Source organism: Apteryx rowi, unplaced genomic scaffold (assembly GCF_003343035.1).
Source record: "Apteryx rowi isolate R43461 unplaced genomic scaffold, aptRow1 scaffold_818, whole genome shotgun sequence".
Classification (NCBI taxonomy): domain Eukaryota; kingdom Metazoa; phylum Chordata; class Aves; order Apterygiformes; family Apterygidae; genus Apteryx; species Apteryx rowi.
This window is the reverse complement of record NW_020451114.1, coordinates 138,529-210,617: the sequence shown is the minus strand read 5'-3', so window position 1 is coordinate 210,617 and position 72,089 is coordinate 138,529. Positions and strand designations below refer to the sequence as shown.

Genomic DNA, 72,089 nt, shown 5'->3' with positions numbered 1-72,089 from the left:
AGCGCACAGTTACTGGCTGGTATGCTCATATCTTTGATTTACTTTCCTGGTATTAATATGAGACCACACATGGTCTCTTCTCAGAAAATATGTAAGATAGAGAGTAAGGCAAAACCAGAGGTGATATTATTGGTTGCTGTACTAGTCATCTGGCCATCCAGTTTAAAACATTGTGAGATTTTTAGATGTGGTAACTCAAATTCCAATGAAATAGTCAAGCGGGAGTGTAATCGTTTGGTATGTGAGAAGATTTTGCTATGTCTGTCTAATGTTGGGTGAGGACACAGAGCAGATTTTTTTCAAAGGTGGATTTTTTGAAGAAATACAAAAAATCAGGCACTCAACTGCTATACACTATAGAAAGACAACAGGCACTTTTTTGGATGAAATAGGACTCAAAATCTTACATAGGGAATCTCACAGCATAATATCCGCTATAAGGCACTGGATATGTACAACCATGAATGCCTGATTCTTTCAGTTTAACATGGAGAAGACAGATTTGCCTCCTTATCTATTTTGAATATGTTGGCTTCGAAGGCTACAGTGTGTAATTCACCACTGCTGATCTAATAAGTTTTTAAAATTTAACTTCTGTTATCTTAAGTTATCATTTCTTTTTGGAATTAATAACACTGGTGGAGAATAAGACAACTTTAAACAGAATCTATCTTTCTATTGGATCTTGAAAGCATTATTTTACATTTTTGTATGAAAGAGTTGGCACTGAGGTATGACATGCCTATATTGGCTACTGGTTGTATAAGTAGGAGTACAGGAAAAGACTAAAGATGTGTGCTTTATCACTGTTCTCTTCTTCAAACAGAAATGATAGATCATCTGCTGAAATCACTTTCAACGTCTGTGGGATAGTTTTCCTTCACATGACTCATTGATAGGTCTATTTATATTTATTTTATATTTTTATATATATATATATTTATAATAATCTATTTTTTTTATTAAACAGATTATTAAATATACCTCAATCACCCCCTCTGCACAGGGGTTTTCTTTCTACTGGCTCAGTTCTTGATCTTTGCTGTCATCTCTTCAGTACTCAGGCCATCTTCAAAAGGTTCAGTATTTGCTAAAATTCCACTGGAATTTCAGATTTTACTGGCTGAAAGTTTCCAACATAATTCATAAAATGATATTATAGCTTGAAGGGTTCCTGGCAGATTTCTGCATGTGGAAGGAAGTCCTTGAAATGTTTTGAATCATTTCTTTATGCCCAAATACTTATGTCACTGAGCAGTAGAAGCTGACCTGACTGTTGTTAAATTTCTGTGCTTAGTCCTACAGGATCTTCCTTTGTGACAGCCAAGATATTTCAAATGGTCATAAATAAATTCCCTTCTCCCTACCACAAACCAGCACAAGCTTTCCAAACTGATTTTCATGCAGCATCTACACAAGAATACACTAGAGCATCCTTTGGCTACATCAGCAAAAGGAACCATTCACTGAGAATGAGGCTAAGTGTTAATGTCCTACTAAGTGATTATTGTAGCCAAAAATCAAGTTTTGCTAGTACGTGTAAACTGGCTGGCACAGGTAGGGTCAAAACATCAACAAATTTACTTGCAGTAAATTGTACTGTACTGTATGTACTTTATGTACTGTCGTTTATGTACTTTACTGTAAATTGACCGTACTTTAGTTTTGAAGGATTTGATATTAGCTGTTTTAAGATCACTCACCCACTTAAGACAACGGTCTTAAGGTCCTCTAAGATCTCATAATCTTTGCATTTTAACTTTTCCAGTGTGTAAGGTAAAAGAACAAACAGACAACTGGAAGGGTTTCTCCCCCGGACAGCATAAAATATGTGTACTGCTGGGATGACTCCCCTCTCTTTATTCTTTATATTTTTCTCCCTGGGGACAGGACCTCTTGTAATGCAATCCTATAAGCACTGAATGACTGTTTATTCTGACGTCTTTGCTTTTAAAAAATAAGTTTATGTTTGTCTTACCTCTGGATACCTAATTCATGCAAGGTGAAAACAAGTATTACTGCAAGAATACAGCAAGAAGATTCGCCCGTTCAATGAGCTTGCAGCTGCCTTGGCAAATTTAGCCCTCCAGGTAACATACCCTACTGTCTCAGTTGGCCTTTCCACATGTTTGCCTACAAATGGGATGCAGGACAGCAGCATGGGTAGGCAATGCTGCATGAGCTGCAATCTAGCTACAGTTAAACATAGCTTTGGTACAGTTACACGGACAGTAGCAGGAGCTATACAATGAATACTGAATACATACTTTCAGTACTGGTCCACACTGYGTTACCATGCCTTTACTGCTAATGTTATCTCTGTTTGCTAAACTACAGCTAACTTGCGCGTGTCCATTCATGCTGCTCACACGCCCGTTGAAAGTAATGTGGACAAAACTTTCTCATCTCTTTTTATCAGTATCATGTGTTTAGACATTTCCTGATTGTTAATTTCAGCTATCATACCTTTCATTAAATCACTCTTGGTGGTTAGTTCCTTCATGCCATTGATCTATGGGTTATTTTTTGAGTAACCTCCTTCCTTGAGAAACCTTGGGAGGAGGTGTTGTTTCAGTGAGTTAACACAAGTGCATTTTGCTGCCCAAGCAACAGTTCCTTTCCTAACTTTCTGCTGCTTTCATACCCTATCAGTTAGAGAAATGCACAGCTTTGCATGCAAGATCTGATTCCTGAGCAAGTAACCTGATTTTCCAATATCAACCTTCCTGCAAACCTGTCAGGACAGAATAGAGAAACTGGCTCTATACAAAATCAGGATCATATCTTAAATTACTTCCAGATTCTTGTGAGGCAGCAATACTTTCTATCAGATAGTCTGCTTGTTCTGTACAGTGCAATATATTGTAGGTATTCCATAAAAAAATGCTATTTGGGTACCAAAAATAACAGCGACAGAATGGAGAGCTATACAGGATAGTGCACTGCTTCTCAGCTTGACAGTTCTCAGCAGAGTATGTGAGTCCGCGCTGCTCGCAGTTGCTGCCTCTAGACTGCTTTCAATGACCAAGTTRGCTCATTTAAGGTGAGCTAAAATTAACAGCTCTAGCAAAGATGTTCTGAGGTGGATCTTTTGGCTCCCATGCTGCTCTTTACAGCTACGATAAAAATCAGTCACATATTTATTACTAGTAATAAGATCTTAAAATACACCTCAGTTTTGGCAGGCTTAGATCAATTTTTCCTTCTAAATATCTCCTGAGGCCCAACTCAGGGCAATCTGCCTGGTAAAAGCTTTTACTATCTTTGTTTCACTACGTCATTTTGAATCTCACTTTCAGCTGGAGAAGTCAGTTCTTTCTGCAGGAAGATATTGTCACTACCATTATTTTAGCTCTTTTTAATACCTTGTTATTGGGGACCAGACTTTTTACGTGAGCTTCAATTTCCATTTTGTTTATGCTCTACAAAAAAACAGCTTTTGAGCAGTTTTGTGTCTATTCTAAAATTTCAGTTTGCTTCTCTTCTGCTGAAGTACAAAAGTCAACTCAAGATAACTACTGAGTATTTGAGGAAAATAAATTGAGAAAAATAATTGTACAACAGAGAAGATGAAAGAAAAAAGTTTCTACATTCTGTGCATGTTGTGGAGGAAGGAATGTTGATGGGATTATTTGTCTGTATTAGTAAATCAAAAAACAGTCTTCATAACTTCAGTTCAAGCAGTATCCACACGCCAGTATTTTTCTGAGACAGCAAGAAGTTTGTATCTTAGGTCCTCTCCTCTCTGCCATGGGCTGATTAATCCCTACTCCCCATATGATTAGAAATTACAGGGTCCATTTTCTGCACAATACCAGTGCATCTCCAAAGAGTGCACAAGACATTAACATCAGGATGATGCAAAACAAACCTGACATATCTGTATGGTCCTAGAATCTGTTGTTTCTGCATGCAATTTTAATAATCACTATATCTGAATATTATAATTCAATACAATCTGTTATTTCTTGTTCATTTTCACAAATGAAATTGAATTTTGTCCCCATGCCATTTTTTTCAAACCGCCTGAATTTTGTCATGTTTCTCTGAACTTTTCCAACTCATCAGTAACTTTGTGATAAAGTGGTACTCAGGAGCAGCAACCCTTTTGATGTAGTCTATCCAGGACTGTTTAGAAAAAAAAAGACAGGAAAGTTGAAATCTGATCTCTCCACTAATTCTGGAAGAAAAGGAATTTGAATTCATGTATCATCCTGGCTGACTACTCAAATGACAGGTTTCTTAGATAGTAGATCATTAATTTGTTGTATAGGTATGGTTTGTGTATGCTGCCAGTTCATCTACCAGATCAAAATCTCCCATTGAATTAAGCACGCTTAGTGAATGCTTAGTTGGGGACTTCCACTCATACAAAGTGTGAGATGAGTGCCAGCTGCTGCATGTTGTTAACATTTGAATTGTTTTCACATGATTAAGGGCAGAAACAGAGAACTTTCAAGGCAAAAATTAAGTTATCCATTTCCAGCCAGAGACAATTTTAAGAGTTTAATAACTGGCCTTAATGTTTTGATCATATTACTGAGAAAAGAACTGAAAGTTTGAGAGATTCACTTCATCCCACTGCCAGAGGCTAATTTGCCTTTCGCAGGGTCTGTAAAAAAAAAAAAAAAAAAAAAAAAGTGCATTTGAGCTGCTCCATTTCAATCAATCATCTTAGCACACATCCACTTTTACTGGGATTTAAGAGGTATGCTCCATTCTTCATGAGTCACGAGAGTAGTGACCTCCAACAAAAGACAGAGAAGACAGATAAGGGCTGAAAAGTAAGATCTGTGAGAGCTCATCTATCAGAGTCCTTAATTGTTTAAAATGGCATTTGCTTTTGGGTAGCAGTTATGGCATACTTATGTCCTTGTGTAATATCATGTCTACTGTTCTTGCAGTAATACTGATTACACACTTATCCTTCTTTTTGAATGTTTATGTTTTAGAGTTATTGCATAGAATATCATTTTGTTTTCTGTTCTGGTTCTCCTAAGGTTGTTATATATTACTTACTTCTATTCCAAGTCCTCCCATTCACTTATCAGTTTCACTAATATTTTATTTACTTCCTTCTTAAGGTCATTAATACAGACTGGTCAAAAGTGCAATCTCTGTGGCATAACAATACATTGTTTGGATGTATTGATAATTCAGAGGGTGGAGTATTAATGATTGGCTACTTAAGTAAATTATGAATCCTGTTTCTTCTATTCATGAGCTGGTATTTCATTCCAGTACGAATATATTATTATTTATGCAATAATAACAGTAGCTTTCACATGAGGAACTGCAAAGATTACAAATCCATTACTATTATCAACATGCTTCATAGACAAGGAAAGCAAAGCTCTGAGAATGAGCTAAATGTCAGTAAGATGGTGGAAGACTCATAAAGAAAACACAGGTCTTCTGCTTGTCAGCTTTTTGTTAACTTGGATTTTATTAAATGATTGAAGAGGTATGCTGGGGAAAAAGAAGCTGGCAGGTCAGAGTAGGCCTAGATATGGGGCCTACTTATTCCTGCCTCCTGAGGGGTACAGAAGTGTTCTGATCTGTTGGATTTATGGTGTCTGAAGACCTGACCCTATTTGACTGTTGACTGTGCCTTCTTGGCCACTGCTTAAAGAGTCTTGCTATGCAGTCATCCTCAAAGACCCTCTAACTTTCCAGTTCTACTCTTTTTCCTAGTAGATGATTGATTTTGGTCTTTTCTGGAAAATCAGCTCATCTATTATTTTTCTGGTGCTAGATATCATGCTTTTTATGGGCATAAGAGAAGCTGCATATGAAACCAGTGCAGTAAGAATTGACTTCTTTGCTAAAAATTTGAAAGTCACTTCATGTCTTCTGGTTATGAGTATCATTTAGATTATCCAAATCTAGACTTTCCTGTTGCTTTTACAGGGCAGAAGTCAGAATTATACATGATATCTTTTTTTGCTCTCATTGGTAGTGATAAAGGAGTCATCAAGAGAGTCTTGCAATGGTCTCAACACTTACAGAATCTGTAGACCAGCACATTTCAACAGAAGCATCATGAGAAACTGAATATTTCAGTGATAACAATTAATCTCAATATTTTATAGATCTCCCAGACTTCTAAATACACCATACAGGAATCTATCCACTGCTCCATGTGATTGAGACAATGAGGAAAAGAGGCTTAGCTCACATTATTTATAGAGGTGCCTCTTCATAGGATGTGGGAAAGCTCAAGAGAGCAGTTCAACCACTTACTTTTTAGAATTGTGAGCTGAAGATAATAGGAGTCACCTGGATTGGTGAAACAGTAGAAACAAGCCTGTATCTTATTTTCTGTGCAAGGTTCTACAATCTGACAATGAGGGAACAAACACAAGTTGTACTGTATTTCTCTTCTATTTTAAACATAGAAACAAGAAGTGTCTGATACCATAGCCATATGTCATATTACAGCTATAATGGTGATTGCTGTTTAGATGTCTGTTACACCTCTTTTGAAAGGTATGTGTTAAAAGAACTGATGAACATTATTGCGTTATGGCCACCTACTCTTTGAGATATTCTTAATAACAGTGAACAATGGTAACATGTTGTAATAACTTTAGGCCTCGATCCGGCATCATGAAGTGCATCTTTCACTCATGTACATTCTTAAATTTACTACTATTAGCTGCCCAATTAAAATCAGTTATATTTGATTATATTTTTCTAAAATATTTTCCCCCAAACCTAACAATAGCAAAGTCTCAAGTCAGTCAGTTCTGAAGAAAGAAGTGAAGAATAGATATTCAACAAACCAAAGTCTCATGGACTAAATTCCTAAACTCAAAGGCATTCACAGATGATGTTCCTTTCCCCCTTGCCCCTTATTTTCATAAAAGAGTGAATTACAGTCTCTTGGGAATGTCTAAGGGAGAGGTATAAGTATATCTGAGTTTCTCTAGCTGAGTTTAAGCTAGTCACATAGAAACCAAATGCAGTCCAATGGCTGTACAGAGTTATGGTAGGCACAACACATATGTGGTGCGTCTCAGGCAGGTTTCAGAAGACAATTCTATTACAATTATATTATTTCTCACCTGGATCTGGTCCGTGTCCAATTGGATGAGAATATGGGCAGAAAAGAATGAGCTGGCTTATAGCTATCTGATTAAACATGCCCTTAACTGACCACTACTGCCAAGGCTTTAATCACAGACAGAAGTAGTGACTAAGTAGTCAGTATTATATAGAGTTTTATAGGTCAAAACTTGCATTTCAAATTCACTAGGAAAACAGTGAAAAATCAGGAAAATGATTAGCAGCCAGTGTAACAAATCTGATATACTTTAGCTAATATATACTCTATTAGCTGAAATTTTCTAAGATTTCCAAGAATGGATTTATATAAAATGTACTGCAGTAAACAGGGCAACTGTACAGATAGCTGCTAAAGATGAGCATTTAAAAGGGAAAGATGCATGTTTCTCAACAGATATATATATATATATAACGTTCTCCTCTGTTCTTGTTACATGAACATCCAACAAAACCTAGGGATCCAGCATGGCCCACAGTTGCGAACCTGCACAACAGACTGTTCACATGATTTCTCAACTCTGTTCTTTTCTAGTTATTTCCAGCCCACAAGCATCTGTAACTCAGTTTGGCCATATATGAAGTAAGCTGCTGAACAGCACCAGCTGGATCTGATGAAATAGGTATGTGCAGCTGGACATTATCCTCCTACTGAAGGTACCACAACTCACATCTCATCTCTCATTTCCTGTGTGGCCTCATATGAACATTGTATTGGACAGAGAACAGAACAAAACACAGGAGAACTCCACTTGAAAAGTCATCCACAGCAGATTAGTAATTATCCAGTATGTAGATGAGCAATCACCTAATATTTGTTGTACTCAATGCCAACCTGTAGAGGCTGACATCATAATAGATCTACTGTTATCAGTGTTTGAAGTGAGTATATATAATAATATACTTTTCCTCAAAGACTGCTGCAACTAGTGAGTTCCAAAGAAATGCTCAAATGAGAAAGTCCTAAAAGCACTTAATTGTTATCAGGATCTCTGGGGTTGATTCCTAGATCTGTTACAGGTATCCTGTACAACTTAAGGTATGTCACTCACTGCCCCATGCCTTAATTTTCCAATATAAAATGTGCATAATACTTCTTAATCTTACATAGGTGTTGAAAGCAAAATTCTCAGATTTTTTCAAGGTGTTCTGATGAAATGGAAATGCACAGAAAAGCATCCAAAAAAAGAGAAGGCACTGACAGGATGAAATTTGGTGTTTGGCCTGTGTAGCAATTCATCATGGAGATATACAGGCAGCTTTCTTTCCTAGGGGACTGAGTTAAAATCTAGAAAGTGAGCAGAGAGCTGAATTAAAGCCATTCAACTTTTAACTTAAAAACAAAATACAGATGATTCAAGAAGAAAGCACATTCATGAAGGCAGAAGGCCAGTAACAAATTACGTTTGGCGATACTGCAGAGGATAGGATAATGAGAAATTGCATTGCTTGTGGAAGCAGACAGCTGATGAAGAATTTACCTTACCTGATTTTAGCTGACTGCGAGTTAGGTATATAGACTACGATAGCTGCTGACATTCTCTCAACAGTCAACGGGGAGGAAGAAAGATACCTCCAGAGGGTCATTTACCTCATCTGCAGATGGGAGGGATGTAGAATAAGATATTCCTCTGTGCTGGCCGCAAAGGGAACTTGGATAACTAGCTTAGACTGGATATCTACCTTTTAGATAGCTCAGATTAGGTGAAATTAACCCTACCCTTCTGGTTTTGATCTGATTTTTTAATAGTAGCTAGAAGTTTAATGCTGGCAACTATTTCCAATATTAAAAGAAACTTGCTTAACTGTAATAATGAACAATCAGACATTGCATCACCACATGAGTAAAGCTGTGTCCCAAATTTTTTTATTATAGCAAAATAATTAACCCAGTCTTCCACATAGCTCTCTCTGGTGCAACTGTCAGTTATTTTTTGGCAAACAGCAGAGTTTTATATGCAGATTAAGCAACTCTTGTTCAATAGATTTTGAATATTTTTTGAGATCAGTTTAGTTATCAAAGGAGAAAGAGAAGAAGAAAGAAAGGAAAAAGGCGAAGTGGGAGAACAAGAAATGTATAGATTTACATAAGGGGTAAGAAGATTTATCAGAAATGATTCCTCCAGTTCCCTAAGAAGCAGGTGTTGTGACAGGAGCAAACAAATCTGAAAGAAACAAACTTTGTAAGATAAGACTATCAAATGCCAAGAGATAGAGAATGTTGATCATTTCTTGAACACCAAGGATGTCTCTCCAGAGACTTGTGGCTTCAGAGTTCAAGGTGGAAAGGACCATTAGATTATCTAGCCTGATCTCTTCTTAACACAGCTTAGAAAATTTCATGTAGTAGCTCCACTACTGATGAGCTGTGTACTGTAAGATGTGCTTAAATAGAGTATATTTTACTATAAATCTTCATTTGAAGATGTCAAAAGCTGGAATATATATGCACTTCTTTCCTAGTTGGCTTCAGTGGTTAACCACCTTGATTTAACCACCTCATTTGACTTTGGCTTGAACTCTCTCTGCTGTTCACTCTTGTTGCTTCACCATCTAGATTAAAAAGACTGTTAACCCTTGGTATTTGCTCCCTATGAAAATACTTAAACTTTTAAGTCATGATATCCCTTAATGTTCATTTTGATAAAATTCACTAGTTTTTTATTTACGAATAAGGCATTTTTTCTACTACTTACATAACTATTGTGACTTCTCCAGATACTGCTTTCTTCAATCCCCTTTTTAAACTGTGGTGATCAAAATTTGATACACGTTCCAGAATCAACTCACTAAGGATATGAACAGATAGGAAATCACTTTTCTACTCCTATTGGTACTCCTATTTTCTACTCCACGCTAATGCACTAAACAATCATTCTAAGCATTGCACTGGAACAACATGGAGAGTTATTCACCCACCGTGCTACTTATGTATTCTTTCCAAGTCAGTACTTTTGCCCAAACAGTAGGTACAGTCTATCTCCATTTTGTCTGGTTGTATGATTTTGTATTTGGTTGCATTAAAACCCAGTGCATCCAATTTGTCAATAGACTCAGATCACAATGCTTGTTGGTCCTATGCTCAGGATCTATCAATAGATCAATCTGTCATGAAGTGGTGTTTAGCTGCTGATGCCGCCAGGCCCGGAACAGACACTGATATAGTGATACCAGAAGTCTTGATCCATCTGTCCAGGTGCTCCCTTGCTGGTCCCTGCCCCACCACCACGCCAGGCCTTCCTGATGGCAGGAGCAGGCCGAGGCTTGGGGTACAGTCAGAGCCACCAGTCTGGTTTATTTTTCTGCTCCAGCTGCGAAGATGAATGTAGGGCTGCCTGACATGAACTTCCAGACAGCACTGGTGACATTATTTGCACATCTTATCATCCCTTTTCACATCTTTGCTCTTTTTCACACCCTTGTGCCTCCCTTTCTCCATCCCAGTCTCCTCCCTAATAAACAACCTGCCCATAACTCTTTTTTTCCCCACTGGTCCCAGTTTTGCTAAATCTGTTCTCAAATGGTGGTATTTCTAGTACCACTACCTTTATTTGTGAGGAAACTTAGATGTAGATAAATAAGTGACAGGATTTAGTGCAGGATTCTGTTAAAACTTTTAAGAGAGGTACAAAACCCTGTAGTACAAGCATTCAAGCAAGAAACTGAAGATTATTTTCTAACACCAGTCACAAGGCATGCATTAGATCTGTGAATGAACAAATGCCATGGGACAACATGCACTGATATAAATAACTATTATTCTCTTTTCCTCTTCTAACGAATTACACAAAGCTCAAAGCAGTCAATAAAGACAAACAAGTAATATGTCATGCAAACATAACAACTAGGAGCAGCAGAAATATTAGACATCTGGTCATTATTCCTGCTGCTGAAAATCATAGTGTAACATTTGCTGCTTACTCTTCTCAGAACAACTTCTCAGTTGCTGAGGTGACTCTACCATCTAGAATATTTGTTTGCCTCTCTCATGGACATCTGTATGTTGTAGCAGTGCACCAGCAGTCAGGAACAGTCCAGACACTTTCAATAGATGGAGTTCATAAAATACTCTTCAGAGCTTTCTCCAAACACACTTTTAACCAAATTGGCTGCACTGAACGTCTGTCATTGGTTGTAGTCAGTAAGCCACCATCTCTGTTCTTTTAGATCAGTGCTTTGTATCAGAGGCATCAGACCTTGAATACCAACTCAAGAGACTAGGTTGGCTGCTGTCAAATTTCCAAGTAGAAGAAGAAAAACTTTCTCTTACGTCCATTTCAGAACACATGCTAGTGTGGTATAAAGATTTTATCAACATTTGAAAAATCCTTCATGACCCACTTGTGCCTGGGCCACACTTGGATTTGCAGTATCATTGTCCAAAAATATGCAAAATCTTACCATACAATTAGGGATTGAAACTAATGAAACAAGATTTCCTTGATGGCAACTCATCGCAGAGGACTGAATTTTCTTTCCCTTTGTTTGTCATCCATCTCTTTCCTCGTGTCCTCCTTGTTTGTGTGATTCATACATCACTTTTCTCATTCAAATTGGAATCACCTTTAGGTGGAAATTTCAATTGGTATATGTCTTAAATTCCCTAGACGTCTACGACATAACATGCATATATGTTTATAAGTAAGTAAAAGATGGTTCTAGCAGCAATTCAAACACCATACACAATTTATATTGCAACGAGGAATAGTAAATGGAAGCTCCTTTGTTTTTGCTACAGGCATTACAGTCTTTCTTTCTCTAACCTTTTTCTCTCTTTGCTGTTTTTTTCCCCCCCAGACTTCTACCCCATTTTCTTTCTGCTTTTTTATTTTTCTAGGATTTTACCTGGTACCCTTATTTCTTGTCACAGCTACAGAAACTAAATAACTGCCCCTACAGCATTGCTCACAAGAATAATCCAGCACTCTTCACCTCCTTTGACCTAATCAAAACTCCTACTAATCGAATAATCTATGACTACGCACTTACGAAAAGACAGATGCAGACTGGATGCATGTGACTTGTGCTGCATCTTTAAATTATCACTAGATTCAGATTCTGGTGGAACATGAGACCTCTAACACAACAACAAAACCATCAAAATAAACAAAAACATGTAGATGCAAGGAGGAGTAAGGCAACGTAGAAAAGACATCAACTTACTTAATCTTAGCTTGCTAAAAGTTAGAATTAATTCCTTTATACTCAGCGGAGAAAGAGAAGCACCTCCATGGAATGATACACATTCTAAAATGGGTCTTTGGACTGAATTTCCCTCTTGAGGTGCCTATCACCTTCCCTTGACTGTACAGTGAGCTTAGATGAGATACTTAAGTTTTAGATTAATAAAGAATGGTAAGATAAACTTAAGTAAATATTAATATATCATGTCTCATGTCTATGGAAAACTAATGGTAAGCAGTAAGTTATTAAATTAATAAAGCATATACAGAGAATAGGTCTCACAAAATTTGGTTTAGAAAGTGTGTCAACAATCTTGAAAATATTATAAACATCAGAAGAACCATACCAGCTAGAAAAAATACACTAATTAAGAAGTACAATCAAAAGGTAAATACAGAGAAGCTGAAGTACTCTATTTAGTACATTTGTATCACTATAATCCAGCTCCAAGAAGAAAGGGACAGCTCAGATAAACAGCTGCTTTTAGCAGCCTTGGGCATACTGGAGATACTGGAACAGTTTACAAAGAATCTGTTAAAAAAAATAAATGTAAAGGAAAGATGTAATCTTAAGGATCTGGTCAGGATACATAGCCCAGCCACACTGTTACAGCTAAATGAAGCTTCAAAAAATAACCCAAGCACCTGCTTGAAAAGGAAAATATTTTCAGGTATATTTTAAGTCTGTAATACCTTGTTTCTGTGCTCTGAACTTTGTAACCATGAGCTCAAACCGGAGAGGTCACACTTCTCTTCCTCTCCTTGTGGGAATTAGGAATTAATAAGGATTGGAGCCAGGCCAACGGGTGACGAGGAGGTGAATGAGCCGCTGCCGCTGCCGCCCGAGACCAGCGCTCGGGCAGAGGCTGCCCGCGCCGGGCAAGAGAGGCCTGCGGCGAGCCGTGCCCACGCCGCGCGGGGAGAAACCCGTCACGCTCCAGCCGGACAACGAGGCGCCCTCGTCGGCCTGCAGCAGCAGCGCAGGCAGCATCCCCCCCCTAGCTCTCGGCCGAGAGCCGTCGGGGCAGCTAACGGCGCCCGCGGCGCGCGACACACCCCCACCCCAGCGGAGCGCGCGGCCTCCCAACGCGCCTGCGCAGAAGCGCCTCCCCCCCACTCCGAGGCAGGGGCGAAGGGACCAACGCCTGGCGCAGCAGGCGCGAGCAGCCCCGCCCCAGCAAGGGGGCCGTCACGAGGCGGCAAAAGCGGGAGAGAAGAGAGGCTCGGCTGCCGCGGATTCCGCCGCGGCGGCACGCCTCCAATAGAAAGGCGAGCTCCACTTTTTTTTTTTGCCTGGCCAATCAACGCTCGCTCCCTCACCCGTCCCGCGAGCTGTTCCGACCAATGGGAAAGGGGCTCTTTGGGCGTCGGTGATATTCAAACAGAGAGCGGCGCGCGCCGGTGCCTGGCCGGAGCCTCTCCCCGGCCCTGAGGCGGGCGGCGGTGAGTGCGGCCTCTCGCCGGGCAGGGCCGGGCGCGAGGGGTCCCGGGGCCGCTTCTCTCGTGGGGAGCCGCGCCGGTGGCCCGAGGGCGGCCTTGGCGTTGCGGCGGGGCCCGCGGGCCGCGTGAGGCGGTTGGCGCCGGCCTCGGCTGCCGCCGGCCCCGCCCTCGGCTGCCGCTGCCCCGCGCCTCGGGCCCGCTCCGGGCAGGGGTGGGGGCGCGGCGCCACCGCTGTGCGGGGCCGCGACAGGGTCCTCGGCTCCCCTGGCCCTGCGAGGTCGGTGTGCGCCGGGGAGCGGCGAGGCTTTGTCAGGTTGTGGCCTGCACGGGTGGCAGCGTTGCTGGCAGCCTTTGCTCCGCTGCTAGCGTAGCCGCGTGGGGAAGGTTTTGGCTGGAGGTCAAAAAAGCACAGGTGAATGTGGTAATGCCTGTAGCTGGGTGCTGTGATGTTTAGGAAACTGGTCCCAGGAGGAACCTAGGAGCGGTTGAAAGGCTTTGTTTCAGGTTGTAGCAATTCCCTGGATGATGTTTAATTGTTCTCTAGTTTAATAGGAAATACATAAAATAAAGCTGTAAGACATCTGGCATAGTCCTTTTCCTGCCTCACTCACCACCTTTTTTTTTTTTTTCCCCCCCTCCCACCACCTTTCTCCCTCGGAGGTGATATTCTTTCTATCTAGAACTGGTGAATGATTTTGTGGGTTTATTTGTTCTTATATTTGGAATCTTCCAAAATCAAATGAAAAGCAAGTTTTGGATAACACAGCTGGCTGTAGACTTGACAAGTTCTAATCTGGTGAGCATTTCAGTCCAGTGTTTAAGTTATGTTCAGCCAGGGTGAAGAAGAACACTTTCCAGAAATAGACATAAAGCAGAATTGCTCTTGATATTCATGTAAACTGTTTCAGCAATAGAAAGGTGCATGTGGGTGCACAGAGGGGAAAAGGACAGAGGGCTCTTTGAAATGTGCACCTGCCCAGCTCTGGCTAGTGCAAATGCTGCTGCTAGACCTCTTCCTAAAATGATATCCTAAATTAAAACTGTTCTCAGTTATGTCTCTAGTGTCACTGCTTGGCTATGTCCTTAAGCCTTCTATACTTAGAATTCTGACTTGACAGTGTTGCATGCTGCTTTCACTGTTTTTATGCTACAGTATCTTATCTGGTTTTTTTGCTCTTGACTGTTTCCTTGATTCATTTCCTTTTGTATCTGAGTCCTTTTTTTAGCTGAAACTAAAATTCCTATTTTCCCCATTTTTATTGATAGCTAATGATGTTGTCATCATTTTCTGAAGGTTAGTTGTTGTTGTTTCCATATAAGCAAACCCTGATTTAGAGTTTAGGACTTGCAATAAATAAATAAATTCTAAGCCTAGTTTCAAAAGAGATTTCAGAGAGGTTTCAAAACCATCAAGTCTCTGTATGTTTGGGGAGAATAATAGCTGGGTAAAGGACAGAGACTTCTACTACTGGCTGTACTGTGAACAGGTTAGAAGCAAGTTATCTAGCCTATGTGGTGGGAGCTAGGTAGTTACTTATCATGTAACCTGTTAGTCTTGTAGTCAGGGTGTTGCACAGGATGTAAAAGGGAGCCAAATTTGGTGACAACTGGAGTGCTTTTGCCACTGATCTGAATTCAGATTTTGGTAACTCTATTCATGGAACAACTTAGATTGACACTTTCAAGGCATGGCATTTTTTTAAATATCTGTCCAAGGTAACAGAAGGTCTCAATTTGTTTCATATTTCTACCACTACAATCTGCTCTTCAAACTTTAACCTAAGAATTTGCTGCTTTTAACAAGCAGGTTTGCTGCTTTCATGACTTTCCTTAAGCGTAGGAAAAAAACCTTAGAAGTTTCGAGTGGTATCTGTTCTTTCAAACTGGTAATAAAAATTAGATTTTGCTGTGACATCTGCGGAACACAAACTGATAACTAGATAAATGACAGACAGTGCCATGTGTCTCTGAAGACAGCCATGTGTTATCTCATGCTTCCATTCTTATTTGGCTTGAACCACGATGGCAAGGTTTTTGAGGGCAGGAACTTTTATACACAGTCAAATGACTGTGCAATAGTTCCTAACATTCAGGAAGGGTCTATAGCAGTACTACAGTGTGTTTAAGCAATGTTGATGTGTTTACAAATAACTGCACTTGGAAGGGATTAGGGATAGCTGTGCTTCTTGTAATTCTCAGCACTTTCTGTATTACCAGCTAGCATGTGCATGTTTTGCTCAAATGCTGAGTACTATTGAAATACTGAAGTGAATACATGAACAGAATAATTCAAATGCTGTACAAGTTCAAGGCTACAGTCAGTTTTCCTGTCTTGTTTATGTGCGATCTTTATGCACAGGGAAAAAAGGACGTCTTAAACATGGGGGAAGAAGGGGAAAGTGCCAAAAATATACATATGGGTAAAGCTTCTGATGGGGAGGAATATGTGGCATTTTATTCCTTCTGCACAGAGTAGAGGAGCTGAGTCCATAAGATATGGTCCCTTGACGTTAGCAGGCATTTTAATTAGACCATAAATATAGCTAGAAACATGTTTAAGATAACAGCTGTACCCACAGTAGTCTGAGGATATAAGGAAAATATGGGTAATAGAATAACACAAATGTTTTCCTCCTCAGTCAGCTTAATAAAAAATAATACATGCACTCTTTTAAGCACTTACTGAAAGTTTTTGCTGCCTTCTACAACTGTTGGTTTCTTTGGAGAAACAGGTATAGGTCAGTATTTCAGTAGATTACTGGGTACACCTTTATGTTCAGTAATTAAAACATGTTTTTGGTCTTTCTCAAAGTTTGTATTTGATGGAAAAACTATATTCATCTTCATATCATCTCAGAAATAAAGTTTTTGTTAAAACACATCAATAAAACTATTCCAAATTAGTAACTGAACAGCACCAAAAAAGCACAAAAACTACTTTTGGAATAAGAGCAAGCACTTCCAAATGTGTCTGCTGGTTATGATCAAGAACAGAGATCTCTATATCCAACACCCATCCTTTATGACTTGGGTCTCAGACCATTGCAAAAAAGAGGGAGAAAAGATACAAGAGCACTCCGGAAAATACTGCTTAAGATCACTTCAAAACCACAGAGGCTGGCGTATCCCCAAAACACACAGGAAAATACGCAGTTATAAGACATCGTATTTGTTTATAGAGTTATTGAGTGCAAAATACACTAAGAGCACAATCATCTATGTATTTTCATGATTTGCAACTAATTTTTCTACTCATGCCAGAGTTCAACCTTAAGCAAGTATTCCATCTCATTTTGGTTTACACAGCTTGTCTCAGGATAGCCTGATAGCCTATGGTAATTCTTCTCTATGCACTTGGGGGAGGAATAGGTATAAAGGAAGTTCCAAGCAAACACTGAAATTGGATTTCATTCTTGAAGAAAAATGAGGGGATGGTTCTTGTTTTAGTCTCATCTCGGTGAAACTAAGACTGTTTTTCAGGTAGCACTGATTTAGCATGTGATCTCTAGCTTTTATAATTCTTTCTGTATAGGCCTTGGCATTTAGGGCATGCTTGCTTCTACTTTTCATAGACACATGAGAATAATTTTTTCATAGAGAAGGAAGGAACCATTTTCAGAACTTGGTCCTCTTTTTGCTTTTCTGCAAAGATATCATAAAGTTCATGCCTTTAACAAATCTTTATCTGGTGAAATGTTAAAGTGATCAGAGCTGTTGATAGTGGTAATGTAGATGGTGTTTTTCCAGACTGCCTTTTGGGTTATACAGAGAGAAACAATGTTTTGAACCTACTGGAAAATGTAAATCTCTCTGTATAGACTAGAGTGGACTTTATATTCTTAATAGGCCATTCCTAATACAGGAAGGATATGAAATATGCCTATTTTGGCTATATAATCAATCTCATGTAAATATGATAATCTGCTAGGTTATGGTCTCTGCTGTATGTCCAGGTTTTTACTGGGTGATAGCTAAGAGTCTGCTGCTTTCAAGGAAGTGCAAACTTACTTTGAATAGTGCTCTACAAATTATTGGTGAAGGTTGATGAAAATGACAGTAGGTTGTTTTTAGACAGTGGAATTAGATGTGGATGAACTTGCTTTCTCTTTCAATTACATCACAATCAATAATTGATCTAAAATAGTTTTAATCTCCATGGCCCTTCAAGCAAATTTTCACTAACTTGTTATACCTGAATACAAAAAGATCAAAGACTGACTTTCCACTGTCTAAAAATAGACTTAGTCTGTCTTTGAACTCATTTAATCTGTCCACAGTATACTGGTTTTCCATTTTTGGGCCCAGCTTCACAGTAATCAGCAAATCAAATCCCCTGGATATGCATTTATTTCACTACTATTTTTAATAGACTTTTGAGGAATTAAAATGATCCTGTTCATTAGATGTATGGAACATTTATTAATCTGGGAAAAGTTGTGAGCAGTGGGGTTCATGAAAATGGAAGAGATTTGTGTTGCAGGCACACAGAAATCATAAAAATTCTCTGTTTATCTTCAATTTATTTTAGCATATTTGCTCTGCACAGCTTGCCTAGATTCTGTTTCTCAGCTGTATCCAGATATTATATTTCTGTTGCTAGTAAACTGATATCGCATTGAGGATGTGGCACTATTTCTTAAAAGATCTTTAAATCATCCATATCCTTTTACAATCTAAAGAAATAGGTGTTGCTTGGCTTTGACAATACCCCTTTGAACTAATGAGTGTGTGAATTGTTTTCATTTGCTCACTGTGAAAACTGCCATTACCTGTGGTAAGGAGCTTAGGTTAACATTGTGTGCTGAACTTTTAGGTGGAATAATATAATCCATGGTAATGGAATCAAAGCTATGGTTGGCCTCTACGGATAAATACATGCGGAACGCTTCCATTTTGAGGTATTTCCCCCTTGTGATTTGCCTTTAGCAACTTGTGGAGGAATAGGGACTCTGAAGTGGAAGAGAGGATTAATTTTATGTGGAAGATAAAAACTGAGGACCTTTTTTCTTTGCCTTTTCTCCTGAAGTTGTTGGAATTTGGAAAGCTCTTGTCTTCTTTTGTAGTCTGAAGCTGTGACTACTTGCTGCATCCTGAGGATATGCCACCTGTTAAAGCAGTCGGGGAATCTGCTGGAAAGAAGGGACTGATGGGGTAAGCCTGGACTAAATGGAGAAGATGCAGAAGTTGGTTTGGTTTTGGTTGTACATATCTCACTATAACACAGGAAGTAACTAAATCCCTGTAATAACCTGTCAAATTTGCATATACAGTAAGGAACAGGGATATTTGTGTTAATGGTTTTTAGAATATCAATGGATGGTTGTGATGGGGAGGGGGCTGTAAGCTGGGAAGGCAGCTGAAGCTTGAAAATACCGAATAAGAGGAAAAAAAGCTAGTCTTCTCAAAAGTGCATGCCTTTACTGCATCTTTTAACTGTTTAGCACATTTGTGTATTCTTCCACTGGCTCCGTGGGGGGAAAAAAGTTCTAAATTTTCTGTCTCCCCAATAGCAATTTCACGGCAGCAGTGGGTTTCAGTATTTATTCATTGGTGGAGTCCTTAAAAGTTTTCTAATGAAGTGTGGATAATTATATTTTCAGTATATTTTAATTTGCTATGTCTTTGCTATTCTGTGGTGATCTGAAAGTCAGTAGACCCTCACAGTCAACAGATCAGTCTGAGTACCACTGCACTGCAATATGTTAATTCAGGCTTGAGGGTGAGGGGCATGCATAACACTTCTGACCTTTACTTAGCCATGTTATCAACTGCAAACCTAGATTTAAATTACCATTTTAAAAAATGATTGCAAATATCTACATATAGGACTTAATTGCTAAGCTGCTGTTATAAAATGGGGGGGAAAAAAAACAAAATTGTACTCTTACAGAATATCAAGTTCTGTGAAATTCAGACTTGTACCTTAACTTTGTAGTTTTTATGTATTCCCCTATGTTCTTCCTCTCCTCTTTCAGTGCACTGTAACAAACCTGCATGCTCTCTGCCTTGAATTGTACTTAGGCAAGAGCTTGCAAGCTCTTACTTTAGTTAGCTTGTTCTTTAGAAAGAATCCTGCTTCTGCTGGACTCTTCCTTTCACCCATAACAATGCCTTTTCACGCTTTTTTTCCTATTACACTTGCAAGGTTATGATTATCTGTCATGGTGGTGAGAAGATTCCTTTGCCCTCTTGCTGATACAAACTATGCAAAACAGTGCTTTAGAGGCATACTGCATCTTTTAAGGTGTAGATTTGTTTTTCTTACTGTGATATTTATCATATTTATGTCTCAAACTTTTTTCAGGCAGAGATAAATAGCTCATCCCTATCTCTTCACAGCCTTAATTCTGCTAAGGCCCATTTGGAATTCTTCAGTGTTCAGTTCAGCTAATGTATAAATGCAGAAGTAGGTCTCTGTTATTTCCTTATCTTCACTGCTAAGCACAAGAGATCAGAGGTAAGGATTTGCAGATATTTATGACTTTGTGTTGGAGGAGTTTGTTGAACACAATTAGCTGGAAGTCAGCAATGTCAGTGGTAATGAAGCTTTATAATTTAATTTTCAGATTTTAATTGCGGTGATCTAACTTAATTTAGCAGATTTAACTGCAGTGGTTTATTTTGCAAGGTCTTATATGTCAAATGTAGGCATACAGAGACAGATTCTTTGATGCCTTCTATCCTGTATGTGATTTCATGTGTGTTAAAAATTGTATACCTGTTTTGAAAACTTGCATGTTTACATTCTCCAATTGTTTCCAGATAAAATGGAAGCAATGTGTAGTTGTGTCCTTATTTTCCTCTTCTACTAATGCCAAAAGAGGTATTATCTACGTGATGATTACAAAACATCATCTTTGCTGAAACTATAATAGTTGTTTTTAAACTTCTTTTTTAACAGCACAAAGCAAATGTGTGTAGAAAACATTTAAAAACTAAAACAATGAAAAGAGACCCAGTGGGTCATTAAGTTTAATATCCTTCTAGTACTTCCATAAATCCCATTCATAAACTTGCCAAGCTGCTTTTAAAAACTGGTTAGGTCTTTCTGTGGCAGAAAATGAGGCAAGTGTTAGTATGATATTTATACATAAAGATACTGCTCTTTGTACTTCGTAAGAAAAGGTTACATTCTGAAGTTCTTTATGTATACTTTAGTGTTTTGCTATGTGCTGGTGTTTTGAAAAGCCTTAGGATATGGATACTTTCTGTTTGGAGAAGACGCATAGTAGATGAGTTGATCAAATCTGGAGCTTCAGTTATAGCTATGGCAAACAACTTGTACTGAAATTATATAAAGATGCTATTTATGTAGTGCACCTCTTAGCAAAATAAATGATTTGTTTTGTTAGTAAACTGCTACCCGCACCTATCACATCCTTTGAAGAGGTAATATGGTTTATTCTTTGGAAATATACACAAGATCTTGCCCTTCTTAGAGAGAGACTGTAGAAAGGTGAAACATGCTTAACTTTGTCCTTGTAAGGTTCTCAATATTTTACTGTAAATGTTAAACATTTACACTGTTACTTTTGTAAGCCTTGAATTACCCCAGTTATGTGGGGATAGTTCTTAAAAGTTGACAACACAAATTGCTTTAGGGTTCTTCCAGCTCCTACACAGATTGTAAGACCTTGTGCAGATTATTTTTTTTCATCTGTGAGCTTTCTTTCTCTTCCTGTTAGTGTCTCCTGGCTAACCACCTTCTCCACCACCAGCTTTTGGTTTTGGTGTTGGATTGTATTCCCTGACAAAACGGGTATTCCAGCCAGGAATTAATACAAAAGTTGCATAATATTTATTATGGCAATGTAGTATGGTTACTTGTTACACCTTCCTTTCTGGTTCACCAGTATTCAGTGGTTTGTCTTTATTTGTGTAATAAAGACTGAATTCTTTGAGATAGAGATCTAGGCTGTAAAATTTTGCAACAGCAAAACTTAATGAGAACTATAAGAAGCAAGAGTTTCAAAATGTTTGATTTTAAATTCACAATGGTATAAATAAATGTACCATATGTTTTAATTAAGTGCTACTTTAAAGAAGGATAATATTAAAATCGAGGCAAATTCTACATAGATAGACTGAAAATTTTCAGGGTACAGTTCACTGTTCAACTGTGCATATAATATGTTAATACTGGGCCAATACCAGGGAAGGGTAATGCTAAAAGGTGAGTTTTAGGCAACTTTTACTGTCTTGAAATTTATTAGTTGTGCTATAACTTATATCTGTGATGAGACTGGAGAATTTTAACTGTTGTTAAAACTTGAAGTTTATGGTATCAAGTTTTCTTTCTATACCTGAAATGTTTAAGATGGGGTGGGAGGGGGAGAGACTGGACATCTTGGGTAGTCTAACCCACTCTTAACAGGTAACACCAAGTATAAAGGTCTCCTGCCTGCCTTTCCTTTCTTTTTTTTCCATATGATAAGGCAGTTGAGAAAGCAGGAGGAAAAAAAAAAACAAAAAAACACCCCAAAACAATATATCACCTTCCCGTTTATTTTCTGTAGAGGATTAACTTTCTGTTGATGTTTGTCCCTGAGCCAGGTAATCATAAGGTCTGGTAAATACCCATTCCATTGCTGGTTTGTTCAAGAGAAGTGGAAGGAGTATAAGGCTAGGAGTAGGACTACCTCTTCTTGTTAACCATCCAAATCAATGGATTTAGAATGTGGTTTGATAGCTGTTCAGGCAACATCCGCCCCCTCTGTATACTTTATTGAAACACTGGATATACGTTATTGGAAAGGGCTGTTATACAGCGTGGATTACAGTTTGGGCAGATCAGTTTAGTGCACCAACTCCTTTTGTTGTTCTAAGTTGGCTTCTGCTATGAAGTTTATTTGTATAACTAAGATGACAAAGTTTTACTAGAATATATATGTTATATAATTTGGTTTAATCTTAACTAATTTGCAAAATATACATGGGAAAGTGTTTTACATGCACTATCAATTAAAGGTAATTCCAGTTAAGGATCTGCTACAATGGAGTTCTTCAGGAACTTCACTAGTTTTTAACCTTGTGTCTGCAGATGGAGGAGGAGGATCTGAGTGAAAGAGGATTGCCACAAATCGCCTCAATCATGAGTAGAGTTAGAGATTTGAAAAACAAGTACAAAAATGAAGACAATGTCACAGATGAACTTACCTATACTAAATTATCAGCTGATACAACAGGTATGCATTTTTATCTCTATCACTTCTTTAACTGATCTTAACCTAGACTAAGGATGGAAGAACTGTTAACTGAAAGGGTTTAAGATATTTCAATATTATTCTTTTAGTATTTCTTTAGTATTAATCACCTCAAAATATGTCATCTCTCCTTGTTTTTTAGTAACTTTTCATTACTCCAATCTAGTACAAAAAAAAAATCACACCCACAAAACTAGTCTTTGTAGATTAAAGTTTACAAAAAGTGTTTTATGTTGCTTTTCATGTTTGCTGCAGTTTTAATCAAACCTTTTTGTTATTTTTCCATTAGATAACTCTGGAACTGTTAATCAAATAATGATGACGACAAATAATCCAGAAGACTGGCTGAGTTTCTTGCTTAGGCTAGAGAAGAAGGGAATTCCTCAGATGGATGTTACTCTACTGAATAGACTCATTGGTCGTTACAGTCAAGCGGTAACTGCATTACCTGCAGAAAAGCATAGTCAAGATGAGAGCTATGCTCGCATCCTTGTGAGATTTGCTGAGYTGAAAGCGTAAGTATACATTTTCATTTTTCAGTGTAAGAACTCTGACTTCTGAATTTTAATGATGGTGAAGATAGTTACTTTGCATTAGTGGTTTCCACAACATAAATGAGTGTTTTGACAGGTCATGTTGTTTTCATGTAGCATCTTTGAAATTCTGAGCAGGTCTGATGGCTAGTCAACCTACCTATTACTTTTGCAGTACTTACATTCTTCTTATGAACATGATTGTTGAGAACCATTTGAGTTAGATGTGTTAACATACATTTTTACCTGAATTGTATGTGTCAGGCATATGGGAAGCAGTGTGAGATGCTTCCCCCCCACCCCCCGTGCCCCTTACTTCAGCTTTATACATTAGCTCAAAAGAAGCTGCAGAGAACAGCATGGGTGAAATCTGATAGAGCTTTGATTTGGGGGAAATTTTAAACTGTGTATTAACCTGTGTACATTGCAAGTTATGATTATTTTCCTGTGGACTTCTACAACTGACTTGCCATAGCTGTGAGGTACACAACCTGCTATTATCCAGTCCATTTAGCCAAACTTCAGTGGTCTAAAAACTCCCTTGTCTAGTCTGCTTTCTCTCTTGGTGTAAAAACCTTCCAAGCTGTATTCAATAGCTGCCTTAGGGTGGGAAGAACATCTTGGAACATCATTCTAGACTTTCATGACTTAGGAGATTAGTTCTGACCTTTTATTGCTTTATCCAAATTTGAACACCAGGCTTGATCCTGCAGTATTGATATGATCTGCTTCTTTGCCTGTTCTGTCAGCTGAATGGATCTTTCTGCATCCTCTGTTTGCTTCCACTGTATGTCTGCAGTAATCTCTTGAATCTGCTGTTGGGAAATGGGCAGCAGTGAGTAGTGTCCTGTTTTGAATCCTTAGCATCTTGAAGAAAGATGTTTTTGTGTAAATGCTGGACTAAAACTTATCTTCCAGAAAGACCACCTGTATTTAGATAAAGATACTGAGAGATGGTGTTCTTGTTCAATGGTTAGTTGCTTTTCCTCTGAACAAAGGTTGTGTAACAAAAGCTTCTAGCTTGTAGTTTCTGTTTTGGATTAAACAGAATTGGAATTTGGATTTGGTGTTTGGAATTTCTTTACCAAAATGGTGCTTGGCTGCTTACTTTTACTGCCTTAATCACTTTACAACTCTTGGACCTCTTTCCACTTGATTTTTTTTTTTTTAATATATTTTTAAAAATACAAATGCCAGAACTGTGTGCCATATTCTGTGTATGGTATAGCAAAAAAACCCAGCCAAACAAAAAAACCCCCTGAAGGTACTGTCATTAGCTTGTTAATACTAGAATACATGAATATCATTCACCTTTTTAGTTGCAATGTCTCATTGGGATGATGTGTTTAGTTGCTTGACCACTACAGGTTTTAGGCAGACTACTCCCAAGAAGGTCTCTTTCTTTGCTTCATTGTTAAAAATGCACTGCCTTTACAGAATCAGAATGGTTGAGGTTGGAAGAGACCTCTGGAGATCATCTAGTCCAACCCCCCTGCTCAAGCAGGGTCACCTAGAGCACGTTGCACAGGATTGCATCCAGGCGGGTTTTGAATATCTCCAGAGAAGGAGACTCCACAACCTCTCTGGGCAACCTGTGCCAGTGCTCTGTCACCCTCACAGTGAAGAAGTTTTTCCTCATGTTCAGATGGAATTTCCTGTGTTTCGGTTTGTGCCCGTTGCCTCGCGTCCTGTTGCTGGGCACCACTGAAAAGAGTCTGGTCCCATCCTCTTGACACCCTCCCTTCAGATAYTTGTACACATTAATAAGATCCCTCTCAGTCTTCTCTTCTCCAGGCTAAACAGGCCCAGCTCTCTCAGCCTTTCCTCATAAGAGAGATGCTCCAGTCCCCTAATCATCTTCATAGCCCTCTGCTGGACTTCTCCAGTAGTGCCGTGTCTCTCTTTAGCTATACTAAAACATCCTCTGCTTTGGTAACCAGTATTACTGTAGAGTGCACCTAGCTCACTGGGTAACTCAGATCTGTTCTTTTCATTTTCTGCTTTGTATCTGTTAATCAACAAATGCTGTCAGTTATTTCCTGACTGCTAATGAAAACTATTTTAAAAAAAAGACAAACAACCTTCCCAACTGCTTAAAAAAAAAGTACCCACCAAAATCTGGCACAGCATCAATCCCAATGGAACCTAAATGGTAGTTCCCTGTTTGTAAACTATTTCAGAGATTAGCCAACTCTTACTCTGATTTATTATAAGCTATTGCTTTCTCAATCAGAATGGGTTGTAATATTAAGTCAAAGTAAATTATTTCTATGAATTATGTTTATGAACAAAACATGTAATCTCACCAGAATATGAAATTGGTTTTGTTTAAAGTCTGATCAGTCAAAAGGCAGTGTTGCTTGTCTATTTTTGGAGACTGACATTAAGATATTTGAGTGTTTGGGTCTTTTGTTTTTGATGTTCACTCATTGATAGCAATTTTATTGGCTTCTGAGACTTCCACAGCATTTCAAATTAATTTTCTCTGTTCCCGGCTGTCAGCTTGTCTAGTATCTGTTCTCTGCTCAGTTTTAGTTTCTGTTAAAGAAAATATTCTCACCTGTCTCATGGCTTACTAGGGTCCTTCTGATTTTTCAGCTACTGCAAGCAAGTAACTCTTTGATCCATAGGTGAGCTGGTTGTAGTGCCTCTGGTGGGGGAAGAAAGATGCTCTACAGAAGTGCTCCATTTGCTGTTCTTTCAAATCTTCCACATAACAGGAAGAGCAAGTCACGGCATCACAAACTTCTGAAGCAAGCAGTGACAATAATTTGAGATCTTAGTGTCTATTAGCATCAACACTGGGTTCTTTTCATCCATTCTTGGCACTGGGCATGTCTTGCCCTGGTTTGTTTTCCAGACAGTCTGACTGTGCCAAAACCTTTCTGCCCATTGTGGTTCTGCAGGTGCTTGAGGAACCCTTGAATGTACCCTGAAAAAGGCTAGGTGAACAGCCAACTGTATCTGTGAATGGTCATCCGCATTGCAGATTAACCATGCTAGGCCTGCCTTYGCCTAACTCTTCTGGCTGCTGCACAGTGCCACCAAGTGTGTAGCATAGTGTCCGTTGCTCACGTTAGGTCTTGCTCTGCTTATTGCTATCCAAGTGTCTCTCTCTCTTCCCCCCCCCCCCCCAAGAAAAAAGTTTTGATTTTTACAAGTGTGAAAGTGAATTTAATTCATGTGTTAGAGCTTAATTGTTCTGTCCTTGTCCTATTGTTCTGGATTAGCAAAAAGTTGAGTGTATTAAACTTGACTGGACTCTGGTAATACACCTAAGCCATTAATGAGACTTTTCTCATTCTTAATATAATTAAACTTTTTACTACAGAATTCTCTGGAAAGGGTCAGTTTGATATCTTTCAGTTATTAGGTATTTTTGAGACTCTTTGCTTATTTGCACTTTAGTAATGGTTCTAAGGAGGAGAAAAAATTTTGTTGGCTATAGATGAATTACTTTTCCAGAATTATCTGATGCCATTGCTAAGTACATGGAACTTGATCCTTGTTAGTCTGGCTTTTCATTCTGTAACTACTGGTATATTCTCTTTACAGTCTTCAAGATCCAGAGGAGGCACGTGACCAGTTTCATCTGGCCAGGCTAAACTGCAAGAAGTTTGCTTTTGTGCATGTGGCTTTTGCACAGTTTGAGCTATCACAAGGTGTGTAGAAAAACTTGTTTTGTGGGTGGTGTTCTGTGTTGTTTTAGTGTGGGTGTATTTTTTTTGTGGATGCTGCTCTGTCATGATTTTCTCATTTAATAGCTCCTTGAAATAGCTCATTTAATAGCTCCTTGAAAATGAAACATTTATTTTTTCTTTTGTGATTAAAATTTAAAGACAACATGTGCTTTCATTTTAATGAAAATATACACATGGTTTTTAGTGGCTTTTTCCCTCTTCAGAAATAATATTAAACCAAGCTGAAATCTGTCAGTGATTTCTTTTTTTTAAATGTGGTAGACCTTATACTGGCAGGTGTGGGTGAGATCCCTGGTGGGGTGAAAAATGATACTCAGGTTTGGGTGGTAATCTCCCTTTAGACACATGCATTTTGCTTGCGGAGGAAAAAATTCTTTGGCTGTTGGTAGACTGCTATGGAATATAACTCAGGAGCATAGCTGGTAATGAGACACTTAATCTGAGATATACCTTCATATTTGTGTTTTCAAGGTTTCTTAAGGGTGACCTAGTTTCATTTAAAAGGAAAGTCATGAAAAAACTTCTCTCAATTCTGGYTTCTTCCAAACAAGCAAATGTAGATTCTTGATTTGCTTTTTATTAAACCAAAATACACTGAACTGTAAATGTGGAATTTGGACCAAGTAAATTCCCCCCCCTTCTGCCATTCAGGGTCTTAAATAGCTGACAGCAGAATTTTAACCGATTCTTCTGTTCCCTGGTCTGTCATTGAATAGTCATGTTGGGAAAGTGGAGGTGAATAATATCTTCTGTTTCTTCAGTTTGGAGTAGAATTACTTGACAATATTATAGATGGCATGTTCCAGTCAACAAATTATGCTCCAATTAACTTAAAACAATAGGTCCTTAATACTTTAAACCAGTAGTCCATGGAGTTCCTTTTGGCTTATTATGCAACTTCTTTCCTGGCATGTGTAGGGAACATGGATCTAGTACTTGGTAGCAGGGATGTGCTACCTACCCATGAGCTGGTATTTGTGGGTGTCTGTCCTCCCCCCCCCCCCCCCCCCCAAAAATCTTTGTTCCATAGACGATTTGAGCAACATGGTCTCTGCCATCCTGTTATTCTCTTCCTCCCTTTAACAGCTTTTTCCCCTGGGAAGAAAAGCATGTTCCATTAGAACTCTTTTCTCCTTCTCTCAGAGAAGAAGCCTTGGTGGATAAATTTTGAGCTTTCTCTAAGCATGTTTATTATTATTATAGCTGACCATACAAGTATACTGCCTAGTATGGGGAATTCTGAAAGTTAACTGCATTAGGCAGTTTTATCTCCTTTAATTATCTGTTCTATGCTCTGGTTTCTGAATGCATCTTATTTCATTTTTATGCTTACTTTTCTTGTTTGTAGACAGGACCACTACCTGTGAAAATAGATTTACAGTCAAATGCATTTTTTTATTCTACTGTATTTTAGAATACAATTTAGATGCTCAGTGTGTCCCGTGACACAGAGACACTTTATTAAAATCAGTAAGTAGACATTCAGGGTTTTTTCTTCTAGCTTTTCCAGTTGTCCTGACCAGTAAGTCCATTTGCAAAGGAGCAGGAAGAGCTGTGGAAATCCCCCTCAGGAATACATACCACAAAGTAATTCATGGAGGAAGGATACTGAAAGCATCTGTTTCAGAGGATGTGGAGGAGAGAACAAAAATCTGCGTGTCTGACTTGAAATTTCAGAACAATTTTTCCTGTTTTAAATTTAGTCAGTTACCTGACCGGGGCTTGTTCTAAGGTCAGGTGGTTGTGCTGACCTTATGAACAGTAGTGAAAAAATGACTGCCAATAACTTGTCTTGTTAGCACTGAATGTTTATTAATAAAGGGTAATAAAAAAGTACTGTGATAATTAAGATACTGTCAAATACAGGGTAATAGGCATAAAACTCCTATTGTGTAATTGGAGTAAGGTGTAGAAGTGTTACTATTGATTACTAATGACTTAATCCATCCTTCTATCACAATCACCAGTGGATTTAATTATCCCCTAGCTATGGGATGTGTTCTTGCAACAGCTTTTTATTTGACAGCAAATAGCCAGCTTGAAATGAAATTTTAATCCCAAAGGAATAAAAGCCAATCATAACTGGTTTGTCTCCCATGTGTACTCTTGATTTATATCTGTTATCCCCGAGTTGATCTGTTTGACATTTGGTAATGTGTACAGAGCTATAGTGTCCCTCGTTGGTGCTTCAAAGGGGATTGGTGTAACGTGCTAGTTGTATATTGTTTCTTTTACTTTTCCCCTCGGTTCATGCAGCTTAGGCCAAAGGAAAGTGAGGGAGCAATGCTTTGTTACCTTCTTATCCAGGTCACTTCAGCAGTGCTTTGGCAAGTCTACTGATCTCTTCTGGATTAATCACTTTCCCTTTGCACTGGAAAGAAAAAGTTAAAAGGTTAAATTATACATTCACTTCCATGTTTTGAGCAAAACTCTTAGGTAAATCTCAAATCAAAATTCTGAAATTATGGTTGGCAAATTGAGATCAATCAAGATTGGCTTATAAACTGAATATTCATGACCTGAAAAAAGTGATACAATAAAGGTGTCATTTGTTTTTGTTTAAATGAGTAAAACTTAATTTAAATAGAATACTGTCTTCTCCTCACTCTTGGTGCACCTGGTGTGGTTTGCTTGAAACCAGATTTGCTATGAAGTGTTCAAAGCTTGTCACCATAAATAAAACTACTTTTGGGTATAGAGAATGTTATGCCTTGGCAGATCATTCAGGCTTTTTATGTGTAACTGAAGAGTAGTGACTGAAACTCATAGGTGCTTCTTGCTTTGCTTTTGTTCCTTGGTTCCCCATCTACTTATTTTCACGTAGATGTTTTAGTGCTGTACTCTTTTTAATAAATATTTTTATTCAGTAAGGCATGTAACACTAGGAGGACTGGTGGATTTTGAGTAGTAAGCCTTGAATGGTTCTTGCTGAACCATTGTGTGGTTATTATAGCCATAGGTAGGATCCTAGTTAAGGATTCTTGAAGAGAAATACTAAAGCTATGCACTTGCTCAGGTTTTTTTTGGTGGGGGAAGTATTTACCATACGGTTAAAAACCAAGTCATAATGAATGTGTGCAAGATAGAGGAGTATAAATGAAGCTACAGCCAGGTTTTGTCATTTTCTTGCTTCAGTGTCCAACTTCTCAGTTTTAATGTTCTTAATATAGCTTATTTAAGCATACATTCTTAAAATTTAACCTCCTCTAAATTTTAACTAGAGGCAAATTGGCATCTAACTTTAGTTGGAGTTTGGACTGGTGGAGATATCATGGACCTCACAACTATATTATTGTATAGTCTAGTAAGTATTTAATTATGTATGCATGGCATCTGTAAGAACAAAGTATTTTACATTTTGCTACTTTAGAAATAAGGAAGAAGGGGGAATTTGGGGCTTCAAGGTACAGTTGTTAATGTAATAGCTGTAACAAAATATTCTATCATTTTGTCCTGATGCCCTGTGGGGAAAAAAAAATCAAGAAAAAAAAAAAAACTTTGGTCTCAGTACACTTCTTTCCACTTTCTACTATGAAGTATCAAAGAGTTGAGAATTGACTCTGATACTTCATAGCAGAGTATGTGTACCTGTTCATATATGAAAACAAAATGCATGTTAAAGAATTCATTTAAAATACCTTACAGTTCTCTTGTATCTCTGTTTATGGTGTTTAGTAATGTGTAGAGCTGCAGTAAAACAATATCCTTCCTTTTTCATTCCTCCCAACTGTAGTGCTTTCTGGACTGGTGATGTCTGGTTTTAACTTCAACTGCTTTTAACTTTGATTCCTAGTTAAATGAATTAAAGATGATTTATAATGCATATGTATTAAGTTTTGTATCTGGTCAGATCTAAAAAAAAAAAAAAAAATTAAAATAAATATTTGCAGTTATAAACTGTAGTTTCTTAGCTTGTAAACACTGTCTGGCACATTCATGGGAACCAGTGGAAGTTAGGGGTCAGATCTAAAAAAAAAAAAAAAAAAAGTCCATAAACCTTTTCTTTCTTTGCTGATACTTCGGGAAAAACTAATTTTAGAATTTGTGGTATGTTTCCATTTGGTTCCTGTAATACAAACTAAACAAATGCTGAGAACGAAGTGATATGAATTCATAAAGTATATTTTATGACTTGCTGCTCAATCTCTTATGAAAAATTGGCTTATGTACTCATGTCTTGCTAGTTCCAGGTAGTATCCCTGAAATAGATGTATGTCTAAATGGGGACAGTACATAATAAACAATGGTTGCAGAGAATGATGCAAAGTGAATATAAAGCATGAATATAAGCATGTTTTTAAAATAAAAACATGTTGCCATACTGTAATTGTTTATATTCTCTCAACTTCTAATTCCCTGTTCCTTACTACTTAGGAAATATGAAGAAGTGTAAGCAGCTTCTTCAGAAAGCTGTGGACTGCTGTGCTGTTCCATTAGAAATGTTGGAAACTGCTCTGAGAAACTTTCATTCACAAAAAAAGCAATTGCTTTCAGATGAGAAGGAGAACTTTGCAGGTAATTGCAGTTTCTTAAAATGTCAGTTGGGTTTATACAATTTGTAATGTTAGATTGAAAAGTTATTTTCTCTGTGGTGTCTTTCATAGAAAAGAACTCAAGATCTATGTTAGTATCTAATAAACAGTGATATTAATGAGACCTTAGGCAGCCTACATTGTTCACTGTATTCCTTCAGTTCTCAGTTGCATCTCTGCTGCTGTGACTTCAGGTTGCAGGAGCCCTAAGATACAGTTCTTTATCTGTAGTAGGATGGTACACTAATTCTGCAAAGGGTGTTCCTCTGTCTGGCATTAGGTATTTGCACTTTGTAACGAAGACCTATAGCTGGAAGCGTGAAATACAGAGCTAATGATAGCAGAGAAGCTATTAGGCATGAAATATATTAACACAGCTTATTTTGAGGTGTATCTTATGAAGCTTATGCTGAAGAAGTTTTGGCAGCAATTTCAGTGAAGCCAAATCCAGGAAAAAGAATCCATTTTAACTTCAGATTTATTTTTCGAATTGCTAAAAAGTATGTACTTATCGGTACAAAATTGAAGTGCTTGATTATATGTACAATATAACTGATACTGGTGGTCTCGTATATAATTTCAATAACTTACCAAGTTTTCAAGAGACTTGGAGTGGAAATCAGCAAAAAAATGTAGTTCAAGTCAAACGTAGAGGTGCATATGACTAACTCTTGCAAGAGTGGCATCTAGCACTTTTTTTTTTTTTAAACCTTGTGTAAGGACAGAATTGGTGAAAATAAATTTGATTTTATTTCCATAAAGGTGTGTCTACAGCAAAGTGATTGAGACTTGACTGTCTTCTATTAAATCAACCTTTATGTGAAACATTAGTTGTGGAAAAAACATTTGGCAAGATTTGCAATAATAATCCATTCTAGTACTGATTTTTTTTTAATAGTTGATTATATCAGCTGTGGCTCTTAATATGTGATTAATGGAGGAAAATAAAATAGAGCCAAAAAATACTGTTCTACAGGAAGAGTTATCTTCTTTATGGATTGTATAAGCTCTACCTGTAATATTACTGGCTTTAGTTGTTGCACATCTGAGGGAATACATGTCAAATGCCTGTCTGCCATTTAGGAAGCAATCAGTTTTGAGGAAAGGGTAGGTTTATTTAGTTTTTCATTTAAATGAACAAGTAAAATGGAATATTTGGAAAATGGTAAGTTTTTTTTTTTTGTCCAGCCATTTCAAAATAAAAAGCTTAAATGACAAATAACACGACTTGAAATATCTCAACTCAGGGACACACATGGCATAAATCACTGAATCTAGCTTTAAATGAATTTGTATGTTGGTTCTGGAGCAACAGAGAGACTGTTCTATCTGCTTTAATATATAAACATTTAAATCTGTAGTCTGTCTTTCATATTTCTATTTAAAAGTTGCTTTTAAAAGCTTTTTTCTCTATTTGAAAACAGAAATGCTGACTGTTAATACACTTCATAGCTTCAAAAGATTGTTCTGAAAGACTGACAAGAGTTACATGCAGTTTTAATGTAGTGATACAAGTATTATGGAAATTGGAACAATATAGAAGCCTGTTACTTCAGATTGCTATGCATGAAAGGAAAAAGGAATTATTTGACTTGCTGGGTAAAATCAAACATGCTTAATTAGAAAAAAAACATAATTTGGTGATTAAAAAATGTAGGTCATGATTAGTAAGAGAGGCTGTCTTGAAGAGTAGGATTTCTTTTGTGTGTGCTGGATTGTTAAGCTACTGATCAGAAACTGTCCAGATCTAGTGCCAGTGCTATATTAAACATATACCAAAAATAAAATTGAGAGAGAATACATAGTGCATTTAAGGTATTTATCTTTTTAGTCTGAGTAGTTTAGTCTATGTAAGTAAAAATCATTTATAAAAATTTGCAGACTAGAAATAGCGAGAATTGAAATGTTGAGGTATAGCTGAAGGTAGGAGGGGGCCATGGGGGCATTCAAAATAAACATATAAGTTTTAATAAACTGATCCAGAATTCAAGAATGTCAAGAGAAACAGTTAAAACAAAAAACTCCCCAAACCTTGACATCTTTTCTTGAAAAACTGTGGATAGACATGAATTCTTCTGTTCATTGCTCAAGCAGACAGTTTCCTGTACTGATAGAAAACCAAGGCCTATATGATGTAGAAGATGATACTACAACAGTACTATTTTAAATAAATGTTCTGTGATGTCTGGTTGTCCATGCTGTTAATTTAATTCTTTTATTGTGATCTGCTGATAGCTGAATAAACAGAAGCTAATTTCAATTTTAAAAAAGGGTTGATCAGATAAATAACTGAAACTATCAGTTCACTGTTTCTCTGAAAGCTTGTAAAATAACTTGTACCCCACAATGTTCCTTAAATGCAGAATTAAGCTACCTTTTGTAAAGTTCAGTGCATGACCATAACATGCTTTGGGGCAGTTACTAAAGATTTGATGATTAACTTGAGTGTTGTAACTTGTGGTAACTTGTTCATCTCTGAGAAATGACTTTCTCATATCTAGTTATAGGCAAAGATAGTTCGGATGATGATTGTTGTTCTGTGCTGTTTATTTGCTGCTTTTGAGTTTCTAGAATAACTCTTCAAATAATTTGATTTCTGGTTTGCTTACTGCAGAGTACATATAAAATACATGCTTTATTTTCACAAGACTTGGTAACAGCATGACTAGGAGTTGACTTGACATTTCATCCTAAGATTAACGTACAGCTTCATAGAACTTTTGCCAGTTTTCAAAAACTGACCAATATTCTCTTCTGGGCTGAGATCAGGCTAGGGGACAAGCCGTTTGTTATTGTCTTTTTTTATCCTCTGTCCTGACAGCAGAGCACAGCTCATAAGAGCACTCAAATTACCTGTGAGTGAAATCTACTGGTTTAACTTAACCCAAACAATTTTCTTAGGCTAATCCAGTTGAATTTACCTGATATGAATTAGGGATTACTCTCATGAAGTACCCTGTTGGTGATTTAGTGTGGTGGAGGGACTAGGGAAACGGCTTTGGTAATAAGTCATTTCAGCTTATCCTGAAAGTTAAGGTGTCTCCCCCATCCCTGCCATGCTTTTGAAACCAATGTTTTTGGTCCTTATATTTTTCTGTGTATGAAATAAGATTAACAGAGATCGAGCTTTTGAGGTCCAAAAGTTAATTTGTTTGGATAGTTTATGGATACCTTAACTCTCCCTTTTGTGTGTTTTAGACATAGTATACAACTATAGCAGTTTATAAAATGGGTATTTAATATATTTTTTTATTTAATATATTCTATTTGTTGCAGTCTATTTTGCACTCATCCTGAAAAGCTCCCTGTGGTTATAAGGATTTTTCCTAGATGGATTATCATACCTTATGTAATCATATAAGATGTCTACTTGGGTCAGTAGAAAATAGTGATATATGCCRTATCGGTCCTAGATTACTGTGAATGTCTGTATTTTTTCAAATTGCAATTTTTATGAAAAAAAATTGTCTTTAGAAGTAAATATAATCTGTAGTACTAACTGAGTAATTCTAATTTATTTGACTGCAGTATCAAGTACACAAGCATCTGGACTTCAGAACGTAGTTGGAAATTACAAAAGTAGAAAAAGGAATGATTCTGAAAATTCTTCCACTGCTACTCTTGGGTAATGGCTTGATTTCTCATATTTTATTTAAGTTCTTAAATCATCATAAAAAAAGACACTTTTTTTCCCTTGCTTTCAGGGGGGAGAAATCGCAAGAATTTGATGCTATTTTGAATTGCCATAATCCATTAAGACCACTAAACAAATCTAATCAGGTAGAATATGTAACATTTTGGTTCAAAATCTTAAACTTTTCTTTCTACTTTACACATCTGATAACTTCCAGTTTGCCCCTAGGCCTGCCCTTTTGGGAGGGTTCCTGTTAAACTCATAACTGATACTGCTGATCTTGTGAAGAAGGTGGATATTCCGCTTACAGCTAGTGTTATGAAGAGGTATGGTTATTGGGTTTTACTGCAACATAATACATTTTAGTTCTCCTTTTCAATGGAATGCTTTTATTAGATAGTGAAAATGTCAAGTGTTAAGAATGTTAAAATTATTGATGAAAAATGATCATTATAGTTACAGTAGTATTGCTTTATCCCACTGTCCATGTTGCCACTCAGATTAATTGTATGAGAGCATACAAAGATCAGTTTCTTGCTCCATCTAATCAGTAGAGAGCTGTAAAAGTAAATGAGATGGAGACAGAGACAAAATATATTCAAAATAACTTTATACTTGTGTACTCCCATCCCTAAAATTAGCCAGAAGGCAGACTTGTAACTTCAAAGAGATTTTTAAATCTGCACTTTTAACTGCAACGTTATAAACAATCTTTCATAAATTTTGGGTCAAAACAACTGAGGCTTATAAATCTGTATGCTAATTGTAATATTGAGAAAGTGTTAGTGCTCATTTCAGTGTGAGTAGCTGTCCACCAGTAGAAGAATCTGCATCTGCCAACTTAAGTAGCACTTTGCTGCGTGTTACTCCTGAGCTTCGTGTACCTTGAAAGTAAACAGAAAGGACAACCTTTTTTCCCCTAATTCAGCCTTTGTTAGATGACTTTCTTCCTCTTGTTACTGTGTGGAAAAACTCACACAGAAATGGGAAGCTTTGTTACTATAGGAGAGAAATATGTAGCTGAAGAGTAAAAAAGACATTGTACTTAGTCTCTCAGTAGCAAATTTAAACCCAGTATTCTGAATCTGTGAAAGTAGTGGGAGACCATATGTCACATAATAGCATTTTTCTGCAAGTATTTAAATGCTTACTTTGAAAAACACTATTTGGGTTTAGGATCTTATCCCTAGCTCATCAGTTTTCTGTTAAAGAAAGCCAGTTAATTGTCTGTCACTTCAGGGATGGTGGTGGCACTGTTCTAGATTTTTGTGGTTTCTCTCATTTGGCTGTTACAGTGCACCTGTTTTTCCTCTGTATTTGTAACTTGTAGCTAGAAGTTTTCACACAGATGATATTCTTTATCCAGCTCATGAAAGGCAACTATTAATTTTATGCTGGCATGTGATGTAATTAACAATACTGTTTTTAATAGGCAAATATCCAGCTTGAAATCTACAGCCTTGATTGCACCTTTTCCACTATCTGAACCAAAATCTAGTGGGGATGATTCATATGACCTGGGAGACTTAAAGGTAACTTAAATCTTCCCTTTTACGTAAAATATAAGGAACTCTACCTATTAGAAAGGAAAAAAAGAATAACAATGCTTTTTTTTTTTTTTCAACCTAGGAAGGAAATAAAGTAGAATTTCTGCATGTTAAATAATTAGGTGTGAATAGAAACATTCACTGTGGTATTTGCTTTTGAAAATCTTTGTTTAATCAAGTGTTGAAAGATCTTTCTCTAAACAGTACCTCAGAGAGAAAGGAGGGAGGAATTTAAAAATCTGTCATATTGATTTATAAAGAGGGAATAAGATTGCATATTTACTAGAGGGTTTTTTTCAGCTATAGTCATGAGTTTTATCATAAATATTCTATTTCAGTGAAGTCCGGTTAGGTGTTTTACAGAGCTGTAAATTATGGCTTTTGGTAGAGACTGATTTTTGAACTGTCTTGCACTTCTGTGTTCCATCCTCTCCTTTTCCCCCTGCCAGAAAGAAAATCTAAGACTAGAAAACATTTAGATCTTTGTTATAGAAACTGTATGATGGAAATTCAGGATGTTGATGGATTTAAAAGTCRGATCAATGTATAATTGTCTGTATCCTGCACTGTATTGTGAAGCGTATTTGCTTTGTGGTATATGTTAGTCATTGATTATCATAAGGAAATATCTTTCAGATATTATGCTGGGATTCTCTTTCTTGATTCTTTTTAAGATGCTTTTTGGTTTTTTAGTCCTTAGAAGACAAAAACTCTGTACAGTTGCAGATGTTGGATGAGGACAGCTTAGAAACTCCTACCAGTTCAACTGTAACTCTCAAAACCAAAATGGATGCAAGTCTTGCAACAAAAAGAGAAGGTAATGTTAATATGTGATGTTTTAGTAGTTTGAAATAGAATAAGCATTGAAAATTTGCTGTTCTTGTATAAGCTAATGCTTTACTAAAGAAAATGTTCTTCAAAGTGAAAATTTTGGGGGGGATTTGGGAAGCATTTAATTAATCTGGTTGAGTGGTGCCTGTGGAAGTGGTATCAAAAAACTACAGTATTGTTCAAAATTCAAAGGCACACAATCTATTTGTGAAGTGCTGGGCTTGAAGAAAGAGGTGTAGGGCTAATTTACTATGTCCTGTAGTATACTTAATAGATCTTGAAATAGCAACAAGGTTTCAAATTAAGACTTCCCAGCCTATGTGAAGAAACGTGCTGCCAGCACATCAGATAAACTTATACCAAAAAAAAGTGAACGTTGGCTGTGAGAAATTCAAACTAAGGATTATAATGTTCTTGAAGGATGGTCTCTTTAAATGTTTGATTAGACAGACTCCAATTAGTAGTTTTTCTTACTTATAGATGCTGTGATTTAACTTCTTTTGAAGTTTAATCTGAGATTGTTTTGGCTGAACTAAGTTTTAAAAGGTGACAGCATGACATTGTCTTTAACTTGAAAAAAGTAAAAAGCTCCCTCAACTCCTTGTGAATGCAGAACATCCATGTCAGCTGTTGCTTTCAGCTTACTCTTTCTGCCCTATTTATGTGAAACTGCTTTCTAGGTATGTGGAGTTTGCTGCTGCTGTTTACATGTTGCAGGCAATTTCTCATAGTGGGATTGAACTTGGTCTTTTAGCCTGTTATGATATTCTGAACTGTTCAGTGTTCACACAGCTGGATTAATAGCCAACAACTTTGGCTAGGCTTCCCTAGTGTTCTCTTGGTTTCATCCATTAGGTATCAATTATCTTTGTCAGCTTCACTGTCCCATATAATACTGGCATATGCTTCAGTTCTAAATGTTAAGTTTTTGTCATGCTGGGCATTACTTTACTTGTTCTAATAATTTATTTTTCTCATCTGAGTTGTACCTGACTGTACGCATGTGTCTTAGTCTTTCGATAGAGTATTCTCAAGTTTCTCTAATGTCACAGTTGTCTGATGAGGTTTCTCAAAAGTATAAAAATCCTTTGTCAAAAGGCAAACTGCAACATTGCTTGCCCTTTTCTATGTCCTGCAAAAAAACAAAAACAGCCCCCCACCCAAATMATTTTCACCACTTTTTTCCATATACTCACTGTAATCCAGTTTATGAACTTGTACTGCAGAAATCCTTTGTTCACAGGAATGACATATATTAACTTTACTCTGTACTGTTTAGAGGCTTATCAAAGGGGGGGGAGGGGGGAGAGGAAACCTTAAATTATGGTCTTTGTGGGAAATGGTATAAATAATCTAGATTTATGACAAATATCTTAGGGCTGGTAAAATTTACAAGGATCCTAGTCATGACTTCACACCACCACTTTGTTTGTGTGGAATATGGGATACGTCTTCCAACTTCTAACAGTTACTTGACATTTGTGTTTCATCAGAAATCTACTTTCCCAGGGGACTCCTTGATTTCTCATCTTGCTGAAAAAAGCAGCTGAATAGATGTCTGACCTTGCAAGGGTGGGATTTGGGACTATATACATATGTGCCTATTTTAGGAAAGAAAAAGATTAATATAAACAATGGTGGTTTTCCAAATGCAGACAGTCTTTTTCTGTCTCTGTCTCTTCCTCCTTCAGTGAGAACCTTTCTGATTGACTTATATAGGAACATTTTGGGTTTCAGGCTATACTTCCATCTGCTCATGCTTTAGTTCAAGCTTCTGGATAAGATGCTGGTTTCAGTAGCTCAGTCCTTCAGTAGCTGAGTTGCGCTTAACTTCTGCTTAGTATGGGATACTGCTTTCCAGCTGTTTGAAGAGGAAAACCTGACCAAACACTCAAAGGAACACGAACTGTGCTATCTGCAGCCTGGTCTGCTTTTTGCCACCAATTCAATGTCCTATCAAATCTGTAGGAGAACCGAGAGATTGAGGATGCCATGTCCCTTTATGGCTTTGGTGTCAGCAATTGCAATGGCATGATCTGCTTCTCTAGACAGGTTGCCTATCATCAGACAAAAGACTTTTACAAGTATTGCAACGTGCTTTTTAAAAATGCTTTAACTCCTGAGAGTGTCCCAGGGTGATGTACTACAGGTGATGAATATGATCTTTCTGTGCATGTTGATGAACAAAAACACAGATGTACCACTTTGTTATAGTAATATCCTAAGATTTTGTGGAAAGAGTTGTTGTGATATCACATTGAACTGAATATGGCCCAGGAAGATTATTAAGGCCTTTTAAGTATCAGTTGCTGTGAAAGATGTCTGTGAGTCCATTAAGTCAACTGTATTCATTTATTTTGGTGTAGAAAATAAAGTAAACTTCTTTTAGACTCTATGGGATAAATCTGCCTGAAATGGTTTAAAGTACTAGAATATTAAGTTTTGTTTTGTGTGTGTGTTTTTGTTTTGTTTTTAAATGATGAATTACTTCAGAAAATAAAGTCCAGTATCAGGAGCTGAAGATACCAGAGCCAAGAGGTCTGGAAAGCCAACAGCAACAATCCAGTTCTGCTGAAGGTTATAGAAAGCAAATAGATAGGATAAAACTTAGCTGTGTTAACTCCAGAAGAAAATGGCCAGTTCAAGAAGTGACTCAGAAAAGCTGCTTTAAAGAGGTAAAATAACAAGGAACATGTGTTTAACATGAACATTTCCTGTGTTCAACAGGAGCATTTTCAACATGTGTTGAAAAAGTGATTTCTGTGTTCTTAATTGTGGCTCCTCTTGTGGAATAATAGTTTGCTTTGCCCTCTGTAGGGAAAACAATCAAGTTTTGAACAACCTAGTCATCCAATTTTGAAAGGATTATCACCACCAGATGCTGTTTCTAAGAAAAATGATCCATTGCATGCTTGTGGAACACCAAGCACCATGTTTAATGATTATATGGACTGGTAAGCTATTTCTCTTTGAGCTATATAGTTGGGGACAGAAGCTGACCTTGGCAATGACTTCAGTGATTTTTAACAAGGTTCTAAAGCTTTTCTGTTCAGATAGCAAACAAGATTGCTGAGTGCTTTCAGCTCTTTGTCAACTGCTCAACTTCAAGATTCAGTTTGCGTTTTGGGGAACTCTTTTGCTTCCATGTCAATGTTTCAGCATTTGGAAGTACAACACCTAAACAATAAGTCCTTATTTACAGCACTGAATTATTGCTCTGATTCCTATTACTGGGTGCTTCTTCTTTCAGATGCCATGGTTTTTTTTATGATTGTCAGACTTTTTACATTGGTAATTGAGAATCAGTCTCGTTCCCATGATGTGAGTATCTGTGGGTTTAAAAAAAAGTGTAATAAATCTAGAGGCTTGCAGAATAAAGCACTCAAATTAGGAAATGCTAGCAGTTGTTAATTCACGCAATCCTAAATTTGGCATAAATCCCTGTTCATATGTTGGTAAATATTTAATTATGTGATCACCTACTATTTTCACAAGTCTCTAGGGTGAATCATGTAGGTCAAGACTGTGTGATGAGTAAGCGCTGTTAGTTAGTAGGACTTCTGCCTCTGTAGCTGTAAAATTTAGAATATATGTAGTGAATGAAGCACATGATCTCATGATGGAAGTTGATTAAAAAATATCCTCAAATTATATGCTGTTCTTGCCTCTTCCACAATTCGATAGTATGGAAATTATTTTAAAGTTCATTATACATAATATGTACTGCAAAGGGTAAATATGCAGAATTGTTGAGTGCTTTTGCTGTGATCAGTGGGAGCTGTGCATGGAACATACTGAAGGATTTAAAAATCAAACTTTTGTCATTTTATTCCCTACAAAAGTCCTACATGTATTAAATTCTTTTCCATCTTTGGTCTTAATCGGTGTCAGTTTCTTGTCTGTAAATACTGGCATGGTATTTTGGGCTAGGTTGCTTTGAACATAAAAATCATTCATGATTCTGAAGCACTAAGTTAATATTGTAAGAACCTTATATAGTTATATAGAGACTAATAACCTTGCATTGAGTATAAAGTTAATGTAGCTTACAATACCTGACACCATCAGCATAAGTGTTTTTTTTTTTTTTAATGTCTTCCTTTAAATATTTGTTTGAAGCGTGACTCATCCTGTGCAGGGGAGCAGTAGAAAAATGTATATTTGGTAATATAACTGAATGTATTGCAGAGGCATCAAGGGAACAAATTAAAATAAAAAGCACTAATATATTAATAAACATACCTGTTTAACCCTTTCTTGCAGTCTTAATATTCTTCAATATAGTTCTACTTCCTAATAATATACAGAGTAGCTAAGACTCTCAAAAATTCTCATGACTGCCAGAAGTTGTTTGTCTCAATATGCTCACTTAAAAAAAAAAAAAAAAAAAACTTCATCAAAAAGGAGAGCTTTTGAATAAAAAGCAGTAAATACTAACTGTGGCTCTGCTTATGCTTATGTTGCTGTCCTATGAGCAGCTTTTTTTTAGTTGTGTAGTGCTTTCATTTTCCAGTCTGTACAGAGTGCCAGTCATGGAAGGGGAGTTGATTAGTTATTGTTTTAGGAGATATATTCTAAGTATTTTATAGCTCAAGCCTACTTCTAAGGACTCATCAACTTGTTGACTTTGTGATACCTCAGGGGTTTTAATGCATGTGTAATATTGATGGTCTTATTACTAAGTATTTAATATAGCAGAGGCTTGGGCTTTTGCTGATTGGGTAAACTCTTAAGTCTGAAGAAGCGCTGAAGATTTCAGCTTTGTGTTAGAAAATTTTATTTAAAAAAAAAAATGCAGCTAGATGCAGATTTTCATGATATTTATTTTTAGTTTCAGAACACCAGTTGTAAAGAATGACTTTCCACCAGGAAGTCAAATTTCTACTCCGTACAGCCAGCTACCATATTTCCTACCACATACTCCAGCAACTCCATTTCAAAATCAGATTGGCTTGCAGGTAATAATTTTAGGTTGTCTTGTGGACTTAAATTGTCTGTCACTTTTTTCAGTCCCTTATTTTCATTTAGTCTTGGCCACTTCTTTAGTGCAAGTATTTTCTTTTAAATTTAGCTACAGTTGCTGTTCATCTCTATGGATGAATAATGGAAAGTAATCTGAATGGCTATTCTTAAAAGAACTATTTCTTGATATGTCTGTCTGTATTTCAGTAAAATAAGTTAACACTTCAAAAATCAGTTCAATCCTGGCAAAACCACCAAGCCTTTATCTCCAACATCTAAACATTACTTTTCTCCAAAAAGAGAAACTGTGTGTGTTAGAAACTCTAAGCATCTGAAGGAGGACAGAGAATGAAGAGTTGCATTCTCTCTCCGTTCTGTTAGATGTCACATATTTTGACGGGTGTGTGTAGAGACCTGAAATCATGTAAAAATTGATTACTTCTGGGTTGCACATCCTGGTAGAAATCTTACCAATTGTAGGTAAAACATGTGAGTGAATGTAAGCTTCCTACCAGAGGACTGATAATTATCTTGTGGCTGTTTTATAGCTTGATGTAGCTACAGCAGATAGGGACAGTGCAGTCTATTTCTAACTAGCAGACTTCGGTGCTGTGGAGCTTATGTTCCAATACTACGTCATTTCTGTACAGCTCTAAGTTATAGTTGCATGCTGCGACTTAATGTCTGTCTTGGATATTCTGCTTTCCTGCATTGTCTGTGAAGAGAAAAGTGTTCATAGTAAGACTTACTAAGATCATTACTTAAGGAACCTCCTTTTCTTGATATCCAATGTGAAGAGCATCAGTATCCGTTAGAGGAGTTCAATGCTCTGATGTGCAGGTGGCAAAGCATCTAGTCAAAAACATTGTAGTCATAGGAGTATGTCAGAAGAGGATATTAAAATGCCTCCTTTCAGCTGGCATTAAAAATGAATCTTCATAGGGTAGATGGTTATTTCTTTTATCCAAAATAGTTCAGTATTTAGAGTCCAGAAAACAAAAGAGGTAGGTTATGAGCCCTTCTTGGCCTGCAGAGATTTTGAACTCACTTCCTAGAATGATGCACTGACCACCAGAGTCCTAGGTAATCTATGTTGTGACCACTCTGCATTCTTTCTGTTGAATTTATATATAAAAGAAAGCAGGATGTGTGAGTCCAAAAGGAGAAAGAAAACTCTACAGCACACTGGGGACAGTCTTCTACCTTGGAGAAAGTTGTAGATTCTGGATCTCGCTTTCAGTGCGGTTGCATACATTTCACCTATTGGCTTAATGTAAAATGAATAAGTTGTATCTAGACAAGATGTCAGTCTAGAACAGTATTTTGAATTGTGGACCACAATCAGGCTAGTTCTATGTCTGGCCCTGTAAGTCTGTTATTGCTTTCTGTTCAGTGGTCTTATCCAGGATATTGTTACAAAAGCACACATGGTATCACCATTATTTCCAACTTGACTTTTTTCTATGGTGATAACACCTGAAAGTTTTATTCTAGTACTGAGTATAGCTGGAGTATTTGCATAACTTGGATCATGTGGGTGACTCTGGCAGAGCATAGGCTCCATTCTCCTCAGAATTGCCATGAAGCATGGATATTGCCTGTCTCAACTCAGATGTTCATGAGCCTATGCAGTAGTCATAGGTAGGTGAGTGAGCTAAAATAAAAACATGAAACAGAAAAAGTACCTCCACAAGTGTGTCAGGCTTAATTAGTAGCTTTTGTTGGAATTACTCTCTTAAGCATAGGTAATTGCATCTGTTTCCAGGAGCATAGAAGTAGTTTTGGCGTGACATCTAGTTCTTGGTCTGCAGAGTTCTGTAAGGCTTTTTCAAGGCCTATATTCAATATGTTGGTAGACAAACCTATGAAATCCTGTAGATTTATTCATGCTGCCTAGAAACCTTGTGATAATTATTACAGAAATACTTCTGCTGTGGAGATTTTCAACTTTTAATAGTCAAATATATTTAAAGTTTTGCTTTTTCATACTCTACCTTATTCAGAAGGACCAAGACAACTTGAAGCATATTAGCTTAACAAGCAAGGTCCTACCAGGTTCCACTGCATGTGTGCCAAGTCATTTTCATTTTAACTTTTCTGTATTTGTACAGGTTTCAGCTTCTATACCTTCAAATGAATGCCTTGCCATCAAAGGAAAAGTATATACAATATTAAAGCAAATAGGTAGCGGAGGCTCAAGTAAGGTAAGATGCTTGTGCATGTGTTCTCTCTCCTCCCCCTGCCCCATTTATTTATGATTTTTATCCTTCCAGACTAATTGGGTAACTCATGCCTGAGTTAGTAATAACATGCACAAAGTGTTCGGGTGACCCAGAGAACCAGAATTTTACTATTCTAAGGCTAAGCTTAGACTTTATGCCTAATGGATGCAGAGGAAACTTAGTGCACAGGTTACATTTGGTACAACTTTATTTTATCTGTCTGAATCCTTAGCCTGCAATAATAGCTGCTTGAATGTCCCTGCCTCATTCATCTTCATAATAAAAATGAGTGCAGGATGTTAAATGGTAGCTCTCATTTTAGAGGAGAAACAAAGCAAGAACGGCAGGTAGATACAGTGGCCTGTGTTAGAGTAAAGGATAAATACAGAACACTGAACAGAAATTACATAAATATGAGAGATGAGTGATCACCTTTTCCAAAGTATCTGAAAAATGTCACTTAGATCAGTAAATGATGGTGGGAGTCTACTTCCTTTTTTTTTTTTTTGCTTCCTGCAGAAAGGTCTGAAGGTAGATTGTATGTACTCTTGAAGATGATAATTTCCAAGGCAGAGAGACTCTTAGTAAAATCAGTGCTTCTGTTATAAGAGATGAGCTCTGGCATAACCGTGCATCTTATTTTAAGAGGCAGCCCTTTAGTGCAGTGTGATTATAAGCCACCTGTTTCAAGCAACCTTACATTGCTGGGAAAGTTCTCAAGGTAGACACAGTGTCTGATTACTGAAGTCTTCTGCAGCTTGTGTGGAATTTAGAATATAGGTATGCCCTAAGTCGTGAGGAATTTAGAATATAGGTATGCCCTAAGTCGTGAGTGGGCTGCTTTTTTTTTTTTTTTTTTTTCTTCTCTTCTTCTCCCTTTTAGGGCTTAAAGTAAGTTATGTTAGGGAAAACATGAAGGCCTATGTCCTTAGGTAAAATTGGTCCCAAGATGGTTTCTGATAGAAAGTTGTTTCTATTGTAACTGCTGCCTTCTTTCTTAATTTTCCTTCATGATTGTATGAAGTGTGGCTAGACTCAAAAGGCTGGATTTTAAGCAAATGTGAAGGAATTTCTTTGTAAATTTAGTGTTGCTCCTTTGTTTTGAAAAGGCACGCTTTCCCTTTGAAATTCTGACTGTGGTGAGATGAGACTGAAGTAAATCAGAACTAGGAATGAATAAAGCTGTTAATACTATTTTGCAGGTGTTTCAAGTATTGAATGAAAAGAAGCAGCTGTATGCTGTCAAATATGTGAATCTAGAAGAAGCTGATCAACAGACTGTTGAGAGCTATAAGAATGAAATTGGTCATCTGAGTAAACTCCAGCAACATAGTGATAAGATCATCCGTCTTTATGGCTAGTGAGTAAACACTGTTTTTTATTAAATGATTGTCTTTTGATGTGTTCCTTAAAGCAATAGCTTTGAATTTTAACGTAAGTGTGTGTATTTGTTTTAGTGAGATTACTGAACATCATATCTACATGGTAATGGAGTGTGGAAATATTGATCTCAACAGCTGGCTCAAAAAGAAAAAAAACATTGATCCATTGGAGCGAAAGAGCTATTGGAAAAATATGTTGGAAGCTGTTCACACAATCCATGAATATGGTATTCTTAAATAATTTTGTATTTGTATAGGATATGTGACAGATGAGTGTTTAAGTTTTGGAGGTGGGTGCTGGTCTCTGTTCAAGTGTAAGCCTAGTGACCTAAAATGATACTCTCCTTATTGTGACAAAAAGGTTTAAGCAAAACAAAAGACACAAGTACAGCTTGATGTAGAGATAGATCTGCTTTGATAACTCAAAGGGCTCTCCCAGTATCACTGTTGTATAATGCTTTCTGTTTCCTTGCAACACCCAGAAAACCATCTTTTCTGTTTATTGGACATTCCATATTTCCAGTACTACTTGTTCCCCCTTAGACTCAAATTTAAGCTACTTATCTTCTACAGAGAAACTCTACCATTTAATGCCAGCTTCTACACAGCTCTGTTTTCCTTCTCCTTTATTCTGATATAATATTTCAGCTTTTTTCCTCCCTCACATCTCTCYAGGCCCCCTTTCATCCTTATTTATGGGCTTGATGTGCATGCATCTGTATTCTGTTTCTGTGTAATACAATGGAAAGAATGAAAAGATTGATGTGAAGAGGCTTGTATGATATAGAAGGGACCATCTCCTCTTTATAGCACAAGAACATTGGAACATTCAATAATGCGGGAAGATAGCAAAATCTAGTAAAAGAATTCTTTCCTCCATATCTAAGAGACTCACTGCCTGCCATGTGATGTGTCCTTGGAACAAAAACTTTTGTAAAATATAAAGAGGGACTAGTTGATTGTATGGATAAGAATAACCAAAATTGATAATTCATGATGTAAGCAGGGTTTGGGAGAGGTCAAATTTAAATATAATCCTCAGTGGAAGATGAGAATGGTACCTTTGAGATTGGGAAGCAGATAATGTCAGACTAAGCAAAGCAAGTTTTTTCCTTAAAGGACATGCTTGGCTAATTATTTATGAAAAAGCTATAGGAGCAGACATGCTGTAGAACTGATCCAGAACAGTTGTTTAGTATGGCAGTATTCCTAACAAGTAATGTTAAAACCACAAAGAAATCTCTTACTCCCAACTGCTTTCTGCTCCCTTTAAAACACACCCACCCAGCCACTCGCTCCCCTAGAAGATGAAACTAGTTTGTTTGTTTGTTTTTTGTTTTCTTCCTTTAAATTGTATTGTTTAGAAGCTGGTGTCTATAGATCAGGACTGCTATGAGGATGTCCAGATGATATGATGCAAACTTCTTTTCTCTCTCCTCCTCCTCCCAGTTCTGGTCTTAGCTTTTCAGCTTTCTGGTTTCTTACTGATCTTTGGCCTTTTTTTCAGTCTGCTATCCTGATTTTCTTCATTTCTGTAACTGTATTTAAACTGTTAACTTTGTGAAATAGCACACTATACTTGTTTATGTTTTCTTATGGGAGAAATGGGGATTAAAGGACAGTGACAGCCCGTGTCAGCAAAAAGAAAACTTAAAGAATCTGAAGCTAAAATGCTGACGTTTTTCAGTATCTTATTATATGGCTGTGCACATGCCGCATGCAACTAGACAACATATCTATAGCTGGGAGAAATTGTGCAGCTTAAGTCTTTTAGAGCTGTGTCAGGCTGTCTGTAGATTTGAATAAGTAATATCTTATTGCTATAAACTCAGGTAAGTCTTAACTGTTTAAAAAGAAATGGAAATAACTTCTATTTTTAAATGAAATCTGCAAAGAATATTTTGTTTTTGGCTAGATGCAGTTGATGCTTGCCTTCTATTTGTACGAGGGAGTAGAGGAAGTAAAGTGATTAAAAAAAAAAAAGACTTCAGTCAATTGGATTGATTTTAAGCTTTTTTTATTTTAAAGGCATTATTCACAGTGATCTGAAACCAGCAAACTTTCTGATAGTGGATGGAATGCTAAAACTGATAGACTTTGGCATTGCAAACCAAATGCAGCCGGATGTGACAAGCATTGTTAAAGATTCTCAGGTGAAATATTTTTTGAAGACTGAATTTTTTTATAAGTGTTGTAGTACTTGATTAATCATGTTGATTAATGTAGCACCTTAAAAATGAATACCGGAATTTTATGCTGAATGGTAAAAATTATATAAGAATAGCTGGAAGTCTCTGCCCACCAAATATTTTACTTATGATTCAGTTCCTTTACAGGCTTTCTTAAATATTTACTTTGGTGTATAAAGCAATTATTATCAGACATGGTATTTAGGGACCATACTCACATGTTTTTGACTTCTTAAATAAGATATCTATAAAATGTACAGTTCCTTAATCTCCTTTGGCTGGCAATCTTTAACCTCTTTAAGCCTGGCCTCCACACTCCTCCTCCTCCACCCCCCCCACCCCCCCCAAAAAATGTGTGCTTAACTTGCCTCTCTCTAATTAGATATGGATTGGTAATCTATGGGTTAAGATCCAGCTTCTGAATTTGTTAGATATTTTTCACTGAACAAAACAACAATGGCCTTCAGCCTTCATAAAGCCAAATTTCCAAGATGCTTTTCAGAGCTTTGAGACCAAGATCTAACTCCTTACCAGTTAAGTTAAATTAAGTGCATGCTTCATTTAAATATGGAATATTTTTACACTCTTATAACTAGGTTGGCACAATGAATTATATGCCACCAGAAGCAATAAAAGATATGTCTTCCTATGGAGAAAATGGAAAATCTCGATCTAAGGTAACGTATGATCTTTTTGTTCTCCTGTTCATATTAAAAAGAAAGTAATTTTGACCTATATCATAAAACTTGGACTTTTTCAAAATCTTTCACTGAAACTAGAATGTGAAAAAAATCCACTTTGCCAAGATAATGGTGGGCAGAGGTTTCAGGCAAGGARTTTTTTGTTCATCTCTCAACTACCTAAAAGCATTTTGCAGCCAATATTTAGAAAAATAAGTGCTGAATTAATATGAGTGAAATTGAAAGAAAGGCAGATGCACACAGACTTTGGGGGTTGATGGAGCTGACAGAAAACATAAGAGAAGCAGATTAGGCCTAAACTATGCATAAAATGATTTTAAAATGCATTTTCACTGAGCAATATAAAACAGTCTTTTACAATGTTATCAGTGTGACTGGCAATGAATAGCAACGATGGATCTGTAGTAGAGTATGTCACTTTGCATTCTGAGGTTCAGGTTTCTGCTTTATTATAGGCTTTTTTTCATGGAGGTTACTGGTGGTGGTGTTTAGAGTGAAAAGGCTTTGCTGCATCTTAAAAAATGGTCATTCTCATTTCTTCTGGAAGCTCTTTTTGGCTGTAGATGCTTTCCCCCCAGGTCTCACACTATCTTGGGCTTAGTCATATGTGTTCAGTGCTTTTGTTGACTCATCTTGGAAAGATTCTTTGACTAACCTTGAAAGAGCGTTGATACAAGTGCCCCAGGCTTCTTTCCCTTTCTGACTTTCCAGCCTAAAATCTCCCTTTAGGGAGAACCACTTGTCCCTAACACAAACTTTGCCTATCTAAATTCTGCATGTGAAGATGTCTCTAGTTCTTCTGCCTGCCCACATCTCCTGCCTGTATTTATGCGTGTATTAACCATGAACCTCAGCTCCTTCCCCATGTCCTGTTGTGCCAGAAGTCTGGCAAAAGCACTAGTGTTCCTCAGAAAAGTACAGCTAGTGCAGTCTAATTGAAGATTTTTGGCATTTCATCCAAATTTTGGTGATTAACTGCTTTGAAAACAGTAATATCGGAAAACAGACAGATATCAGAAGCTGGCTCTGAGCTTTTAGATCTAAATCTGATGATCAGTGTGAACATAAGTCATGGAAAAAGTTAACAGCTAAGGTTCTGGGCTTTGCTTCTAAAGAAATGAAAGAACAGACTTCATTCCAAAAAGGAAGTCCTGCCTCTTTTTGTCTTTTCAGTTGTGGGCTACAGTGGGGTGAAGATGCAGCCTTTCACATACTTGAGTCTGTACTATGACTAATGTTACAAAACTTTTGGGCCTGTTAGTGACCAACCAAACTGTGCATCTCTGACAAGTCCTTCTTTCCACTGAAATAACATCAGGCTAGAGGGTTTTTTTTCTGGGTGGTTCTTCTGGAGTCTACTCCTAGAGAATCATTCCTCAACTGCTTCTTTATTTCCTATTGTGCTGCTCATGCCCTTTTGTTTTGGCTTCTTTCTGCCAAAAGATGGTGGAGCTCTGACACTAATGCTAAATTCTACATAGCTGCATTTTAACTGCTTTTTTTTCCTCTTAACTGAGGTAAGAAACCTACTTTCTGTCACAAACCAGTGTTGTTTGCTTAAATAATAAGATATGATGATGGTGTCATTGTCGTATTTTGAATCCTAGAAGCGAGAGGCAGATTTTACAGGAAATGAGTGAYACCTAATAAGGTATTTTAAAAGATGATATAACAAAATCTAACATTTAGGAGGGGATATTTGAGTTGTTCTGTGTATCCTACAGATTATCCTATAGTATGGAGATCTGCATCTTGTCCTCTTTCTTTATAACTTTGCCAGCGATATGTGAATGAAGAGTAAGTACTGAAGGAAATCAATTTTGCATTGTTAGTCGTATTTCAGTTAAGGAGTAGATAGTTTCTTAGAAACCCACCTAAGGTGTGTTTAAAAAAAAAAAAAAGGTAGGTACATACATATACACAAACTCTTGTAGGATTGTGACTTTTTAAATAATTGAAAGGAACAATCTTTCTCATCTTTTTAAAACCAGAATATATTTTTTTGAGTTGTATAAATGGATTTGTATTTTGTTAAAGATGATACTTTTTGCCTTTACCATTTTTACCTTCAAGTTTTTATATATTGCACATGAAGTATGGACTTGTTCCTGGAGTTCCGCCTATCCTAATGAAAGTAATGGTTGTGTTGCAGTCAGGCTCCCTTTGTCTGTCGCCGGAAGCCTTATGTTCTTTCTTAGTTCTTCAGCTTCAATAGGAGGAGTGGAAGTCCTCTTACAGAGAACAGCCTAGATGTGGTTGGAAAATGGATCTGAATTACTTAAAGCTTGAGGAACTTGAACTGTGGCTTCCCACTTCTGGGACATACCTGTTTTGCTACACATGTACATCCATAAGATTGCTGCCCTGCGAAGTAAACCCGTTAAGAATTGACCATGATTGTATGCACATCCTCAGGCTGAAACAGAGGAAACAGCCTGCCTGGCAAAAATATTTGAGCACTGCAGGCATCAGTCTTTTTCCAAAACAGGTTCACTGTGGTGCTGTTATGCCCTTCCAGGTGGTGGTGCTTCATTAATCTTTATTATTTTTTGAACTTTTTATGCCTCTGGTTTCTGGGCTGAATTAATTCAGTATGCTTTTATTTGGATTTATCCATATGCTTCCTAAATCAAAATCTTGCGGTTCAACTTGTTAAGGGCTAACTTTAAGTTAGCTGTTTAAGTATCTCTTCAGATCAATTTAATTCATTAATAAAAATACATTATTGAATATTATTGAAAGGAGCCACATTACAGTACTGTTTTAGTTGATAATGGCACACCATCTTGGCCTTCATGTGTGATAGTTACTAAGATCTGTTATCCAGTGTAAAATAGGCAGATTATTAAGTGAAATGATTGTACAATTAAATGACAGCTGTTGGCTGAAGAGCCAGTTCTGTAAGTGAGGGGTAATCTTAATTTTTTTGTTTTTGCATAGATAAGTCCCAAAAGTGATGTGTGGTCACTGGGATGCATTTTGTATTGTATGACATATGGAAGGACTCCATTTCAACATATAACAAATCCAATCAATAAACTGCATGCTATCATTGATCCTAGTTACGAAATAGAGTTCCCGGATATTGCTGAGAAAGACCTTCAAGATGTGCTAAAGGTAACTATCTCAAGATTAATTTCGATTCAAATAATGGTAACTTCTTTAAACCATATTTTCTTGGACTGAGTAAATGAGTTGCACTTCAGAAACTTGTTTCCCAGATGAATGTCCACAACTGCTTGTAGTAACAGGACTTATTCTAAAACAAGATTTACTGAAGCTAGAGCTACCTCTTATGTTCTCCCTAGTAAAAGTCTATTTTCAACTTATTAGCAAATAAACAAGTAAATACTTAAAGCAATATGGCTTAACTGCTTTGGCAGAACAACCCAAAGTAAATAAAATAGCTTTTGTACTCTGTCCCTTTCCTCACCCTCTATAATTGCCTGCATTTGAAGTTTGGCTAATACCTTTTCTCAAGAGCCCTAAACTAAACTGGCTGACTGTGCTGCTGAGCAGGGAACACAAACTGAAATCCAGAAAACTTATTCCCTTAACTTTCAAATGTCTGCTTCACATCTGCTGGAGACTTCAGTCAAATGTGCTGTTCTGGCTGCAGCTCAGATGGATTTAGAGGTTGTGGTCTATCCCCAGCTCTTTGTCAGTAGCTTCTGAGGTGTGTTATGTAATTGAATGCATCATTCAGTTTTTTCCAAAGTGACACATGGAACAACTACATATACAGTTATGGCTACAGATCTGGCAGTTACAAAAACAAGTAATGAAAGTGCTAATTCTTAACCCAGCATTTTTCAGGCAAGATAGATATCTAGACCTTGTTCCCTGTTAACTAGACTCAGATATTGGAGTATGGGTTTAACATCTCCATTCACTTATTTGTTCTTGCCTTCAGCTACAAAACAGATAGATTGTCCTCTTTCCTACCTGTCCCTTCATTAATCCCTCCAGGATTATATGGGTCACAGACTGGGAGGAAAAGTGGAACTGGTGCAAATAGGAGTGTGAACTGGAACAAGTATGATAGCAGTTGCATCAGTGATTTTGAAGTAGTTAGCTAATCATTATGAACGTGAGAAATATGGTGACTGGAGAATTATTGTCACGCTATGAAGGTTTGATAGTCAGTTATGGAGGGGAAAAAATAGGTCCAAGGAGGTGGTTACAGCAGTACTCTGCCTTTCTCTTTGCTCCTTGCCAGGTGAAGGGGAGCTGGTTGTGCTGACTGGACAAAGGAGGAGAAAGAGTGAGAGAGAATGCTTTTACTCTGCATTAAAGATCTGAGCAGGAAAAAATGTGAGGAATCTTGCTAAGAAAAAGTGAAGGTTCCTTTGTCATGTCTACTCTTCCAGAATGTGAAGAGCAACTAAATTTACCAGAAATTAGGAAATTAACCATAGTTCAAGGTGAAGGCAGGCCTTCAGGTACATCTGCTCCCAGACTATGGTCCTTTCTCATGAAGAGAGTGGTGCAGATAAGTTTGGACCTGACTAAGAAAATATGCTGAGAGCTGTATAGACTAGACTTCCATCTGTATATTCACTGAAGTACCTGCACTGAATGGTCAGGAGATTAACTGGAAAAGGTTTTTTGTTATTAGATCAGCTTGTTCTTCTGGAACAAAGCTGTTAGGATGTGGGACAAGGTGTATTTAAGTTCAAAGGGTTAAGCATGCATTCTTTAGTCTGTTATCTCTTTAAAAGTGTATATGGGAGTGTTCTTGTCATGTGGACATTAGTAGGGTTTATATCAGTGTCTTCCAGGGCTTAAGAGGTAAGGCAATGTCTTCAGAGACATCCTCAAGACATGAGCAAAGTTCCACTAACATATAGCAAGTGTATAGCAGTTGTATGGTATAGGCTGAGAATACACAGATGCTTGTGGCTTCTGTCTGTTAGTCAATATGAACCTGTATTTCACTAAGCAAGAGGTGTTGGACTTTGCTGTTCATATGTTCTGTATGGTCTGTAAGGGGTGAGTATGAAGACTGAGTTGTTAATGGGCAGGTCCATCAGTCAGCAAAAAGAAAATTATGGTTGTGTTAGAGATAGTAGAATCTAGCTTTTCCTGAAGTTCAGCTTTAGGKTTTTTTTTTTTCTAAATGGTCTATAAGGTTACTAAATGTGATTTGTGTGCAATGTTAATTTTGGGGGGCAATTTCTGTACAAATTTGCTGCACCTGTAGAAGCGTGATTAAACCTGAGGATTATCATAGCATCTATATGGTTTGCATTCATACATTATTTAAAAGATAATGGAAGAATTGATTGCAAAGCAGTCTTTCCTGGCAGATCTAACCTGTCTGTGTCATTTTTGTATCATTCAGAATAAAATGATATTGTAGGTTCTGGTCTTTCACCTTTTCCAATAGTGTGTTACTTGAGTAAAGCAGGATACCAAAATTTACTTTACAATTGCTAATGAAGGCAATTAGTTACCTATTATTGTATTTTTGAGTTGTTTGTCTTTTTGAGTAAGTGGTTTGGCAGTAGGAAGTTCTGGCATGTATCTAGTGGAAGGTGTTTATATACCCTAAACTTTAATTATTAAGAAAATTCTTGATTCGTGTTTAAAAAAAAAAACATTTTTCCTCCTCCTCCTTTTCTTTTGCAGCGCTGCTTAATAAGAAACCCTAAACAAAGAATATCTGTTTCAGAGTTGCTGATACATCCCTATGTTCAAATTCAAACTCATTCTCAAACAGGTACATTTATTTGAAAGTATATTTATATTAATATTTATAATTCTATTTAAGAAAGTGAATTCATTTTTATATGTACTTCCCAGTTGCTGGAATTGTGATTTGCTTTGTCTGGTACCTATGCATGTTTCAGAAAAGACTTCAGTATTTTAATTCTGAAATGGTTCATTTTAAAGCAGACTTTTTGTCTTACATACTGCACTGCTAATTATACAGAATTATTTGCAGCTTTAGCATAATCATGAATTAACTGCAGGTGTTCCAAATGCAAAAGGAATGACAGAGGAAATGAAGCATATCCTTGGCCAACTTGTTGGCTTGAATTCTCCAAACTCTATTTCTAGAGCTGCTAGGGTAAGTATATTTCTTGTATATTCTGTATGGTAATACAACATGTTCATAGGAGAAAACCAGGTAAAATGTATGGTTATGAAAGCTGGAGGGATACATATATTAGTTTTAACCACTGCTATAAAAACACGGCACAGTTGTGCTTTCATTTGCAAGCATGCAGGATCTCTGYATGCCCTCCTCAATGGGAGGGGTCGGAAAGGATGATAGTAAACTTGATTTAGCTTTTTCTATCCTTTCTGCCTCCCAGGGTATCTGTATGGCTTTATTTTTCYGTCTTCATCTCTTCTCTGAAACAGTCCTTGCAGTGTTGCTTTGCTTTAAGATGACTAAAAGTCAGAGATTATAGTATTTCTTTTAATTTGAGAGCCATCAGTTTGGAGAAATGATCAAAACTGGTATGTGAGGTGCACAAGCTTTTGGACAGCTACTTTTTATTCCCTGGAAGTTGCTGAATTGTAAGTGCATCCCTATGTGTGAATTTGTCCCTGGATGCTGAGGTGTTTGCCATCCTCTCTGTTTGTTGCCTGTAGAAGTCTAACTTTTTGCCAACTCCTTCCTTTCTACCTCTCTCTGGACTCAGGTTCAGAAGAGATGATGGTGGTCAAAGACAGGGTAAGTTGAGATCGAATGCAAAGCAGCTTTCATGGATGGGGAAGAAAATTCACTATGCATCTTTCCTAAAGGAGTTTACTTTTTTTATGTTTTTATATTTAAGGAAAATTCTCTTAATTAGAAGAACTCAAAGACAAGGATTCTCTTTCCCTGAAAGATCCTTTGAGTGATTCTAGCTAACTTGCTTTTTTACTTCCTTTATGGAGGTGATGGCAGTGTGGAAGGCCTCTGTGTGTGTTTTGTTGTGTGTTTTTTTTGTTTGTTTGTTTTTACTTTGTCCCACCTAATTCCTTTTTACTTGATTAAAGAAATCCATGCACTAAACCCTGACTTTCATGATATATTTTTCTAAGAGCTGACAAACATAATGAGGGGTTTCAGCTCAAAGTCCTTGGGTATTCCTACTTCTGGCACCATGGGGATTTTTGGCTGCCAGCACTTCAGTCCGAACTTTCTGTAAAACTCTTCTGTAGCAGCCAGAATTAACACTAAAAGAATTTAATACACACATCTTCCATATTTCTTACTGAAGTTTGGTCTGTATATCTGTGGATAGTTCTGTTTCTGAATATGCTCACTGCTAGTCAGACTTGGGTTTTTTAAAAGGGTGTGAACAAGAGATTATCCTTTTACTTTACAGTATGGTTGTGATGTGGCTATGTTTGTGGCCACTGTTTTCCCTGACTTCCTCATATGAATCTTGCTCACACCATATATGCAAATTCGTCTTTCCTTCCATGCTGATGTTGCCACATCAGAGACAATTAACAGACTAAACTTGATTTTAAATCTCAGAAATTACATTTTATTCTCTGCCAATTTGTGAAGCTCTACACCTTTGTTCATGCTAAGTGGTAGTGTATGTTATCTTTTTAGGCACTACATTGCACTAGAACTGGTACTACTAAACTGGCTATTTTAGATATGTCTTTATTTGCTGATTTCTGAGATGAATTTTAGTGTGTACTTTAGTGTTTAGGGATAGGTGATGAGATATTTCAAGTGTTAACGTTTGTTATAAAGTTATAGTTTGAATCTATTTCTGAGGCAATTATGTTTGCCTGAATACCTGTGTTTTTATAACTTTCAGACTTTGTATGAACAGTGCAACAGTGGTAAAAGTCTTGATGTGTCTGCATTTGCAAAACCCGGAAGTCAAAAATCACGGACAACAAAATAATATACTGCTGTTCAGGATGCAACAGGGATGTCTGGTTTGTGCTGCTAGTTTTTTAAAGGACACTCACAGCATGAAGATTGCATTTTTTTTAAAGTAAATGTTCTTCATCTCTGATGATAATGCCACATTTCATTAAAAAGAGAATTTAATTGAATGCTTTTCACTGTGCTGTCTCTTTTACTCTTTGCATGCCACTTGCATTGAACAGTGAAAATTGCTAGTTGGTGATTACGGTCTTTGTTACTAAAAAAGCACTACAATGTTTGGATTACAAAAAACTTGTATGAGAATCTCCAAGCTTTTATCCCCCTGAAACTAGAAGGGGGCTGGGGTGGAGGAGAAACTGCCTAAAATACCAATTGGTGGACTTGAAAAACATGCAAATATCTCTTGAAATATCTTCTGTGACATGAACACAGAGTATTGTGCTGTTCTGTCCTTTGCCACTAAATATAAAAAATAAAAATACCTTTTACGTCTGATTTTGATCATAACTAGGGGCATAAGCATTCTGTTTATATAGAAGTGATTAATTACAGTACTAGCAGATAAATGTAAATGTGTGGTTTTTGAGCTGTTCTTTGCTGGTTGATAAGTGGTGCAGTGGAAACATCAGTATTGTTCTGAAGAATAATGTAAATAAAATGGCTTTTGTTCTATTAAAAATGCTACTGCTTTGTAAATTCAATATGCTTTTTAAATTTTTAAATAATAGAATGAGATTCATGGTGGTCAGAAATCACTAATTAGGATTTTTAAAAGCTTTATAATAAGCACTATTTAAATAAAATGCATCGAACCTAGCAGGACAGACTTTATGCATGATTCTGTTAGTGGTTTAAACAGGTTTTGTTGTCCCTGTGAGCTACGTTTCTGATGCAAGTGTGTGAATTTTAAATTTACTGAAACCATTGAGAGAAGTTAAAATAATATGTATCGTTCTTCTTGCTGGAGGCTTACTTAAGCCAACATCTCATCTTGCTGCCTTGGGAAGGTGTAGCTTCAATGCAGAGAATTATTGCAAATGATTCGGAGTGTTTTTGTGCATTATTCTAAGGATGCGGACATCGTTCCTGAAAATTTTGTTCAGTTTGACCCTATCAAAGGGCAATTTGCATTGCGTTTGTCACATGTATTAGCAGCATCAAGATATGTTTGTCGTCTTTGGTACCATCTGTTTGTCTAGGTAAATGTATACCTACATGAATAGGCATGTTCTACTATATATTCTACTTTCCTTTAGTGTTTATGGGGGATCACTCTTTACTGACATCCTTGGTTGAAGAAAATATATTACCTCTTATCCCTGGAAGATGCAACTGCTTCTGCAGTGTTCCAATGCAGCTTTATATGCCATCAGCTCAGTATACTTTTTTCAGAACTTTTTTCCATATGTGCATACTCTGCAGATTAGCTTTATCGGTATTGCTCATTAACACTATCATAATGTCTTGATCTGAAATTTGTAGCAGGCAGAAGAGCTAAAGATGCCTGTCCCTCAGCAGCATTATTGGAGGGGAGACCTTATTTCAACATGTGTTCCTGTTATCTTCACTGGATAAGTTTACCATGGTTCATCATAGTTTTTTGGTGACTTCATAGCACTACAAGACTGAAGAATGAGAGAAGAATCATACACTTTATTCTTGCATTGAAACTCAAGTATTGCATTTTTTTTCCAAATTTTAATGACCATGATTTTAAGCAAAGTGTTTTCAGAGCTTGCTAATACACTAAAATAGTGCTTCTCCATGGGTAGAATATTCTGTTCTAAATTCTCTCATATTCACTTAATCCTCTAATTCAAAGCAGCAAAAACAATTCTTTAAATAATTCAACAAAAACTCTGTTCTTTAATGAAGGATTTTTATAATTTTAGCAGGCCTCTGCTTAATGTCTGTATTTCAAAACTCTAAACCTTCATCAGCTTCAGATGCCAGTTAGGACCATCTCCCTGTGACAGAGCAACTGCTTGTAAAAGAGTGTTAATTATTGTTCTGGGGTGTGGTGTTCCTGTGTGTGTTCATCACCTGCCCTCCTCCTGTATTTCAGGTTACTTGATCTCTGTAGTCCATAGATTCATAGGGATACATAGGGAGAGTGATGTGTAGTAGCAGCAACTACTCCTGATATTGGCTCTTCTCACCTCAGCCTGGTCTGGGAAGAGAGCTGAAGCAGGGGGCAGGGAATGTGAGCTCACCCCAGCAGTGGAACGCTGTAGGAACAGCACATCTAGGAGGACCCCTCCTTTTTTATAAGGCCAATCTTGGAATGATAAACTTAAGTTTGTTGTCATTATATGAAACAGATTATGGAGTCTCAATTATAATTGTTGTTTGAAGGAAAAAGGGCTATTCCATATTTCTAGAAAAAAATCAGTTTGTTCTCAATGGTCCTGTTTGGGTGYTTTTTTAATTCCAGAAGTTAGTACTCCTTTGAAGAAGCTCAGTGGTATTTTGAGCATGATGAACACATATGCTAATTGCATCCTGCTTGTCTCTTATACATTAAAATTTTAGAGTTGTGAAGCTTAAGTTACTGAAGACAAAATGTTAGTATTCTGCACCTTTCCCATTCTAGACAGCTGGGAAACTATGGCATAAGAACTGAGACACTATCTCCGGTTTTCTCTGGAGAGGTAAAAAAAATATATCAACTTCATCAGAGAAAGTTTGTGAAGAAAATTTTTTTTTCCTCTGCAGAAACATCTTTTTGCTGGGATCAAAATGTCTTCCACCTACTTCTCTAGACTAAACTTTGAAATATTTCTGCGTAATTATTCTACCATTATAACCACTATTTGCTGTTTTGCTTTTCTGCTGCTTAGTGTTGAATGAGGAAAAACTGCTGCATGACTTTTTTTTGTGTGAGCTTTTTCAACCCTTCCTTTCATTCCAAGGACTGCTGAAGAACTTGCAGGAAATCGAGCTGGCATGAACAGGAGCTTATGAAAGGAGGGCTGGGACTGATAAGCAGTGGGTTGTCATCAGTCATCCCTCTTGTTTGCAATTTTCCATTGCAAATGAGGGATTAATTTATACTCCCCACACCTCAGTCACATGATACAAGATGTCTACCTTGTTTGTCAGCTGCTCTTTACTGTCTCTTAACTCATTCCTATTTGTTTCTGCTTTACAAAAACAACCTCCCTCTTGACATTCTGTTGGGATCTTAAAAATGTGTGTGAAGTACATAGATACCTAGTATCTTTAAAGGACAGAATCTTAATCTTGAAAATGTTGGGTAACACAGGTTGCTGCCCGAAGCTTTCTCATCATTACAAAATAGCCATCATGCATTACTATCATCTGTCCTTAAGCCACAGTTCAGGACAATGTGCGTGTATAAAATGGGGAGAGAAGGCAGCCAACTAATCCAGATCAGAGCCTGTCTGTTCGTAATCTCTGTTGTTGGAGGGTGTAGTGCCATGTCAGATAATATTGAGATATTGCAACTACATGAAGAGTAGGAAGGTAAATGTGAACATTTTGGTAAGTTCCCATCAGTAGCTCTTGTTCAAAAAATGAATTTGGATACTTGCATCCCGTGTTAAACCTAATACTGTGATGAAAGAACCTTTACTCAGCAACTAATACTAACAAATGCCTAATCACAGAATGATGCCTGCCTTTAATATTTACAGATGGGTATAGCATTGCTCAGCCTGAGCAACTGTTAGCTTCTATTTAAATACAGTTGAAATTCAAAGACTAAAGGGAATAATGTTTAAAGTTCAAAGGCTCTGATCTGATTGTCTTGTGCTAACACACAGAATTGAGCCCTTGACAAATGTGTGAAGAAAAGGGGGTCCGTTTTTCTTGCTTAATTCTTTCTCAGAACACTTGCCAAAGGAATGAGAGCTGAGTCCTATCCCTGTGGCCCTGGAGGGCTCAAACTCCTGTTTCTCACTAGGCCTTGGTGAAGGCAGTTTCCTCTCCTGCTGCTGAACATGCAGCTGGGCAGGAAGGGAATGGTAAAACCACTAACACAAGAGAGAACATAGAGGGATATGATTTGGTCTGAAGTAAGTCAAATAGTCGTTAGGTTGTGGTTCCCCCTGTGGGCTTCTGTTCTTTCCTAAAGTACTGGATAGTAATTTCATGCTAAATAAATAACCAATCCTGGGAAACAGTGCTCGGTATCCAAATGAAAATTAAACAACTGAAACTTGAATTGTAGTCCACCTCTGCTTACTCATAGGCACCTCAGCAAGGACTATAGGCTAATTGTTACAGGTGCCAGTTATGTGACCAGAGATACGGTAAGAGCTGAAAATTAACTAGTACTTCCTTCCCATTGTCTAGGCCCTCATATTGTCTTGCTGTGCTGTTCCATCTGTTGGCTTGAATTCTCAACAGCAAAGAAGAAAACACATACTATTATATTCATGTTTGTATCTTGGACACGTTTTCATGCCTAAGAGATAATTTATCCTGTTTCAACAAACAATGGTTGGCTAATAAAAGAGTATTCCTTCCTGCTTAATACATATATCCCTTCCAAACTCGAAGTTATCTGTGACCACTTGGCAAGATCACAAAGCCTGTCTGCTTGTCAGTAAGCTTGCAGAGATGCTCTTGCTTGCTCACTTGTTCCACATAAAGTAATTGAGATGAATCTTATTGCAAGATAAAGGCTATGTAGAATAGAGCAAGCAATGTAGTGTGATTACCTGTAGGAAATAGAACTGTACACCTGTACTGAGACAGAAGGAATCATTTTTCTGCCTGCCCCTTAAACTTTCATGGGAGTTGTTGATATGAAACCTGAGATAAAAATCTGACTCCTTACCTCAATTCCTCACCTTGACGGGTGGAATAGGCACAGCTAAAGAGTGATGCAATTCTAAGACGCCAGCTCTAATGAGATGAATTGCTAAAATCTAGGCAGCTTTTGCAATGAAAGAGATGACTAATTTCAGGGAGAATATTGATGCCAATGTTCTGAAACCTTAAACACAAGGAAAAGGTCAATGTTTAAACATGATCAGCCCATTGGTTTTTGTCTTACTGTGTTAAAAAGATCTCTGGTTTGTCTCTGTACCCACCTAGAGATGGGCGTGTTATGTGGTAAGTGCAAGTAAACTTTGAATACCTGCTTGTTACATGCTTTGTCTATTTATCTCAAATTTTCTTCACCGTTTTACATAGTTGTTGAAAACCAATTAAAAATACAATTAAATAAGTGATGGGTATGTTCAAGGAAATAAGAATTATAATCTTGGCATTGATACTTGCTTGTTGTGTGGTCTTGAATAAATTTTCTATGAGTTCTTGTTCCCCACATTCTTTGTTTGGCAAGTTTGGCAGAAGGTTGTTTCTTACCATGAATTTGTACAATGCCTATTGCATTTGGCTTATTGTGTGGGAAGGATAGAGCTCTCGATACTACCACTGCAAAGCGGCATCATGCTTTGAAACTTCATTCTGTTAAGAATATTTCAGTTATTCACATGTCTTTTGAATGTTCGTGTAATGGATCTCTGAACTATGGATGTGCARTTTCATGCAGCAGAAGGCAGTGATGTCCCCTCTACTGTGGATAGATCAAGCTGGGTACTGCAGTCATGTTGGCGCTGTGGAAGGACTCTTGAGCCAGCCAACAGGAAGCACTGACCAAAATCCACCCCTTAGGCAGAGGAAGGCCTGCAACCTACGTGTTTCACTTTGCTGATGAATGTGCTAACTATTATGCTATAAGGCAGAACAAAACTTCCGTGGCTGCCTCTGCTATGTGTGATTTGGACATATCTAGTAGCCCTTCAAGGAACTCAGCTGCTGAGGCAGCATTTCCAAATTCCCGGTGGTTTTGAGTAAAAGTCAGCTGCTCCTTTCTGTCAAGACAGTGATGCCTGCAGGCATGTACAGTGGTGCTACTGTAGTGCTTTAGTGTGTAGCACTCTTACAAATGAAAGTACCTACAATGCTAAAATACCTGAGTAATGAGATGAGCTGGAGTTTGGGACTTGAGCAGAACTTTGGTACCTAACTCAAAGGTGAATTTCTGTCTAAATCTTTTAGTCCAACCCTGGAAGTCTTAGCAGAGGTCTAGCACTGCAAAGGTAAGACACTTCAGAACTGCAGGGGTACATGCAAATACTAACTAAGATTTGATTTTTAGGGAGAGCAGAAGAAGACTTAGAGATCCTGGCTTTCATCACATTTTACTGAGTTTGAGAATGCTTCTGTTGCTCCTATGCCTCTTATCTTTTCCAGGAAGAGAAGACTGACAGAAAAGCTAAGTTAGTTATCTGCATCGGTATTCAGTGCAGAAGAAGTTTAAGAAACTTTCATGTAAGGGCCTTTCTTTGCAGGAGTTTTGTCCAAGAAGCTATTTAAAGTTGATGTACTAGTAGCAGCTTTTTAAGAGAACTGATAAAAATGAATACTAACAGATCTCCAGGCCCAGGAGGTCTATTTTCAGGACCAAGTGATCTATTTACTAGAGAGTTCTAAAGTTAGGAGTTTGAGTTTGCAACTGGTGTACTAGATTTTAAATTAGCCTTCGGACCACAGAAATGGAAGGCTGTAAGTGTGATACAAGTCTTTAAAAAGGTAGAGTTTGTTAAATACAGGCTACTAAGTATGATTTCCATAATAAATCAATTGGGGGGGATTATGTTAAAGAGTGGAATGAGGGGATTCATGGATGAACAGGAATTATTGGGAAAGAATCTTTGGTAGAGAAGTAAGGTTTACAAGGCTTAGATCTGTTTAGTTCGTTTCAGAGTCAGCAAGTATGTGATTCTACATAGCATATCTGGATTTTCTAAAAGCCGCTACTGCAAGGCTCTTCAATGTTTCTAAGAGAAGCTAATCTGCCAAGACAAAGGAGAAAATTCTGCTCAAGGATCAACAGATGAAATTAAGTAGTCTTCCTCACTGAATGAGGATTACCAGTAAGGCAGGTAAGGGATCTGTAGTACTCAGCATTCCTAAATGATCTTAGAAAAGGGTTAAATAGCAGACTGATGGCAGAATTATTCAGGAAAATATATGTAAAGCTTCTGGGGAGGTGGGTTAGGGAGGACATATAGARGAATCTTATGTTACTGATGAAATAGCAGATGAAAGTCTACATTGATAAAAAGCAAAGGAATTCACATGAGGGCAAAATACACATACAACACTAAGGGGCTTTAAAATAATGTTTGAGAAAGATCTTCCACGTTATGCCTAATTCTCTGAAAACGTCTGCTCAACACTTGTGCTCTAGGAGCCAGCTAGAATGTTAAGAATTATTGGGAAAGGAAGAGAACAAAACAAAATACTGATATGCTGCTCTATGAATGTATAGTGTGTCTATGTTTTGAATACAGTCCAGAGTTCTTGAAAAGGATCTTCTAAAACTAGAGAGTAGGCAGAAAAACAGTGACAGTGTTCAAAGAGATGAAACAACTTCCATATACTACTCATTTAAATGACTCCTCATTTAAAAAACATCATGACTTTGGGGGAGGGAGAAGTCAGAGTTGCACAGAGTTAGGATCTACTGGGAGATGCTTAATAAAATGATCAGTCAGAATTTTTAAGCAATGAATGGATGATATTTGGGTTTTGTGTGTAAAATATAATTACGTTTGAGATGAGGCTAGTGTGGGATATTGTGGAAGCCAAAAATATGTGTGCGTTCAAAAAGAGATTAGATGCATTCAAGGAGGTTAGGAAGATCCTTGGCATTGAATATAAGTGGTATGGATGTAATCTCTGGCTTGGGAATTCCCTTTTAAACCTCTGATCCAAGAGTCTGTGATGTTTTGCCAAAGACAGAATCACTCACCCTGAGCTCACCTTGCTCATACACTCTCTGTTAGGGTTCAGTGTTGGAAAGAAGATATTGGACCACATGGACTCTTGCTCTCACCCACTTTGGCAAAGCTTAGGTTCCTTAATGGATCCCGATGGTTGGTATTTTTTGGGCACTAGATATTTGATTTCAATCTCCATGCCTGTCAACATGACAATTTTTGCAAGCAACATTTAAATGTGATTAGATACATTAGTATCATCTGAAAAGCAGTCATGTTTTAGCAGGTATTTTGTATACCAGCAATGGCTTAACCATATCTGTACAATGTTATCTTGCATCCCACCTTCATCTTGTATCTGAGCCAGCACCTCAAGCAGTCATGCAAGTTGTGTAACTTCATTGCAATTTCCCTGCTGAGATCATGTACCRTACCTTTAGAATGGCACTGTAAGTTGGATCACAACAAGGTTTTTGTCTTGATGTAAGATGGGAGAAAGCCTCCAAGAAATGAAGTGGCAGAGTAATCAACCACAACACTTTGTGGTAGGAGCAGAGTTCTGGTTTTCTTTTTACAGGCTTGCTCTGGTGGACAAAAGTTCACTTTAGGTCTTGTAGATATACTGTAACTTTCTCAGTTTGGCTGGTAACCACTTACTGACATAACTGGCATAACATTTGGCACATATTCTGTTAATAATGCTGACAGCTACCACAGCAATTTCTGCCAGCAGCTCAGGTCGGTACAAGTGGCTGTGTTCCAAAAACCAGTCTGGCACAGGTAGGTTTTTCTGAACTTTTGTTTTTTCTCCTCTGCATGGGCAGGTCTACTAACCAGTCCTGCAAAACTTGTTTAACTAGGCCTTACTTTGCACAGTTCCTTGTGTGCTCAGCCTTCCCACAGCACATTGCCTCACATTTTGCTATATGCATGTATTGATTTCCATTTTAAAGTTATAACTGGAAGCTTTTCAATGATGGTTTCACTGGAAAATGCCAGTTCAATGAGTTCAGGGTGTTCCTTTCAAGTTCTCTTGAGTTTCACTTTTGACAAATGCTTGCTAGGATTCAGGTAGACTCATGCCTTAATTCCTAGCATATGGCCTCCATATCCTGGAGCTAAGTCCTTTCAGGATCTGAGGTAACCCCACTGGGAATTATGGAGCCCTACAGTGTTTGCCATCTCCTTTGTGGGTCTCTTGTTATGCTGGGGTGTTACATATTCCCTTCTCCCTTCAATCACTCTGGTATCTGGTACACATCAAGGGTATTTTTGAGTTCAGGGAGGTTCTGGTTCATGGAAAGCTAATGAAAAATAAACTTTGCTGCAAACTGGACATCCTGCTTTTGACTCTGTCCAGAAACCTTTATTTTCCTCAGAAAGGTTGTACATAAAAACTGGTTGTGTAATGTGTTAAACGTTGCTAATGCATGGGTGAGTTGTGGAGAAAAGCTAGTGCATCCAAGCACACTTTCCATAACAGCTTACTCATCTTACCTGCTTACAGTAAACAGGAGTCGTTACAAGTGGAATCTTGTTCATTCCGCTTAACCAAAACATCATATCTTTCTCTCTTAATTTTGCAATTATAATAATAGCTTAAGTTTGTATTGACATAAGGTGCAACACATGTAAATTGATTTTCATCGTGCCCATGCCTTAGAACATCATAGTTTAATAACGAAGAATTTCCTTCCACTATGACAGACTGATCGTAAAAGGCAGCTGAAGACATTAACACAAGACTTGAAGGGTCTCCCAGATCCATCTGCTTTTATAGCAAAACCATGCTGCAGTCAGCGGTATAAATAGATCAAATTAAAGAGGGAAAAAAAAAATCCAGGAAAGTGCTGTATGCCAACTGTTCTGCTTTGTAAGTCGGCCAGAGCCTCACTATACAGGTGAGAAACTTTCTGATACCGCCCCCCCCCCCAATTTTTTTTTTCCTGCCTTTTTTGGATCATAATTCCTTCTTTTGCCAGCACTGGCTTCTAGCTTAAATAGCACTATTCTCCTGGAGCACCTCCCCTCCGATGCCATCACAGAATGCAAGTGTATGCTCCCTGCCTTCTTTCTGCTTGGCCGAATGAGTCAAGCTCTTTTGTAGAGCATTTTCCTGACCTGCTTGGTAACCTGTATCTGCTCTTTCATATGTTCTGGTTAGCCACACTCAGAAAAGACAAACTGAGGATGGAACTATATTTCAGAGGACTCACTAGGTGCTTTTTAGGTGGAGATAATGCTATTCTGTCTTTCCTGCAAATATATTTCTGCACAATCTGTAGGATGCTTTCTTTGGGGGGTGGGAGGGCTTTAGCACAGTGGTGATTGACAATCAAAAAGTGACTAATAGAGTCACTTCCAACTGCTAAGCTCGCAGCAGGCAGGAGAAGTTCTTGGTTTTGGTGCTAGATGCTTGACCTACCCTTTGCACTACTGAGTTTACTCCAACTTGTTTCACTCCTATCCATGATGATATCCACCTAGTCCTGAATTATTGCTGTAGAACCAAGGATGATGCAAAACAGGTAGCAGTAAATTTCACAGAATGCTATTTCTGTATTGAAAATATTAACTATGACAATCATCTTGGGAGGACGTCCAGTAAGAGCATCTTTTCAGCCTGCCACTTGTTTTAGTACTGTGCATTGTCATCTGTCTCAGTGGTTCATGTAGCTGCCCTAACTTTTTCCACTTCAACCAGTAATATGTTATTGTGTCAAAAGCTATATGTTCAAGAAGCATGCAATCCAGACCATCAGGAGAAAATAAATTGTTTAGTATGGTCTGATTTAAAGTTAGTAAACTCAAGCTGTATTTTATATCACTTTCTACATACTTTATCATTAAGTACTTTTTTCTTCTAAATCTAGACATACTTTTGAGATTAGGCTAATCAATCCCACACAGATCATCACCTTTTTGCCCCCTCCCCCACCTTTTTTTTTTTAAACTTAGGATCTCCATGTGTGTTACCATCACTTTAAAATGAGTCTGTCTGACCTATGATTTCACTTGCCTGTCCTTTCAGAATTACAGAAGAATAGCTTGTCAAGTCAGAATTAAGGTCCTTGTAGCCTGATATCTTGTTTCTGACAAGTGCTGCATGATAAGGAAAGAATGGCCTGGGCAAGAGTGTAGTGATGTTTCTGGGGTGAGGATCAGTGCCTTCCCTTGAACATATGAAGTTGCCCTTCCAATTCCAAAATGATGGAATTGTGCTCATTTCCAGTACCATACTCAGTTTCAGTGGTGATCCTGTCTTTGCTTCATGAAGACGTTCTTGTCCTCGCTAAAAACTGTGGCAGAAAATCAACTTCTTTTAGGGTGATATGTAAATTTACAGTAATCTGTATATTGTCCTCATTTTTTCCTGTTCTCTTTTATGTATGTATGACAGAGCATCCTTCTTGTTTTAAGATCCTTTACAAGGTCAGTCTTAGCTTAACTTTTAGAAATTCCTACTTTATCTGCACATTTCTTAAACTCTAGGAAATAATTTTTTGAGCAGTCCTCCCATTCTTAGAAGGTTCTCTTCAAATTTTTCTTATTCCTGGAATAACAGTTCAAACTCTTTTGGCTTTTAGAAATTGAGAGCCTTAGTTTTAGAACTACTTTTGTTTGTTCTGCTATTTTATTTAAATCTTTGGTCACTTGTACTGAGAGTCATCTTTTAGAAATAATGTTTCTGGCATACCCTTGTTACTTACCAAAACTGAGCCCAAATTGGTGTCCGCTCTTGAGAGGTTCAGGGACTATATGGTAAAAAGAAAGGTCACTCTTAAGATGTCACTAAACAATTTTTCTATTTTTATCTAGGAAGCTAGTCTCCCATAATGATACAACACCTCGTAATATTTGGTCTCTCTAGTAGTGTTTTACAAAGCTGTGTTCAGATCTGCCCTGATGGTGGATAGCGAGCTCCCAGAACAAGCTTACTAAGACTGCTCTTGCCATCTTTTTCTAAAATGATTTTGGAACAAACATTCTGATTTATTTGCTGTTCCATGTTAGCACCACTCAGATAATTACCAGCTGTTCATCCCCTTATTTCATTTTGTTTTCTGTATCTAGAGCAATATATGTTCTTCAGCACCTGTGCGGGGAGCCTGTTCTTACACATAGCACTGCTGCCCAGCGTCATCCTGCTGGTCAGAGAGGAACTAGGAGCCTGAGGAGTGTGGTCTGAGGCAAGACCATAAATCAGCCCTCTCCTCAGGCTGCCAGTATAGCACGGCAACAGATCTATCTCCCAGAAAGACCATCTTAGCTGGGGTCAGGACTCGTGCTTGGTGAGTCCTGAAGGCCCTGCACTCCAGACTCAACTACTTGCTTTGATTTTTAATGTGTTTTTTTTTTGTTTCGTGTGGGGGTGTGTGTGTGTGTGGGGGGGGGATTTCTTTGGTGTTTTGTTTTGTTTTTTAACTTCATGTTGCTTTTCAACTGTACTTGTTGCTTCGTGGGTGTCCTTGCATTAAAGACTTCTAACTTTTAATCTGAGTTGTGACTATGTCGAAATCACATCTGTATCGCAGAGGCTGGGCTTCAGATTAACCACCTGCATCCAAAATACGTTTCCTACATCTGTGGTTATTAATGTCGCAAAGTGTCACAGTTAGAACAAAGTAGTTCAGTGTGTGGGCTGCTTTTCTCTTAATACAGTTGTCAGATACTGTCTCAGGATATGTTATCACTGATGATGTTCTAGAGCAATACATTATTGTCCAGTCAACATCAAATTGATACTGGCTTTGGTGTAGGGGTTAGTATAAACTGAGTCATTAGTCCATTCTCTTCTTTGGATTGGCCTGCATTTTTGTCATATAATTGGCAAGTCTTGACAACTTATTCAGTCCACTTACTCATTTCGAGCCTATAGAAAATGTCTTCCAACCTTCTCTTAGATATCAGTCTCTTTTTTTAATCCTTAAATGACTTTGTGTAGAATGAGTATAAATACACATGTGTATATACATATGCATACACATATACATACTTGCATACACACTTTTTCATGTATACTAAATTTACTTATATGTGTATATATACATATAGTCAGAATCCAGGTGCCCTTAAACAGCTCTACCTGTACTGACAGCTCCCCCATGTACTGATAACAGGTTGTTCTTGACCCTTGCTACTGATAGCTTTAATTTTTTTTCTGTATGGTCTTGTTTTGAGTTACAGCTATTACAATTGTTGTCTGAGCTGTATGATACCTTACCTACACAACAACTGGTTCTGGACTATATTTTTAGCTCACTTCTGATTAATGCTCTGGGAAGAACTTCTGCATCCACCAAATATCTCCCAGGTTGTCATTGGATTTGCAAATTACATGCTCTGACTTCAAGTAGAGCCTCTCAGCAGTATCTCAGAGGCACATTTCTTGAGACCATTGATAATAAATGGATTTTTGACTAGTCAGACAACAATGGTCTTCCATGAAAAGGTCTAACACTTGTTATGGCTATACACTGAGACCAGACTTCCTATTTCTGTTCACACAGTGATTCCTGGTGCTTGGTGCCTGGTCCACGTACTATGAGGCTCTGGGCTGAACCATGTGCTGGTATTTTAAAAGTACAGTTCCCATGCAGTCCTTCAAGGCTTTGCATTTATTGGAATCAAGGTTTCTCTTTAACTCCTTCAGTTCCCCCAAATCTTCAAGATACGTACCAAAATGTGTTGAATGCTTTTGCATAGGAATGCTCTAAAGTAGCTAATTTGAAGAGCTAAACTTGGTACCAAGTTTTGTAGTTTTAGTTTACCATTTTTAAGGAATCATTGTATTCCTTCCTTGTCTGCTAAAACAGACGTGTCTTTGACTCAGATTTACCATAATTTCCCTATATACCTAGGTATGCTGTTACTAATAAATWTAATTTACAGCTTTGTCTGCAATAGCTCTGGTCTTATATTGCTAATATTTTCCAAAGCTCTTCAGAAGATAAATCATGCCTGACCGACCTGATTGTCTGCTATGATGAAACGACTGGATTTGCAGATGAGGGGAGAGCAATGGGTACCACTTATCTCAGTGTTAGCAAGGCTTTTGACAGTCTCCCACAATGCTCTTGTACCCAAGTTAGAATATTATGGACTGGATGGATGGACAGCAAGATGGGCAAAATGCTGTTTGGATGATCAGGCTCAGAGGGTAGTTGCTAAATGGTTATACTTTACCCAGAGGCCAGTGACAGGTGGAGTACCAAGAGATCTGTACTGCGAGCTGTCCTATTTAATACCTGGAAGTGGCAATGGCGTGTATCATCAGGTTGCAGTTCCCCATCTCTTCTGGTCTGGAAGAATGGGATGGGAGCTTGTCATCAATCCTGGCACCTCTGTGACTTTGGGTGGAGACTCTGTCTAAGCAGCTACCTGGTAATTTCTGAAGTTTAGTGAGCAAGAGAGGACTGACTCCTGCAGGGCATCAGGGAGGGTGGAGGAGCATTTGCTAGCCCTGGCTGCTGGGGTGATGACTGAGAGGTCTTTTGGGGGCAGACCAAATAGAGTATTTCACAACTGGTGCAATGAGGTGACTGGACAGCACCTCATTAAGGGCAGATGTCAGGCAATTYGACATCAATGGTAACTTTCAGAGGAAAGAAAACGATACTGCATCCGGAGAGGGAATCAAGTTTGGCATTTGCTCTGTACGTGGGCCCAAAAGCTCCTTGATTTTCCTGCTGCTCCTTGGAACAATCAGAAAGGTAATGCTGTAACCAAGCAGCTTTTTTTGCTAAATCAGTTTCTTGAAAAAGCTTTAATACCACAGCAAATTCTAACACTTGAATGCAGGCAGGTGGAGGGGAAGGAGAATCCAAGCAGCAAAAAAAGAAATGTTGTTGAAATAAATGTTATTTTCTGTACTGTTTCCAAACATGGCTCCACTACTCCTATATGTAATTTAGAGACTTTTGTTGTGGCACTCTTGCACTGAATTGCATTTATTCCTCTGGTATTGTAAAGGGCTCTTAGGGCAGGCATCACGAACTGCATTTTCAATCTCGGGTTGTAAACCATGTATTATAGTAACAAGAAAGACAAGGATTGTAGCAAATTTTTGACTATTTTAAATCCACTTGAGGGCACCATAGTATTATTGATAGTGGAGATTTTCCTAACAACGTGGATTACTCACTATATTTAAAAGGAATCTTTTAGAAATAGCAACTATTTTATTTTAAAAAATCCACTATCTGGGGAGAACACCTATTTCTGACCTGCTGTACCTTCCCCTAGATTACGTGCAGTCTGCCCTAAGACACAAGACCCTCTCCTACAGTATGTATACTATACCCTTTCAGTAACTTGATAGGATGATAAGCCTTGGGGATGAACAGACCCAA

The 72,089-nt window shown here is 37.6% G+C and overlaps 1 protein-coding gene across 7 annotated transcripts; it reads left to right on the top strand.

The window, feature by feature from the left end:
* The first annotated feature begins 13,625 nt into the window (after nt 1-13,625).
* Nucleotides 13,626-57,144, top strand: TTK (TTK protein kinase). 7 transcript variants are annotated; one of them, XM_026089478.1, is made up of 24 exons: nt 13,626-13,691; nt 18,752-18,839; nt 20,028-20,145; nt 22,729-22,873; nt 23,181-23,406; nt 26,980-27,086; nt 31,500-31,640; nt 35,186-35,282; nt 35,362-35,437; nt 35,520-35,617; nt 36,724-36,823; nt 37,532-37,655; nt 40,163-40,344; nt 40,487-40,623; nt 42,501-42,627; nt 44,743-44,835; nt 46,056-46,213; nt 46,293-46,462; nt 48,264-48,388; nt 49,021-49,101; nt 52,066-52,242; nt 54,757-54,847; nt 55,101-55,198; nt 56,901-57,144. In XM_026089478.1, exons 4-24 carry the CDS (start codon nt 22,729-22,731, stop codon nt 56,988-56,990), a joined length of 2,643 nt encoding a protein of 880 aa, XP_025945263.1. In that variant the 5' UTR covers nt 13,626-13,691; nt 18,752-18,839; nt 20,028-20,145; the 3' UTR covers nt 56,991-57,144. The 7 variants fall into 7 exon arrangements, with proteins under 7 accessions (XP_025945263.1, XP_025945267.1, XP_025945260.1 ...); XM_026089482.1 differs by having other exon boundaries at nt 19,993-20,145; nt 46,311-46,462; XM_026089475.1 differs by having other exon boundaries at nt 19,993-20,145.
* Nucleotides 57,145-72,089: the final 14,945 nt, after the last annotated feature.